The sequence below is a fragment of the Carya illinoinensis genome, chromosome 1 (assembly GCF_018687715.1).
Source record: "Carya illinoinensis cultivar Pawnee chromosome 1, C.illinoinensisPawnee_v1, whole genome shotgun sequence".
NCBI classification, from domain to species: domain Eukaryota; kingdom Viridiplantae; phylum Streptophyta; class Magnoliopsida; order Fagales; family Juglandaceae; genus Carya; species Carya illinoinensis.
In genome coordinates, this window is record NC_056752.1 from 47,198,631 (window position 1) to 47,259,578 (window position 60,948).

The 60,948-nt window shown below is 35.2% G+C and overlaps 7 protein-coding genes across 17 annotated transcripts; 3 read left to right on the top strand and 4 right to left on the bottom strand.

Moving 5' to 3' along the window:
• The first annotated feature begins 5,783 nt into the window (after nucleotides 1-5,783).
• LOC122278433 (proteasome subunit beta type-2-A-like) lies at nucleotides 5,784-13,828 on the top strand. Its single transcript, XM_043088625.1, has 3 exons — nucleotides 5,784-6,051; nucleotides 6,157-6,280; nucleotides 13,276-13,828. The coding sequence occupies exons 1-3, from the start codon at nucleotides 5,894-5,896 to the stop codon at nucleotides 13,606-13,608; spliced, it is 615 nt and encodes a 204-aa protein (XP_042944559.1). The 5' UTR covers nucleotides 5,784-5,893; the 3' UTR covers nucleotides 13,609-13,828.
• A 3,760-nt stretch (nucleotides 13,829-17,588) lies between these two features.
• On the top strand, nucleotides 17,589-22,447 carry LOC122278439 (probable RNA helicase SDE3). Of its 8 annotated transcripts, none has more exons than XM_043088650.1 (6): nucleotides 17,589-17,930; nucleotides 18,124-18,224; nucleotides 18,458-19,233; nucleotides 19,327-19,500; nucleotides 20,126-21,580; nucleotides 22,004-22,447. In XM_043088650.1, exons 3-6 carry the CDS (start codon nucleotides 18,460-18,462, stop codon nucleotides 22,238-22,240), a joined length of 2,640 nt encoding a protein of 879 aa, XP_042944584.1. In that variant the 5' UTR covers nucleotides 17,589-17,930; nucleotides 18,124-18,224; nucleotides 18,458-18,459; the 3' UTR covers nucleotides 22,241-22,447. The 8 variants fall into 8 exon arrangements, with proteins under 8 accessions (XP_042944584.1, XP_042944582.1, XP_042944566.1 ...); XM_043088648.1 differs by lacking the exon at nucleotides 18,124-18,224 and adding an exon at nucleotides 18,238-18,291; XM_043088632.1 differs by having other exon boundaries at nucleotides 17,589-18,291.
• A 1,511-nt stretch (nucleotides 22,448-23,958) lies between these two features.
• Nucleotides 23,959-26,017, bottom strand: LOC122278463 (non-specific lipid transfer protein GPI-anchored 25). Of its 2 annotated transcripts, none has more exons than XM_043088653.1 (3): nucleotides 25,482-26,014; nucleotides 25,232-25,297; nucleotides 23,959-24,430 (listed from the first exon to the last, which is right to left on the bottom strand). In XM_043088653.1, the coding sequence occupies exons 1-3, from the start codon at nucleotides 25,885-25,887 to the stop codon at nucleotides 24,168-24,170; spliced, it is 735 nt and encodes a 244-aa protein (XP_042944587.1). In that variant the 5' UTR covers nucleotides 25,888-26,014; the 3' UTR covers nucleotides 23,959-24,167. The 2 variants fall into 2 exon arrangements, with proteins under 2 accessions (XP_042944587.1, XP_042944590.1); XM_043088656.1 differs by having other exon boundaries at nucleotides 24,192-24,430; nucleotides 25,232-25,380; nucleotides 25,482-26,017.
• A 3,815-nt stretch (nucleotides 26,018-29,832) lies between these two features.
• On the bottom strand, nucleotides 29,833-31,699 carry LOC122278479 (non-specific lipid transfer protein GPI-anchored 20-like). The gene is made up of 4 exons (XM_043088667.1): nucleotides 30,635-31,699; nucleotides 30,524-30,550; nucleotides 30,364-30,423; nucleotides 29,833-30,261 (listed from the first exon to the last, which is right to left on the bottom strand). The coding sequence occupies exons 1-4, from the start codon at nucleotides 30,969-30,971 to the stop codon at nucleotides 30,041-30,043; spliced, it is 645 nt and encodes a 214-aa protein (XP_042944601.1). The 5' UTR covers nucleotides 30,972-31,699; the 3' UTR covers nucleotides 29,833-30,040.
• A 425-nt stretch (nucleotides 31,700-32,124) lies between these two features.
• LOC122278473 (stearoyl-[acyl-carrier-protein] 9-desaturase, chloroplastic-like) lies at nucleotides 32,125-37,863 on the bottom strand. The gene is made up of 3 exons (XM_043088661.1): nucleotides 37,605-37,863; nucleotides 33,603-34,107; nucleotides 32,125-33,031 (listed from the first exon to the last, which is right to left on the bottom strand). Exons 1-3 carry the CDS (start codon nucleotides 37,727-37,729, stop codon nucleotides 32,471-32,473), a joined length of 1,191 nt encoding a protein of 396 aa, XP_042944595.1. The 5' UTR covers nucleotides 37,730-37,863; the 3' UTR covers nucleotides 32,125-32,470.
• An 11,250-nt stretch (nucleotides 37,864-49,113) lies between these two features.
• On the top strand, nucleotides 49,114-55,145 carry LOC122278483 (mitogen-activated protein kinase homolog D5). Its single transcript, XM_043088671.1, has 6 exons — nucleotides 49,114-49,583; nucleotides 49,677-49,806; nucleotides 52,045-52,182; nucleotides 53,300-53,632; nucleotides 54,030-54,210; nucleotides 54,777-55,145. The coding sequence occupies exons 1-6, from the start codon at nucleotides 49,339-49,341 to the stop codon at nucleotides 54,950-54,952; spliced, it is 1,203 nt and encodes a 400-aa protein (XP_042944605.1). The 5' UTR covers nucleotides 49,114-49,338; the 3' UTR covers nucleotides 54,953-55,145.
• A 538-nt stretch (nucleotides 55,146-55,683) lies between these two features.
• LOC122278491 (protein FAM133-like) lies at nucleotides 55,684-60,437 on the bottom strand. Of its 3 annotated transcripts, none has more exons than XM_043088676.1 (5): nucleotides 60,025-60,437; nucleotides 58,975-59,082; nucleotides 57,483-57,624; nucleotides 57,364-57,407; nucleotides 55,684-56,182 (listed from the first exon to the last, which is right to left on the bottom strand). In XM_043088676.1, the coding sequence occupies exons 1-5, from the start codon at nucleotides 60,109-60,111 to the stop codon at nucleotides 55,952-55,954; spliced, it is 612 nt and encodes a 203-aa protein (XP_042944610.1). In that variant the 5' UTR covers nucleotides 60,112-60,437; the 3' UTR covers nucleotides 55,684-55,951. The 3 variants fall into 3 exon arrangements, with proteins under 3 accessions (XP_042944610.1, XP_042944614.1, XP_042944618.1); XM_043088680.1 differs by having other exon boundaries at nucleotides 58,975-59,076; nucleotides 60,025-60,435; XM_043088684.1 differs by lacking the exon at nucleotides 58,975-59,082.
• Between the last annotated feature and the right edge of the window lie 511 nt (nucleotides 60,438-60,948).

Here is a 60,948-nt window from a genome sequence, read left to right on the forward strand (position 1 = left end):
CGCGATAAACTTCTATTGTGGAAAATTCTATGGAATATTCTTCCAACCAGAGAAAGATTAAAACGTTTCATCTCCAGTATCCCCTCAACAAATTTCCCATTTTGTGATGGTAGCGAAGAAACCCTTCTGCATCTTTTAATAGAATGTCCTATCTCTAGAATCTTGTGGAGTCAGAGTAATTGACCTTTAAACATCTGCTTCTTGACCATAAATTCTATGAAAGATTGGTTCCTTTTCATCTTAAATCCAAAACAAAAATTGGGCCTCAATTCACAAGATGAACAACCTTTCAGACTATTTGCAATCTGGATTATGGATTTCATATGGAGGCTCCGGAATGACTTAGTTCACAACAACATAAGCCTCTCTCCTAAAAAAGCTTCTCAACAACTGAACCACTCATATCAAGAAAATCTACATGCTTGGAAAGAAAAACATAAAGTCATGGCAAAAACCTCTCAAAAACCAAATTTGTATATCTTTCGATGCAGCTGTCAAAAATACTTTCTCTGTAGTCTCAGCAGTAAGCAGGAACACAAAAAGAGAGCCTATGGAAATATGGATAGAGGAAAATCTCACCATGACTCCAATAATAGCAGAAGCTTTAGCAGTAAGATTAGCACTCAAAATGGCAGAACATATCAACCACCTATCTATCTTTATGGTGAGCGACTCACAGTTAGTCATTTCTTCTATCTATGAGGACGTTGCCATTTGGCAAATTGCTCCAATCTCGAAAGACATAACAATCACTCTGAAATCTCACAAAGATTGGAGCTTTAAAAAAATCGATAGATCTCAAAATCGGTTTGCACATTCAGTGGCGCAATAGGCAGTTACAAACTTGAAGTTTGGTAGCATTCCTCTAGTTTGCATTCTAACTTGTATTTTGTATATTGATAGTGGGAAGGATCCTCCTTATGCATTGTAATTTCCTTTTCTATATATATAAATACAAGCTTGCTTAGGAAAAAAAAAAACTATTCTAAAAATAGAATTATGCCTCACTTGGAACACTCTTCATCCATCTCTGGGCTCTTACGTGCCATTTAATATGCTAAAACCTTGGGAGTCTTATTCCTTAAAGTGAACCTCCGTAATTCACCTTATGGTTAAGATACTAAGACATTCGTCTTATTCTTCTATCAACCACATGTCGACACATGACTTAAATTGACTAAGTCATGTATCCCAATCCTAGACAACTTACCCATTACTATATTTACGTATTCTAGCCCATGCTAAATCCTCATTTACATCCATACACGCCACACAGTTTAAAGCCAACTCTGAGGCTAAAACACCGTATAACCATGCTTAGGACAGATTACCCATTACATATGGTAAATCTGTCTGGCACATGTGTCTCGCCAGAGGCATATGTATCTTATCCCTTTTATTACCTAAGACCAACTTATAATTCCAATGAACGTCCACTTGTATGAACAAACTCCATACTCCGATATCAACTTACTCAGACCCGGTTTATAGGACTCTTCCTACTTCCTGACCCTTTGCAAGTTCATCGCGACACTTAACAAGAGGATTGCATCCACAAATGCACCTCTGTCACTTCACGTAGCTCGTCATGTTTTCGCTGCACTACTCTGATACTTTTCCATCACTTAACACATACTCTCAACCATAAGTCAACTACAAGGTGACACCCGTCACCTTGGACTACAGGCCACGTCATAGCTGCTTTGGGACACTGTTACACAATTTCAGACGCTACACAACACTCTTATCAGCTTGACTATACAACCATTATGTACTTCTCAACACGTCATAAGGTGCATCACTACATAACACAGAGCACACGCCACGTGTACTCCTTTCACAACAATATGTCGCATCACAACTACGGCACACCCCACACCCATACTTCACAGCACACTAGACAATCAAATCCAACACTTCACAACTACGCAGCGAACTCCACAATACTAATAGCACAGTCCATAACCTATCAACTAATTAACATTTAATATAAATAACAATGGATAGAGAGTTATACCATCGATGGGATAACTCGTACGTTGCTCGTTGCCTGTCACAATCAAGACGACAAAGGAGTTGTACGTGGCGGTTAACACCTCGTACAGTGATTGTTAGCCACATACAGTTGTTGTCCACCACGTAAAGTGGCGGGTTGAGCTTGAGAATAGTTAGGTGTGGTCTTAGAAAGGCTCAAGGTAGCCTCATGGTAGTCTGAGGTGGCGGAGCACGGCAACATCATGCCGTGAACAATGCATCCAAGAGAGAGTGAGGGCGCTTGAGGTGGAGGAAGGTTATGGAATTTCGTAGAAAGCTACGAGGAGGTAAAGTGAGGTTGGTGGAAGTGCTTGGTGGTAAAGGAGGTCGAGCGCGGCAGCACTAGGGCCGTCGGTGGTAGATCTAAGCTAAGAGAGACCCATTTTGGGTAGAAAGGGAGAGAGGCTCATGGGGGAGGTGGAGGGGTGCCGGTAGTTCCTTGGTGGCTAGGGAACACGATGGTGGTGCTTGGTGGCTCAGCTAGCCACGCACAGTGGCGCTAGGAGTTGTGCACGATGAAGCTATGCATGAGTAATCTTGTGCCTGAGGTAGCCCAGTGGAGAGAGAGAGAGAGAGAGAGAGAGAGAGAGAGAGAGAGAGAGAGAGAGAGAGAGAGAGAGAGAGAGAGAGAGAGAGAGAGAGCTACAGGGAGAAGAGGCTATGAAAGGGAAGCTCATGAGGTGGTGAAACTGCTGGTGGTGTTCGGTGGCCATTTTGGCCGTGTACGCAACGCTAGGAGGAGGAAATTGGTTTGAAACCCATTTCGTTTAGCTGTCGTTGGAGGATGAGGAAGCTGTCGTGGGTCTCACCACCATTGTGGTTGAACTCGCCGGTGGGAGAGGGAGTTGCTGGTGGTGGAGGTGAGGTTGGGTGGTCGGTGGTGGCGCCAGCTGGAAGAAATGAAGGCTACAAAAGAGAAGAGAAGAGAGAGAGGGAGGAATGAAAAGTGAGGGAGAAAGGCTAAATGCTTGGATATTTAATCCAGACCCTTCGTCTTAAGATCTTCAAAACGATCTATCGATGAATTTAAATATTGATTTGAAAATGCATAAGTGTTTTACTTAGAGGAATTAAGATAGAATATTACTTTATAAATTAAAGTTTATAAAATAATATTCCTTCATCATTATTTAAAATGATGAAGTCTCGTTAATTTCTCAAAAAAGATAAAACCATTTAAATTAATTTAAAATTTTCAACATAAAGTTAAATTTCGTAATATTTTTAAATGACTAAAATATTTAATTTAAATAATTTTTCACAATTATAATATCTTTAAAGCTCATCAAAATATTATAATTATGTTATTTTAAAAATAAGTTCAGTCCAATAACACTGAAAATATCACATATAAATATTTTCAGACTATTTAAAATACTCGTAAGTTTTAAAATATTTATCTTGCTTTGAAATCCACTTAATATCTTTCAAAATACCCAATCGTAACTCGGCACATTGATCGAAACTCATAATTAAAGAAGAAAGAATGAGCGAGTTATCACAATCTTAAAGTTGGTCTATTTTTGTTTAAATTCTTTCATCTAGATCTGTTCAGTATACTGTAGTTAATAACCACTCTTCTTTCTTATAGGAGGCAAGCTACGCAAACTATATCATCTCATCTAATTAATTATTACAATTTTTTAAATTTTTACATAAAATACAATATATAATTCAATATTTCAAATTTTAGAAAGAAATTATGTTAGAAAATTATATTCTAATAGTATTTTATTCAATTTTTAACTTTCATCTCATTTAATCTATATAACCAAATAAGGCCTTAATCTTTTTCTTTCTTCTTTTCCATTGAATTAGCACTCGGGTACTCATTTCCAAATCTTTCATAATTTATTTCTCAAATATCACTTAAATATAAAACAATTTTCAATTTCAAATATTTAACTTTTTTAAGTAATCATTACAACCTTCCCAGATCTTTAAACAAAATATAAAAATAAATTAGTTTTTTTTTTCAAATTTTAAACAAAAATTACATTCAAACAGTTTTTTAATTTTATGATATTTTTATTCAACTTTTTTACTCCAATTTTTTAAAATTTAATAAAATACTTTAAATCAAACTATTTCATTATTATTTACAAAATTATCATCAAATCTCATTACTTAAACATATACGTCATTAAACACCATACTTTTAATTAAGAACGTGCTGATCTCTCTTTCTTAAAATCTTAGAAGTTGCAATATTTAATAGAGTAATGCAAGATAAGTCTTGCGTACCAATCTAAGTTAAAAATTTTAAACAGAGAGAGAGAGAGAGAGAGAGAGAGAGAGAGAGAGAGAGAGAGAGAGAGAGAGAGAGAGAGAGAAATTTGAAATTCACGCAAAGAAAATCAACATTTTTAACTATAGAGTAGGGATGTACAAAATATCGAAAAATTAATCGAAACTGACTAAGATCTGCCGCCAGAGATTGGAACCTGAGTAGAACCGGTCGGCGCACGGTGGCATTTATTCAAAACCGATGTTCAACGGTTTAGTCCCAGTTTGAACCTGGGCCGGACTGCTGAACCGACCGATGGTTTATATGTTTTTTTTTTTAAATTATACATATATGAAACGGCGTCGTTTTGCTTAAACTGAAGCAAAACGGCGTTATTTTAGATCTTAGTATTTGAAAAAAATTATAAAAGAAACGGCTTAGTTTTAACTCTAGGGTTAACACAGCCCGTTCCTCTTCTTCTTCGTTTCTTTTTTTTTTCCGCTTTCAGCCTGTAGGCCCTTGCCGCCGCCTCGCCTCCTCTCTCTCTCTCAAGGCACACGCAGGGCCACCTTCGTCGCCAGCTTCCTCTCTCTCTAATCTCACAGTACAGTTCATCATCTCTCTGTCTCTCTAAAAAATCCCAGTCACCACGGCAGCACGGCTTCTCTCTCTCTCTCTCTCTCTCTCTCTCTCTCTCTCTCTCTCTCTCCTCTCTCTCTCTCTCTCTCTCTCTCTCTCTCTCTCTCTCTCTCTCTCTCTCTCTCTCTCTCTCTCTCGGAGTATGCAACCACCGAAGACGCCGATGAACAGATCGGAGCTACGCCGAGACCGAGGACGACGGTTTCCTCCCCATTCACCGGCCAGTTTCTATCAAGATGTGCATCGTTTAAGGGTATCAGTGCGTTTTGGTTTTGGAGAAAAAAACCGCACCGATACGTCAATTTTCATCCCTACTATAGACTATATTTTTTAAAAATAGTGTAGAATTTGTACTATTTCTAACATTACTGAATTCAATAAGTTTGGTGTCTCAATAATTAACTCCGGAGTTAGGCTAGATATTTCTTAAATATGTTCACAAATATTGTACAAATGATAGTTTTCTCACGTTCATCGTTAGAAAGCTCACTGCTGCTTGAGATTTGTCTCATTTGTTTTCGGAGATGAGATGAGATGAAATAAATTGAATAAAATATTATTAGAATATATTATTTTTGTATTGAGATTTAAAAATATTATATTATTTATTTTATTTTATATAAAAATTTAAAAAAATTATAATGATTAAGATGAAATAACAGTTTTGTGAAAACAAATGAGGTCAATTTACACCCCAATCCAATTTTGTGTTTAAAATATAAGAGGAGAAAGGGGAGAGAGTAGATAGGTGAACATGATGGTCCGAGTCTATAGATTTGACAGGCCGGCCCACCAGCCCAACACAACTTAAACCAATCAGCGGATTTCATCAAATTCCTAAAGTAGCCTTCTCTTCCAACAAAATCCCCACAACCACCCTCCCTAAACTTGTCCCCCAAGGTGATGCTAATACACCCATACGAATACCAGTCACGGAACAGTGTGTGATATCGATTCGGAGAGTGTAGATCCGGATCAACAACAGGAAGAAGAATGGAATGCGTGTTTGGACTGGTTGGCGAGGGGTTTGCCGTGGTGGCGGCGGACACTTCAGCTGTGCACAGCATACTGGTGCACAAGTCCAACGAGGACAAGATCATGGTCCTCGACTCTCACAAGCTCATCGCCGCTAGCGGCGAGCCCGGCGACAGGTCTCACTTCCCTTCCTATGATATCTGCTAAATAAATCATTATTAAAACTTTGCTCTTTTTCCTTGCTGTTTTATGTTCGTTTCTCAATATTCTCTCTTTTTCAGAGTTCAATTCACGGAGTACATACAGAAGAACGTGGCGCTCTATCAGTTCCGCAATGGGATTCCTTTGACTACCGCCGCCGCTGCCAACTTTACCCGAGGCGAGCTCGCCACTGCCTTGCGTAAGGTATATGCTTTTCTATTAATATTATTATTATACTCGGTTTCAGTTTTATCATCTTTTTTAGGGTTTTTTTGGGAGGTTTAATCTTTCTCAGGGTTGGTATTCAAGTGGGTTTTTTTTGGTTTATTGAAAGGTATAATTAATTAGATTTTGTGATAAATGCAGCTAGGAAAAACAAAAAAGGATTTGATGTTTAGAAATCGGGTATTTGCGCTTGGTATATTGAGTTTCTCTTAGACACAAACCACTACGTTTTTGGGCTTGCTAAGCTGAGCTCCTTCTTGCGTTATGCCTCTACTGTGGTGTTTGGATTGGACAGCCATAACGAAATTAAGGTCATATTTTGGATTGTAAATGAGGATTCTTCTATGAATAGATATATTGATTATCAATTGTAGGTCGTCATAAGGATTCTAAATGTAGATAATTGCCTTTATCATGAAGACCATGGCCGTTTTTTCTTTTAGAGTAACCATTTAAGATCGTAATTTGAGGCGTTTGTAGTACCCTTTTTTGGTGGAGACTATTAGTTACTGAACTGCATTGTTTGTAATACGAGTCTTGACTTTGCTTATGGATCCTGACACTTATAATACAGGATATGGAAAATTGGTTATACTTTACCCCATGGGTCGATTGTAATTGATTTTATTGGCATGTCTTTTCTTGACTTGTATCACTAAACTAGCATGCATAGGCAATTCTTATTGCTCCCTTTTGAAAAGGGTCTTATAAAATTGAGGCTATCTTCTTAGCCAAATAGTGGTATAAAGTTGCCGGTGAAATTTGTTCTAATTTTATCTTTAGCTTTGTAAAGATGATAATAAAAAAAAAAATAAAAGAAGAAGAAGAAGAAGAAGAAGATATTATATTTGAGGATGTTTAACAAAGCACTTCTTGGGAAATGGATTTGGAGATTTCATTTAGAGAGAGATGCTTTATGGAAGAATGTTGTTGCTGGAAAATATGGGAGTGGGTGGGGGGATTGGTGTTCTTGTGAAGAGGAGTGTATGGGGTGACTTTATGGAAGTTCATTAGGAAAGTTTGGGGGGAGTTTTCGAAACATATTACATTTAAGGTGGGGGAAGGGAAGAGGATTCTTTTTTGGCATGATATTTGGTGTGGGGAATCAGCTCTCAAATCTGATTTTCCCTCTCTTTTTAGGATTGCAAAGGATCAAAATGCTGCTGTGGCAGATTATTTCCAACATACGTATAATAATATTCTATGGAATGTTGATTTTATCAGAGAGGTAAATGACTGGGAAGTGAATGATGTTGCTGATTTTTAGGGAAGAATTTATAATTCAAAAGCGATGCAGGGAAGAGAGGACGGTTTACTGTGGGACCATGCTGGAAAGTCCAGGTTTTCTGTTAGTTGTTTTTATAAGGTGCTGACTTGTCATTCTGGTTGTGCTTTCCCTTGGAAAACCATTTGGAGAGGGAAGGTTCCTACTAAGGTGGTATTTTTTAGTTGGTTGGTTGCTCTAGGGAAATTTTTGACCACGGATAACCTTAGAAAACGTGATATGTGCATTGCTGATTGGTGTGTTACATGCAAGAAGGATGGTGAATCTGTAAATCATCTCTTTCTTCATTGTAAGGTGGCAAAGTCTTTATGGTATGAGCTTTTGACTTGAACAGGTTTATATTGGGTTATGCCAAAGGAAGTTGTGGATCTTCTTGCATGTTGGAGAGGTTTCGAGGGAAGAAAATGTTTAGCTGCCAAATGGAATATGATTCCTTTGTGTGTAATGTGGTGTATTTGGCTGGAAATGAATTAGAGATGTTTTCTACTTTGTGTTTGTGGGCTAGGGTTTTTGTAAGGGATGGTGATAATGTACTGAATCTATTTTAGTCTTTTTCCTACTTCTAGAGTGTAGTAGGTATTTCTTTTGTATACTTCTTGTGTACTTGGGTTGTGCCTAATCTTGGTAATAAAATCTCTTATTAATTATAAAAAAAGAAAAAAAAGAAAAAAAAGATAAAGAAAGAAAAGAAAACTGATGTTGATACTAGTGGTCTTTCCAAGTGAACTTAGATTCAGACGTAGATAGTTTAATTCATTTGAGGTAGAGTTATACTAGGCATGCTTAGAAGTAATATTTTTGTGGATGTTTGTGTGTGCGCACGTGTGTTAGAGAGAGGAGATTTTTTTTTTGGGAAGGGCCCTAAGGTTTGTAACAGGCCTAGTAAGGCTTAAGTCACATTTAGGCCTATACTTCAAAAGGACTAATCAAGATTACAACTGGAATCCTTTATAATTATTATAAAGGACTTGAATGTCTCATTTTCAAGTAATGTAGGATCTCATTTACCCTCATCTTATTCGCAATTCGTCTTATTACAATATCTTCCCTTTAGGGCTGTAATCAAACCAAACCGATCCAGTCTTTGGCTTGACTCAAAATACTCGAGCTTGAGCCTAAGCTCGAGATTTTTATTTATTCTTTGTTCTAACTCAACTCGGTAAGCTAAATTTCTAATTCAAGTTCGTCCCAAAGACGAACTCAAGCTCAGGGCAAATTGTTTATTTTTTTATTTTTTGAATAAGATTTAATAATTAATCAATTAAATAACCAATAAAAAATTTAGGTTCTGCTTGGCCACTGAGATTCTTCAGATGAGAATTTTGAGTTTTAAGATTAAATATTAAAATATTTAATATTATTATTATTTTGGGATCTGAAAAAGTTGAATTGTTTATTATATTTTGTATGAGGATTTGAAAAAATTGTAATGATAAGATGAGAATTTTGTGTTTGAGATGAGAAATCTTGATGGCCAAACAGTACCTTAATATTGAATTTGTATAACTAACAAATAGAACCTGTATTGATAGTTATCCATAATAATGATATATTAATATGCCTACAAAAATAATTAATAAATATACATAATATGATAGCATATATCTATTTTATATATGGTTTACACATATTAGTATATGAAATTATTAAATCTTATTGACTAATTATTATACAAATTATAAAATATAGCTATGAAATATATTCAATATATAAACATATGTAATTAGGTTACATATTATATATTATTAGCTAATACATATGTATACATATACTTATATATATTTTATCAATATATAAATGAGTTTTAATTGAGTCGAGCTAACGAGTCGACTCAAGCATAAACGAGCGAGCCTTTTTTAGCTGAGTTGAGTCGAGTTTTGTCGAGTATGTATCATTTACTGATCGAGCGAGTATCTGCTTTCACGGGAAAATTTTATTTTTTTCACGAAATCTTTAACCGGACGAGTACCGAGCGGGCTATCGAACATACTGGTTTATTTACAGCTCTACTTCCCTTTAAGTCCCGTACTTCTAGTTGGGATTGGCTTTAATACCTTTGCAACTACTTAAAAGAAGGTCCAAACCACATTTAGACCCCTACTCTAAGCGGACTAATCAAGTTTACACATTATAAAAGATTTCAAATATGGGATTTCAAATCTTTTATAAAAGATTTGAACTTCTCTCTCTCCCAAGCAATATGGGATTTCACCTTCCTATACACAATCTGTGACGCCCCCAAATTCCGTTTGGGATCGGACGGACATTTGAAGCGTCGAGACATGCAACACAAGGTTACCTGCCCCCGTTCATGACATATAAGATGCAATATTCCTAACATGCATCTAACAATATGCAATATTCGCAGCGGATAAATTTTTTCTTTAGCAATACTATGCACCAAATTGAAAATATCCCAAATGCTTAAAACATACTTCATACATAAAAAATCCATTGAACAACTAAGATCACAACACTAGTCCAAAATGGTTATGATCCAAAAAGTAGTAGAGATGCAACTCAATCGTACAAGTAGTAATTTACGTTAATTACTATATCAACATTTATGTCGCACCGTCACTTAGTCAACTATGTCTAGTTGATCAGCTCCCGATTCTCCTTTAGGTCCTGTAACAAGATCTACCATTCGGGGGGAATGGTAGTTGGGACTACCAAAGTGAGATTTGATTACAAATCTCAGTAAGTTAACAAAAAACTTCCACACAAGCTAATGATGCATGGATGACAGTAAAAGCATAAATGCATAATCAAATTCATAAGTAATTAAAGCATAACTTGGAGTACAACATAGTATAATTCACATAACTTAAATTGAAACATGAACTGAACTTGACTTAATATGAACTTGATCTGAAACTTGACTTAGCATGAACTTGCTTTGAAACTTGAATTAACATGAAAAATACATACTCCACAGTTGTTGTGGCCCCATGTATTTTACGTGTAAATACATACTCCACAGTTGTTGTGGCCCCATGTATTCTATGCAAACTTGACTTAACATGAAAAATACATACTCCACAGTTGTTGTGGCCCCATGTATTATATGTATAAATACATACTCCACAGTTGTTGTGGCCCCATGTATTCTACACAAACTTGACTTAACATGAAAAATACATACTCCACAGTTGTTGTGGCCCCATGTATTCTACGCATCACAATTGTAGTAAAATACATACTCCACAGTTGTTGTGGCCCCATGTATTCTACACAAACATAATGTACTCAAGATGAAACGTGACTTGAACATAATTTGAAATACATGACTAACTTGAGATAGAAACATTTCGTAACATGGCATAATATATAATAGACAACATATTTAACATGACATACTTGCAACAGTGAATATTACATGACTTGACATACATGTAATAGATGGCATACTTAGCATGACGTACTTGTAATGTACAGTAATACATAACAGAATATATTATGTAACAGATAAAAATTGATGACAGAATAAATTCTGTATAATAAACAATTACGTGATAACTTGGCGTGGCATGACATATATGATAACACACATACATACACTGTAGTTCTTTTACTTAGCACACATACACAGTAGACTGCTAGTAAGTTAAAAGCTAACTTACCTCGATCTCCGCGTTTCTTATAAAACCTCAAGCGCGATCACGAGGAACTGTAATTAGTGATTCTAAAAGTTAGTACTAAATCACTAATAATTTGAAATATGGAAAAATACTAACTTAAAGAGTAAAATTTCCATTTTACTTTCTACATGTAGGAAAATGACCGTTTTACCCATAACTTAAGGATTTTGCATACTAACTCCAAAAGTCACCAAAATTTACATGCCTCATGTAAATTTTATCCTCAACTCAAATATCAATTTAGAAAAATTTAAAACTAATCACAACTATTAAAACTCCATAGGGCCGAAATTCTCATATGCTATTTCTATTGATTTTTGTTTCCAACTTGTTTTGATCAACCTTTTGATCTATGACTTATAAATATGTGATCTTCAAACCAAACCATCACATGGTTTAAAAAGATGTCCTAAAACATATATAAGCTTCTAATTCAAGATCACATGGTTAAAAATTAACCAAAACATAAATTTAGCCAAGAACATCCACACTTTGGCTTATCTGAATATCTCTTTGCATAAAATTTCATATCTTTGAAACTAATATCAAATATCTTCAAAATAATAATATAACATGTATATAAGATGCTTAGGATCCTCCAATAAAATTATCAAAGTCATTAGAATAGGTTTAGACCACCAAAGAGTTAAACTTTCTCAAAATAGAAACTGTTTTTCTTCTTCCAGTTTCTAAGTTTCTAAATCTAAGCAAATATTTCATCAAAACCTTCAATCATGCAAAAATCCTCAACCAATAGTCATATATACATGTTAACAATACTCCATAAAAATTTCGGACCAATATCTATCCATTAGCTTGGTCAAAAATTCCAAACTATAACATATTCTCCAGTTTATCTCCCAGAATGACCTTTTTATAGTTTACACAATATTTGACTGACCAAATGATCTTCAAATGGGGCAAATAAGATATCCATGTAAACTAGACTAAAAAAGGAACAACTTATATGAAGGATACTTTATGATAAAACACTTACAACAACTTTGAAATGGGCATGCAAAAGAACTCTTAAAAGCTGTCCGAGAGAGAATGTTTGATATTCTTTTAAAGAAACGTGTAAATGAAGATAAGTTCGTGGGTGATGGCTGGAGATGCTTATGGAAGAGATAAGGGAGATGATAAGGCTGGAGTTGAGAGTTGAGTGTGGTTTTCTCCTACCCAAAATATCTATAAAATATTATCTCAAAATATTCTATCCAATAATATCTATAAAAATCAGCTCAATATATTTTCCAAATGTGAAGTAGACTTGGAAGAGTAAGGTGGCTAAAATCTTTCTATGTGTATTTTAAATCTCTATTCTTAAGATATTTTCTAAATGTGTATTTTGCTTAGGTGTCATGATCTCACACCTTAATTTCCTTCACAATTCCATCTAATGGTTTCTCTTTGTGCCAAGTATCTAATACTATTCATTATGTGTGGTTAAGATCTTGCCAAGTGTCCAAATAAAATATCGCTATCCTAATTTGGACATTTCACACTATGATTTTGAAAACACTACGCTCAGTACATTTACCGAGGTTACTATTCACTCCAAAAATAAACGTAATAAACTTAGTACTGAAAAATTCTAAATATTCAATTAAGTCTAGTGGTGTAGACTATAATGTATTCTAACACTTTTAACTATCTCAAATAATTAAAATCGCATTTCTGACACCATAGTGAGTGATAACACTAACTATGTTGACAGGCTAAAATTTATGCGATTAGTCGATTCGTGTAAACTTACAGAGTTTTCACGAGGTTTCTAAAGTCAATAGAAATTCCTTAATTGAATTTCTAGCGGGCTATTACACAATCTAAGGTATATAGGATTTCATAGGAATGATTGTTCAGCTTAAGTTATATGTTTTTGCTACTTGGATAGGGTTGCTGTTTCCTTTTAGTTAGTCCTCAGAGCCACAGTTGCCAATGTTAATGCCACTGCATGAGGTCATAAGCACGTCTTATAAGCACAATTATTAGGTGGTTGATCCTTCTGAATAAAGAACTTGATATAATTGTAAAATTTGATTTTTCAGAACCCATATTCCGTGAACATCCTTCTGGCTGGCTACGACAAGGAGACAGGCCCAGCTCTTTACTACATCGACTATATTGCCACACTACACAAAGTTGACAAGGGTGCATTTGGTTATGGGTCCTATTTTTCCCTCTCCACAATGGACAGACACTACCACAGCCGCATGTCGGTAGAAGAAGCGATCGACTTGGTTGATAAGTGCATCGTGGAGATTCGATCCCGGCTGGTTGTGGCACCACCAAATTTTGTCATCAAGATTGTTGACAAGGATGGAGCAAGGGAGTATGCCTGGCGTGAAACCGTAAAGGATTCCATAGCTTCTTCAGCTTGAATCCTCTCTCCTTCTCAATTTCTTTCCCGTTTCTTTTTTATGGAGTATCTCTCCAAAAACTGTCTGACATTCTCGTACCGGTTGATAGTTGTATGGCTGGATAATTAATGCAACAGTTCAACTCTTTTGTTTTTCTTTCTATAAGCGAGACTCATTTGACAATGCCATTATTTGCTTCTCACAAGATTATATATTACACACCTCAGCCATTCGTATCTTATTGCGATGATGTCACGTTGTCTATCAATTATTGAATTTAGTATTTTTTAAAACAAGAGTTGGTGGATGGTGTGAGAGTGGAAGAAAGTGGATGTGGGGATGTATTCTATGGTATAATTTTTCTCTCTAATACTGTCATGAAGTTCGGTTTATTTTGCAGCAGATAAGAAGGGTCGTTCTCATTGCAAAACCTTTGAGGAGGAATATATTATAAGAACTACTATAAATATAAAGAGATTACACAATTTAAACCTACAAATTAATGTGGTTTCATGAAATTCGTTAGATTTATTTTATAATAAAAATAACCTTACAATCTGACGTACGACATAAAGTCATATCAGTTTGTAAGTTTATTTTTATGTAATCTCTTTGTGGCTTAATTTTCCACTTATGATATGGTACATAACAAACCTTGTTTTCTTATTCATTTTGTTGAAATCTTAGGAGTCAATTTACTCGAGGCTTTTCTAAACTAGGGTTGAAGAATATGCAAACCTCTTTATCGAAGGAAATCTGCTACTTGTAAATTAAGAATGGCAGGATTAATGGTATCATTCAATCGAGTTAATAATCTCTTGGGACGAGGGATGAGGACTAAGCGTACCATCCATTGGCTGGAGGGAGAATTTTTATAGAGAGAAGAACGGGGTTTATTGAGAGAAAAAATGAAGAGGATGTTTAACAACGACAGCAATATTTATTCAACAACAAACAAAACCTTCAGTATTACACCATCTTTAGAGAACCATCAGTGTTGTGCTCTTTCGGGTGCATGGGGCATCTTTTAAAGAATGCAATTCAACGAGACAGTTGATAATTGATGTGTCTATTTATTAAAACTTTGTTAACAGAACACTTTCCTATATATAATTATCTCACCCAGCAGGAGTTATATGTAGCCTAGCAAAAAATTTCTCAAAAACCCATGATTTTATGAGAGAAATTCTCACTTTTAATTTGAAGTTGGGTGTTATATGTAGCCTAACAAGAAATTCCTCAAAAGATCATGATTTTATGAGAGTGAAAAAAAAAATTCTCCCTTTTAATTTGAACATATTTTATACCAAAAAACAAGTTCTTTACAAAATAACTTTAATCCTATCCCTTGCATTGATTTTCATGATTCTAACAAAATCAAGAATTTAAATAACTTTCAGAAAGACCTTAAAAAACTTTAATCCCATGACAAGATTTATATGGATTGTACCACTTTTTCAAAATTTCAACAAAAAATTATGAAACTTTTTCTCCGTCCAAACATAATTTACACTAGTCTCTCTACTTCTGCAAAATTCTTCGAAACACACACACACATCTGTATGTATGTATCTAAGAATACAAGGTACAAATTGCAAATTTAATTATTATAATTTTTATATACAGTTTAGGAGTATACAGTCCCGTGCACTCCCTTAAAAAAAAGTGAGTCACTATTAAAAAAATAATTTTTTTATATAGGTGCCAAATTTACTTACTTTTTTTTAAATGGAATATACGAGATCTATACAATCCAAGATTGTAAATATTATTTTTAATATAGAACTACATGGATGCTATAGAAAAACATATAGTAAGATATAAAAGTATGCACGGAAGAAATGAATTAAGAAAAGTATTGCAAACATTCACGCTCTAAAGTGAATGAGTACTTTTATTCTAGTACTTTTACACCACACATTACTTATGAGTATAATTTGATTAAAAGATAAATTTTAAGATGAGAGAAATTCTGGCTGAACTTAGGAGTATACATCCGGGTCGGATAGACCCGGATTTAAAGATGCGGGTACCGGCCCGGATTTATTCCAGTCCGGAACCCGTAACCAGAATCCGGTTTGTTCGAATTCCGGACTGGACCGGGTAAAACCCGGCCCATATGAACAGCCCTAATAGAGTGTAGCTTCTGTTCTTTTTTTTCTTGCTTCTGTTCTTCTATTCTTGTCGCTGGGCTTTATTATATATATTTTTTCATTGAGAATGAAATTGGTATATTTTGCATTTGGTTTTACACTTCTGGTTCTTGCACAGTGCGACAGTGTGATGTGTTGTTAGGGGAGTAGGTTAATTGGCCGGCTGATGGGAGAGTTGAAGGCTACATTTTTCGATTCTCGAATTTTGCTGGCAAGAAGAGGAACATTGAAGGTGAAGCATTGAAGCAAAGCTTTCATTAGTTTCTGGGTACCTTCTATACTTATATTTCCTCACATTTTGTTGTGATTTTATTCTTCATTTTTGTCGTTCTCTTTGTTATTGTTTCTTTCTCTATTTTCCTATTTCCTATATCTTTTTTCTATGTTGGTCGCGCTGAGGTATCTCAAAGGTGAAGTGTAGAAGAATCGAAGATGAAGCATCGAAGAAAAGCTTTCATTCGTTTTTGGGTGCTTCCTATACATTCATGTTTTCTCACATTTTATTGTGTTTTTATTTTTCATTTTTGTCATTCTCTTTGTCGCTATTTCTTTCTCTACTTTCCTATTTTTCATTTCTTTTTTCTATGTTGATTGTGTTGAAGAATCTTGAAGGTGAAGCATTGAAGAGGAATCTCAAAGGTTAGGGTTTTCGATTGTGTAATAGCTATTTTGACTGTCCCAAAAAATATTGACATCATACTTGTGTTTAGTTAATGTAAAATGATCTTAGATAACACTTGGAAGTAGTTTTCTTTGACTACGCTAAATTTGGATTGACAATATGACAAGATATGACGCTTTGTGGATTGAATATGTAACAAGATGGTTTTAGAAAACAAAAATTCTATATATGATCATTTTTGCGTACTCTTTTGTATACTTAATTGATTTGATTGATTGCATATTAAAAAAAATTGATGTAGTCAATCACATCAGTGAAGTGCATAAGAAACATGCAAAAGTAATTGTATATAACATTACTTTTTAGGAAATTGTTGGATAATAGTTTAGATGTTTCTTATTTTGAATTGTTTCGGGAATGATGCTACTAGACAAGATGTGATACTTTTTATGGATCTCTAGCCATTAAAACCTCATTTATTTTTACAGATAAAATAAGATGAGATAAGTTGAAATGAAAGTTATAAATTAAATAAAATATTGTTAGAATATTTTCTTAAATATTATTTTATTTTAAAATTTAAAAAAGTTATAATAATTATATAAAAATGATTGTGAAAACAAACAAGGCCTTAAATGTGATTACTACTGATTTTGGCATATTTTTTTGGACTTGCTAGGATGGATTATTTTTAGTGCAAGGCATTCTAGGGTTTCAAATGATAGAATTTAGTTTTTATTCTAGGAGATAAGATTATTATTCCCTCCTATGTGATCCACAGCTAGACATAGTTAGCTTTTTGCATATGGGCGTCACATTTTCATTCTATTTAGTGTCAATATTTATTTTGAATTAAAGACTTTTGAATCTTAACTCTTCAGTCTTCACCCAACTTATACATTAAGATTCGGTTGGGTAGTAAAATAAGAATTTTAAATTTTAGGATGAAATATTAAAATATGATATTATTATTATTTTAAAATTTAAAAAAATTAAGAAAAAGTTAAATTATTTATTATATATTATATGAGAATTTAAAATAAATTATAATGATAAGGTAAAAATTTTAAATTTAAAAAAAAAAATTTCTAACTGCCAAATCCGATTGCTTTTCAATTCAATGAATTTCAAATTTTTATTCCAAGTTTTGGTGCTACTCTACATTATCTTATTTTCAACCACATTTTCTTTACTGTTTGTAGATGTGATTTCCAGAATTTTTTTCGCATAATTGGGAAAACGAAACTACGTTTCAAACTTAAGAAGCAAGTTCGCAACAGTTTCAAGCACACCAATATCGCAGACCTCACTTCACTACTATTATACTGTTGTTCATCTTGTGGACCAAACCATACATAGCACATTCTCTTTATATGATTCTTCTCCCAGGGGTAGAAAAAACATAAATAATCCCTAAGATTGTAATGATTTATCAACTTCGTCTCTCCTTCTCCCCTCTTTTTCTTCTTTCAGTTCGGGCTATAGCATTATTTTCGTCTCCCTTAATCCGCATTCAGCGCTTTTCGCTTTCGCTTTGATAGCTTGTTGGGACTGAGCTTCGATCGAAGGTGGGTTCTCTCTATCACTGTCATCGGAAACCTCCTCACCATCTTTTCGGTTCTCACTTGTAACATAACCCTCAATGTGCCCAAGTATTTATGGCACCACTTTCTTTTCTTTCTGATTTTTTATATATGTTGATGTGTCCGTACGTGTTTTTGTTGTTTACAACTTTATTTTGTGGTTTTGATTCTTCCTTAGGTTTTGGGATTTGATGTTTGGTTTGTTGAACTTACGATAAGGAATGCCTATCTGGTGGATGACTGTTTGCTAAACTGTCTTTTTGGCTGTACCTATAATTGGTATGCTTTGCAGCAGCCTAGTAATACGTCTCCTTGGGTTCTGCTGCTTCTGACTGTGGATTCACTGGTTACTCCAAATCTTTTCTTAGTTTGTTTTTTTTTCCCCATTTGTTGCCAATGTAGTCTCAGAGATTGGGCGTTAAACTACTTAATATTTGAAATTTCATTCTTTTTGGGGTATTGTGAGTAGTATTGAAACTCACAGCTTGTTCTTTTTTTCGGTCTCTGCTTAGCGATGGATTCCTCTGGTGAGAAGTGGGGTGATGAATGCTCTACTATTGGAGACAAAGGAGAAATAGGGTTTATCGATTACAAGAATGATGAATCCGTGTGTAGTTACAATTCAATTGAAGAGGGTCCTATTGTTATTTCTGCCCCATTCCCCCTCGTAGGGGGGCAGCCTCAATCAGTTCCTGTAGCAGAAACTGCAGCAGATTCTGTTACTATCAAGAATACAACTGGTGATCCCGTGAATCTTTGGTCTGTTACAATTTTCGCCTCAAATCCCGAGAACTCTTTTAAACTATCTCTGATGAAGCCTCCATCAGCAAATGAAACCTCTAAAGGCTATGTAGATTTTTTCTCCTTGGAAGACAGGATGCTTCAGCCTGGAGAGACTTTGACTGTATGGGTCTCTTGCAAACCGGAGAAAATTGGCTTGCACACTACAGTTGTATATTTTGACGTGGAGAGTGAAAGGATAGAACGAGTAGTTTTTATCTTGGTTGATGATAAGATCTCAGAGTCTTTGGCTTCTTCAAGGCCATATTCAAGAAGTAGAAAAAAGAAACAGGTTATTGTCGATAGTGCATTTGTTGCAGGTGTGCGTCCTCCGAGGAAGGTAGAACGGTATCTCAAAAACAGACTTCCTCGATATGACATTCCAAAGGACGTTAGAGCATTGCTTCAAAGCAAACAGATACCCGATGCTGTCAACGAAGGTCTTACACCAGAGAATTACACTTATTTCTTCAAAAATCTAATAATGATGGAAGAAATACAATTGGAGGTAAGACTCTATTTGTGAAGGAAAGAACATGGATAATGATTAAAGTAGATTATTGTTTTGATTTGTGGTAAAATTTCTGAATTCCGGCTTCAGGAAGACATGAGGAGTTATGACATGGAATGTGTCACTCTGAGGAAGAGGGGAAAACAATTTTTGTCTCTGGTGGTCCCAGGCCTTGCTGAGAGACGGCCTTCACTTGTCCAAGGGGATCATATTTTTGTCAAGCTTTCCTCTGAATATGGAAATGACACAACTTCTACATATCAGGTTTGTCTCTACTCGCTCGTGATGCTTTATTTTTTTGTCATGATAATGGTTATAAGTTTCAGTTTGTATGGTTCCAACTTTTACCTATAATAAATGTGTCATACTAGTTCCCATAATGTTGAGGCGTTATTGTAATTAACTAAGGCGTTCTTATCTACTTGTCATTAAGAAGAAAATCTGTTGGAGTTCTGGCTAAAAACATTAGCAAATTATCCACTTCAGGCATGTTGTGCAGATAAGAAGATGTTATGGAAGTTTGGCTTAGTTGGGTGCTCTTAGTATCTGTCTCATTGGTTTTCTGGACTTCAAAGAATTTTATTTTATGTTTTGTTGAAACTGTCATTATCGTATATTTTAAACCATCGAGTGGTTTTGATTTTTGGCCATAGGACACAATTGGAGGTTTCTTGCCTCCTTCGGTGTGTTACGTGTTTGGCAGTTAACAGTCCAGTGTGAATACTTCTCTTTAGACAATTGTTTCATATCTATGTACGAATTAGGCATGCTTCCATCCATAACTGTTAAGTGCCTTGTGTTTTACATGTTACTCATCATGATGTTTAATGTAGATTTCTTGATACCTACTAGGGTTATTTTTTCCAATACTTAATGCGGTGTCTCACAGGGTTATATCCACCGTGTTGAGGCTGATGAAGTTTATCTGAAGTTTGACTCAGATTTTCACTCTCACCATAGAGATGGGAATCTCTATAATGTACAGTTTACGTACAATCGAATCAACATGAGAAGATTATATCAAGCCATCGAAGCTGCAGCAGAATTAGAGATGGAGTTCCTATTTCCATCTGAGTGCTTTAATGCGAGGCTGATTGAAACCACTCCACTGGTGCCTATATCTTGTAATCTTAATCCTGAACAGATGTGTTCAATTGAGATGATCCTTGGCTGCAAAGGAATGCCACCGTATGTGATTCACGGGCCTCCAGGTACCGGTAAGACTATGACACTAGTGGAAACAATCCTTCAGGTATACACAACTCGGAAGGATGCTCGGATTCTTGTTTGTGCACCTTCAAACAGTGCAGCAGACCACATTCTAGAGAAAATCCTCGGGGAAAAGACTGCTCACCTTCAGGAGAATGAAATATTCAGGCTCAATGCATCTGCCCGTCCATATGAGGATATCACACCTAATATTATCCGCTTCTGCTTCTTTGATGAGCATGTCTTCAAATGTCCTCCCCTTGGTGCCCTCCTGTTATATAGGATCATCATATCAACTTACATGGCTGCCTCTCTTCTACATTCTGAAGGTGTCAAGCGAGGCCACTTCACTCATATTTTCTTGGATGAGGCTGGCCAAGCTTCAGAACCGGAAACCATGATTCCTATATCTAAACACTGTAAGCGAAATACAGTTGTTGTTCTTGCTGGAGACCCATTGCAATTAGGTCCGGTAATATACTCAAAAGAAGCAGATAGTTGTGGATTGGGGAAATCCTACTTGGAAAGATTGTTTGGATCTGACTTTTACTCCATTGGGGATGAAAATTATGTGACGAAATTGGTTAGAAACTACCGATGTCACCCAGACATTCTATATCTCCCGTCAACGCTGTTCTATAATGGAGAATTAATTGCATGTAAAGATGATGTAAGTTCCTTTGTGGATGAGGGGAATCTCCTTCCTAACAAGGCATTCCCTGTTCTTTTCTTTGGTATCCAAGGTTGTGATGAGAGGGAAGGAAATAATCCGTCATGGTTTAACCGGATCGAGGCAAGTAAGGTAGTAGAGGTCATAAGGCGACTGACTGCAAGTGGGAATTTGAGCGAGGAACACATTGGGGTAATAACACCTTATAGGCAGCAAGTGCTCAAACTAAAGAAAGCCTTTGATAGTTTGGACATGACTGATATCAAGGTTGGAAGTGTTGAACAATTTCAAGGACAAGAAAGGCAAGTCATTATTATATCCACTGTCCGGTCGACGATCAAACACAACGAATTTGACAAGACATTTTGTTTGGGGTTTTTGAGCAATCCAAGAAGGTTTAATGTGGCTATTACTCGTGCAATTTCTTTGCTAGTCATAATTGGGAATCCATACATCATCAGCAAGGTAATTCTTTTTCTCTTCCAAGCTCTTATTTGAGACCAATGGAGTCAAATAGAAGGTAGCCTATACAAGGCTAAATGAAACCCGGTAATGACAATGTCTTCTGAAAGATTGCATCTCTGTCCGATCCAAACTCTGTACACACAAGCTGTTATGGGTTTTTTTTTTTTTTTTTTTTTTGCCACTTTTCTGATAAAAGCAACAAAAAAACTGGGATTTCGTTGTAAGTGAAAATGAGTATGGTTAGTAGTCATGAACAAACCCTTGGATATGATTAAGACCAAAATCTGATGTGTAAAACAAACTTACTTTAGTATTTTGGGATTCGTTTTATGGAGTAACCAAATCAATTGAGTTTCAACACCAACAAAGCTAAGAGATGGTTGTTTACATTGCTAATGCTCAGTTGTCTGCATTTATTGGCAGGACTTGTACTGGAACAAGTTATTATGGCGTTGTGTAGACAACAACTCTTATGAGGGTTGTGCTCTTCCTGATAGGGAGGAGTTTGTTGATGAGGACCCCGCACAGAAGGATTGCTTGAATTGTGATGAAGAAAATGCTCTCCCCCCTCAAGGAGCTGAATGGGGCCAAGAGTCTTGGCAAGAAGAATATTCTAAACCTGCTAAAGACGAAGATGAATGGTCTGATGGTTGGAAGTAAATCTGCTTAACATCAAGGGTGAGAAAGCAACTGGCATGCCTTTTTTGCCACTGCACACCGGGACTATCTTATATCTTTGTAGAAGTGGTCTTGCTTATATCATACAATCATCAATGTTAGGTTAAAACATATATTGCTTTTTGTATGCCGCGAAGCCATGGTTAACATGCAGAAATGCCTGGTAAGATCAAGACTTCATTTAGTTCAGAGTTGCATCTTTGAAAGTTGATAAATTCCTTTCTTTGCTTCGAGAAAAATCACTTTGTTTTAAGAGAAAACCTGGGGAGCGGTCCGGCTGCTCCCCCTCATTAAACAGCCCTCCAATGGCTGTACGCCACATAAGCAATTTATAATATTTAGTATGCACTTGTATACACTTGATTAGAGACCCACGTTCTCTCACTCCTTTGTCTTCCATACCATCCTAATCCAAACGAAATCCCACACCACACTCATCCTCGACGGCGCTTGACCCAGACGGTGGCAAGGACGAAGCTCGACCAAATGGTACTCTCTCTGTCTCTCTCTAAAATTCCTTTTCTTTTTGGTACTTTCTCGACCTTATTCTACTTCTTATTTCACGTTGTTTTTGTTTTCTTTCTGCAACCCTCAAACTCCTCCATGTTTCCCTCACCAATTCTATCTTTCTCGCTCTCTCTCTCATTCTTTTATCTTATTCGTTATTATGCAGCTATTGAGCCTTTCACCTCCAAGACCTCCACCCTGTCACCAGCCAACTCGGGCCCTTAGCCTTTCTATCACCTAGCCGTGGACCATTAAACACCAAGATTCATTGTCCAGCTTTACCACACTGTAGCAACTGTGTTGCATGTTTTTCCCAGCGTCCAAGAGACAACAAGTGAACCCAGACCAGCCACTTTGTCCTTGCTCATTATTGCCTTTTCTCCACCAACCATAGACCCACACCACCCCAACAATTATTCTCTGTTTTTCTACTCCTGAAACAGAGCAACTCTAGAAAAGCTAGTTATCCACATCTCCTCACGACACGGCCAAAGGAAGCAAACGACATCGTCATCACCTCACGCTGCCTACCCTCCCTCTTAGCTCCGCAACCACTGCCCTTAAGCCTCCAGCCCCGTGTTCCTCAACCGTCCAATGCTGTAAAGCTGCCTCACCACCACCGAGAGCCCTGTTTATACCAACTGAAATAGAGCAGCACCTCATGGAACTTCTCGGCAAGCTGCTCAACCATTTGCTGCCAGTTTGCCACAACCCAACTATCAACGTTGCACAACACCAAGGTCACTGGTTTTTAATTGCCGACAGGAATGGTGCGATGGTGGTTTGAAATACGTGTGCGTGAGATGGTGCTCAATTCGTGTGGGTCAGGTGGTCTACACAGCCAAGCTAGACAATGGATGGTCGGCGTCAGGCTGGGATGGCAGCGGTGGAACTGAGCTTTGTCTTGGGCGGCGGCGCAAAGAGACAGGCTTGATTATGGAGAACACGCTTTCTTTGTCTGTTTTGGAAATAAAACCGATAGAAATTAGAATGGGGAAGACGATTTCTGTGATGGAGAAGAGGTGATTCTGTGTGATGAGGTGTAACTGTTTTATTGTGTTTTTACCTAAGTGTTGCCTTGTGAGTGGAAGGCTGCTATTTTGGGTATAACAGCCGGACCGCTCCGCAGCGGTTCGCTTGTTTTAAAGCCCAGTATGCTACCGCGTGCTCAGATTGTGGTGCAAAAGCAAAAGTAGGTGGACCAACATATTATTGCTTGTATTGATTCTGAAAGACAAAAATTTTTGTGGCTAAAATTCCACCAGTATATCTAAAGATAGAGCTGGAATATCTCATATCAATTGTTGATGTACATTTAAGGAGTGAAAGTACTTATGCTAACTAGCTTGATGACCTGGGTATTGGGTATAAGCAACTACACGAACTTTTGCCTACAATCCGTTTAATGCCAGTATGTGGGCAAAGCTAAACATAAGATGTACGATGAGTATAGATGAGTAGAGGTATGAACAAGGGAAATTAGTACACCAGATGGAAACCAGCTGTAGCCGCTGGAGAGTGGTTCTGTGGCTGATGAAATTGTATCCGGTTCTACAGCTGAAGAGTTCCTTGCTAGGGGTGTTGCCTCAGCAAACTCGGGTGGTGAGCTCGGTGTTGCGGATGAATTCTTCCCAGGCTCCAGTGGAGATGTAACATTATCAGCATCTGCAATAGAGCAATTCGAAACTTGGGAGTTTAAAGATCAGACCGTCTTTCCATTTATGACGAAATGCTCCCATGTTATATGGGAACCTCAGTCTGCTTTGGTTCCATTATAAGGTTGTGATTGGAGACGAGTCAGTTTTGCCATATATGAGTAGAGTTATGTTAATATTAACTTTAGACGATAAGATAGGTTAGGTTTGGATGTTGAGATGAGAATTTTGAGTTTGAGATAAAAGTTGAAAGTTGAATAAAATATTATTTTTTAATATTATTATTTTAGGATTTGAAAAAATTGAAATGGGATTTAAAAAAGTTAAATTGTTTATTATATTTTAAGTGAAAATTTGAAAAAGTTGTAATTAAGAGATAAGATGAAATGATAATTTTGTATTTGAAAAAACTTCCAAGCCCAAGACTATGTTTGGATGCTAATGTGATTTCATATGATTTGTAAATATTTGTGAAAATGTAGTAAATAGTTTGTGAATAGTAATGAAGACTGCTTTACTTATCAAACAAAGTCTCTATTAAAGTGGCCGCATCTATGCCATGCAAAAAACTCCTCTGTGAAAACATGCACTTTCGCCCTAAAAATATAATTTGAGCATTAATGATTGCTGTAAATATAATCTCTGATTACACTTGCATGACTAGGACAAAAAGTTCGGATGAATCAAACCATTCAAAGCAATCGATGTAGTAGCCACATGAAACGTTTCGTGGCAAATGTGACTGTGAATTGAGCGAAATACAGAAAATTGCAAGAGTTTTTTATTAGGTGAGTGCGCTAAGCCTTGATACCTGAACCGGAAGGATTTGTATGCCCTGAACTTGTTGGGCTCCGGAGAGGAGGCAATACCGGTGACGCTGTTCCATTATTATGTAAAGAAAGATATTATCTTTGATGTTATTTTCCCTGTAATTAAAGAGACACGAACATCCTCGCAAATCTATCCAAGATACACGCAAAAACTTCCATGGAAAGTAAAGTTTGAGTCAAGAAAAGCTCAAGATTCAAGAAACCAATTAGGGCTGGGTTTGGTTTTCGAACCTGAGCAAAGTGACTCCAAAGATCCAGTCCTGTTCGAACTGTCCTCGCTGGTTAGCGGACAGACCAAAGGTAGAGAGAGCACCCTGGTGCCATTGACTGGAAACCCCAGAATGGATGACTCCCGGACAAGGTAGCAGAGGCAAATTCCATTGTTGCTAGAGTTTAAGGACGATGATAAGGTGTTGCAACAGTTGTCGGAGGGCGTGCCAGAGAGGTTGTTTGGCGGAGACGAGATGTAGGGCAAGCATGGGGAGAAAAGAACAAGCTCCTGGGTGCAGCTCGAAGGTGGTGGGCCGGCAGCAGCGACAGCAAGGACGAGGGTGATAAGCGGCATTGCGAAGGCGGCGATCACGGATGTGGCCCATGTGGGGAATTTTGATATCTTTGGGAAAAGTCTGAGAGTCATTTGGTGAGAGAGAGAGAGAGAGAGAGAGAGAGGTATTTGAGATCTGGTAATCAGAACGGGTGGGTGGGTGGCGGGAGAGCTGCTGTTAAAAAAATGGCCAGAATTCCGAGAAGGTCCTTTCGTTTCCGAGTTATATACGTCAATTTTCCGTGTAGTTCAATGACAGTTTCACACAAAGGCCTTCTAGTTCTAGTTCAGCTCCATTTCCAAAACTGCCCCTTAGTCTTTTCTTTACCCTTCCATGATTCCAATTTTAGTTGAAATTCAACGTATTTATGAAAAATGTTATGAAAAATTGGTCCAATTTTTCATAAAATAGTTCAATGACAGGTTTGGTCCAATTTTAGTTGAAATTCAACATATTTATGAAAAATTATATTCACCAATTTCACGCTATACATTATATATAATTTTTTAATTTTTAAGTTTTTTTCTTATCAAATGTATGATGTATGGATGATTAGTAAAAAAATTCAATTAGTTTCAAAAGAATAAAATTAAAAAAAATAAAAAATAAAAAATAAATATAATATGTAGTGTTTAGAGATGATGAGTAAAAAAGCTCTTCTCGTTATCTCCTACACCAAACAAGTTTAGCCCTGACAGTTGATGTACTCGATTTAGGGCATGTTTGGAATTGCGGTAGAGGCTTTTAATAGAAAAATTAGTTTGTTTAGATATTACATATGAAAGTAATTTTAATTTCAAATAAACTAAAAAGTCAAACGTGCTTTCTCGAATAGTGCAAAACGTAATTTGAATTTTAAAAATAAATAGCCATACAACTTTAAGATAATTACAACTTTTAAACTTTTAAGGATATGATTATAATTTTTAAAAATTTCAAAATCATCATTTCTACCTCGGAAAATATTTTTTTAATTTATTTCCAAACAAACGTAATATGTATGAAAGTGTTTTAAACATATAATTACCAAACAATAAATAACCTTTTAGAGAGATGTTATTCATTATCCCACATCACACTTTACATATTTTAATATTAATTTTTATTTTATTTTATTATTGTTAAACTAATTGAGTTGTTCTAATTATCATCCATACACCTAAGGGTGTAAATCGGTCTAGTTAGGTCCATCATTTTCCTCGGACCGGACAAGTAGCTATCAGTCCGTTCGGTTTGGTCTAATTAATTTTTTCTTTTTTTCTTTTTTTTAAATAAATTAATAAAAAAATTATTAAAATTACTAAATTAAAATTAAGTGAATTATTAATGTAGATTATGTAACTAACTCATTAAAAAAATATTTTATATGGTCAATGATAATAAATTAGATAAAAATTACATCATTAATTTATATAATTACTATATAAAAATAATATATTAAATTATTAAAAATATTTTTTAAATATATATATAGGATTTTGGTCTGGTCCAGTCTAAAATTTATGGAATTAAGACCGATCGGTCTAGAGTTCAGTTCGATTCAAATGGTTCGGCCCAGTCGATTTTTCCTGTCCAGACCGACCGGCTTACACCTTTACATATATCACATATTTATTATAGAAAAAATGAAAAATAAAAATAAAAATAAGTGTGATGTGTGAGGATGATAATTAAGCGGCATGGTTTCATACTACCATTCCCCATTGAAATTTGTGTTATTCCATTACATAATATTTACATCATTGAATTTTGTGCTTATGATTGATCAGATACTTATTGTTTATCGAATAAATCTCTGATTTTAATGGGTAAGCTTTTTACTTTTATGACATCTTACAGTCATTTGAGTGTGGTGTCAAAAACTCCACTTCATCTACCACATTGGTGCCCCCTATTTTTAGGATACATAGAAGAGTCTATTCTTATTTAGGGATTATATCAAGTTTTAGCTCATTTCCTGAATCTTTTTACTTTATTTTTGAATTCCTCTCTTTCACGATCAAACAATTGTGACTTGTGAGATCAATTAAGAAAGTTGTCTTTCTTTAGATCAGAAAATGTTATCCGATGATCCAGCATAAAAATTTTTGTTGGGTGTTTCTTCTCTTGGAGTGTAACTGATGAGGACAGTCACAGGTGGATGGTTCATTTCGTTCGCCGGAGTGGCATGCTCCTCGTTTACCTTCTCACACCATCACCTGGGAAGAGTTTGCAAAGAAGCAGAAGGTAATTTGTTGAGTATTGCTGATATGCTTATTGAAGGGGTTGGTTAACTTCCTTGACTATGCTTAATATATACCTCATTGTGTTCATGAATTCTTTTACTCTCTGATTACGTGCCCTCCTATGTATGTGCTAATTCTTCTTCTGTTGATTTGTGTGGAAATTTTTACTTGGAAGACGAAAATGCAATGAAGTCAAGTTCAGTAATTGGCTGAATATTTCATGATGAGGGTTCTAAGTCCATATAAAAAGCAGAGCAGAGGGAGGGAGATGCACCAAATCCTGTACTGCAACCTTGACCTTGGTATAAAAGTGCAGCTCTCAGATTTTCTTCTTGGTAATGAACACCAATGTCTAGGATGACTAGCATCATGGGCCATGGCATGCAAAATGGTATATATGCTGATTACATTGATTCAAATGAAGTTTTAATATTTTCAATTTTTTTAATTTTAATTATTTTTAACTTGTTTTTAACTTTTTGTAACGGCCGGGGTGACTAGTTCTCGTTTGTAAGCTTTTGATTGGTTGATATAGCATTATAATATCTATATCCCGTTAGAACTATAACTATCAAACGTTTGAATGATACGTGGGCTACATTAAAATAAGTACTATATTATATGTGGGCTACCTCAAATCTCTTAGCACGAAAGCTTGTTAACCGTTGATGCTAGTCATATTATAAAATCTTTGCTTGGAAATTATATGTGGGCTACATTATAATAAATAAGTATTATATTATATGTGGGCTACATTAAATCTCTTAGCACGAAAGCTTGTTTACAGTTGATTGAGCTAAGAAGTAAGAGGACATCTATGGTAGTGAAATACTGAAATATTATAAATTTCTCGTATTGGTCTCTTAAACCAAAAGCCCTTTATTGTCTGTAAAATTATGGTACTAAAAAATGAAGAAAGCAAGGAAGAGTGCGGAAAGATTAGGATTGAGCAGAAATTCAAAAATTCGACTTGGACGCCGACCCTGCTTCGACCCCAACTTTTCTTGGAGAGAAAACTCCAACTCGGACAAGTCAGGAGGCCAAACTATCCTGGGACTAAGGTGGCCCCCGTACAGGAGGTGCAAATAGAACCCCTCACGCGTGTGCGAGTGGGTGTATGGGTGCGTGCATGTATGTGCATGTGCGGGCTGTGTGTTTGTGTATGTTTGTAAATGCACGCGTGCTTGTGTGAGTGCATGTTTGTGTGTGTGGGGGTGCGGGTGTGGGTGGTGGGTGTATTATTTCTTACTTACTAGTAAAGCTCGCTTGCCATCTCTCTCACCATTATAAAAAAACCTTTTATAATATTTTTATTTTATAAAAAAAATAAAAAATAATATTTTAATATATAAAATGTGTGGTATGGGATGATGTGTAGAATTTATCATTTGAAAAAAATGAATTTTCGATTAAAAATAGTGCATCACAAATTTATCTTCTTCTTCTTCTTTTTTAAAGAACGGATAGAATTTGCCCACTTTAAATTATTATATAGCATTATTTATTAAAAAATAAAATAATTATATTTAAAAATCTTTATACCACACACCATCGGCATTACTTAATTAATTTAATATTCATGTCGTCTTCATTTGCTACTCATCATTTCCATATGCTATATTTATTTTTATTTTTTTAGTTTTATTCTTCTTAAGCTAATTGAATTCTTCTACTCATTATTCGTACATCACATATTTAGTAAGAAAAAAAAAATTATGTATAGCGTGTAGTATAAAGATGATTAGTAGAATTTTTCTTTAATTATATCAAAGTTGTGAGTCATAGCATGTCCGATTTGAACTAAAAATAAACTGAAGCTTATAAACTTGGTCGGTGGACCTTTAAACCTTTATTTCCACTAACACATGCATGTGTATTACAAAGAATACATTCTCACATAAATAAACAATCACCCAATATGGCTCTCAAATATCTATCCCAAGGAGCCCAAATAATAGTGCACACCCTAACATTAAAAGAACACTCATCAAACAATGTCAAAGCGCAAACATACTGCAAGCTACCAGTAATAGTTCAAAACAGAAACTCCTAACACAAGTAGCAGAAAGGATGGTGAGAGACTGTGAGAGGGCATGGCAGCCGATGGGGTCAGAACCGGGCGGCTTCCAGTGGTTGCAGTTGGAGCTTCAGAATCCACTGTTGGAAATGGCGGATTTAAGAGCGGGGTCGTGTCAGATTGTGGTGCCTGAGCAGGTGATATGGGTTCCGGGACTGAAGAAGCTGCACGCTCAAGAAAGCAAAATGATTTGGCATTAACATCAAGTATAACTAACACCAAAAATGGAAACCATTACACGTGCCTTTTCACAGTAGTAATAGTACCTTTAGGACTAGGAGTTGGAGAGAGTCCAGGGGAAGGTGCTGGCTCAAGCGAGACAGGACCTGCAGATGAATTTGAAACATGTGAGTGTGACATCCCAAAATTTCATTAACAATAAGTAGAAACAGGGATATTTCCAATTTCCAAATAAATGAAAGGTACCTGGAGCTGGAATAGGTGCTCCAGAGGCTGCAAATGTAAGAAAAGCTTGCATTAGAATCTCGATATACAGCTAATTAAATTCCGATGATATGTTCATCATGAAGTTTTTACCTTTGCATTGGAGGGGAACTCCAGGCATATTACAAGCACTTGGGAGAGAGATGCCCAGGGACTGATTAATAGGTACTTGCAAAGGAACATTTCCGGTTACAATAAGGCAAAAACAGTCCTTGCTGCCACTTGTGAGGGACTTGAGCGAATTGCAGCAGGCTGCACTTGGTGAGTTACCATTTGCAGTGCTATTTGTTACAAAGCTCAGGCAAGGGGTGAAGCTTGAAATCATTGAGGTGTTGCATGGGGTACCAATCTGGCCATAAACAGGAATAATCAAGACCACAACCATGGCCAGTATAGGAACAATGCGTGAACAGGGATAAAACAACTCCATCTGAAGTTTCTTCTAACTTTGATGTTGAGTATAGGAGTCGGGGAAACCAAAGCACTGATGTGTTGAGAAGATAAAGCACAGAAAACTTGAAGACTTTTGGACTTTGATGTATTGGGGAGAAAGGGTTAGGGAATTTATAGATAGATTTGAGGAGGTCTTCACTACTGGTCAGGCCAGGTAAGAGAAGTGGAGGGAAATTAGGTGAACTTGAAGTTGGTCTTGGAGTTCAACTACTTTAACTAATCTCTGTGAAATAAGTAGCAGCTTGCTTGAAGTAGGTGATATTGGCGGCTTTTTGTTCCATCTGTGTGGTGTAGCCTCTCTTGACGTTCATTTCCAAACCATTTTTTGTGCTGTCTATCATTAAACTACTCCGGAAGTTAGAATTTTCTTTAACGATTCAGCCAACAGGACCCATGCATATCTCAGTTTTAGTTGACCTTACTGCCCCAGAAAGCTTCATTGGTCTGGGTTAGCTTATGATGAATTCCGTTATTATTAACGACTCCCCCATTAAACTTTTCAAGAATATTTACAAGTCAGTCTCAACTAAATTATACAGTGTCCTCCAGATCAGACTTGTAAATATAATTTTTCTTCCAGAAATGGGTGGAAACTAAAATACTGATCCCTGCAACTCTCATAGGAAGCTTGCCGCCTGATGAACCACAACACCTCCCCTGGACCTATAGTGGAACAACCTGCGGACCTTACAACAACACGGGCCGAGCTACAGTAAGTAGATTTCGATTTTAGTTCATAGAGATTGACGATACATAGATACTGATTTTTTACACAGGAGGACTTGTTTAACAGGAGATTTCCTGTTTTTTTACACAGAAGGCAAGCCAGATCCATTTTGAAACTATAAGATTGTCTTTAGCATTATAAACCAACAGCTCAATTCTTATGGCCATACCATACTATCTACAAAATAAAACAAGTTTCAATCTAACATTCAACAATTCCAGATTTTAATTTCTACTGAAAGATTGACAGAACCCAGAGTCGCTACCAACTTCTAATCTGACGGAGGCATATAATTTCAATGGCCTCGTGATCTGTGCTGACTAAATGAAGATTATTCTTCACCAGATGAGCTTAAGAATTCACTCGAGCATATGTAGAAGTTGGAGGGGGGTGGGGCAAAAAATGTCATCAACTTGGAGCATTCGATATTACCATCAGCATTACAATTGCCGTAAAAAGAACGTTTCTTACACTCGAGACAAACTATGGAGGAACAGAGACTCGTACGAGATACTTTTAAACAGAACACGACATCAAGACTACCAGTGTCCCTATCTGCATATCTAATGACAGAAAAAAACTGTATCTACAACCAAGTCACCTCCCAACAAATTCTCTGCATACTAATGGAATATTATAATGGAATCAGAAACAAAACGCAGCTCGAAAACTTCTAATAACTCCATTTTATGATTTTATTGAGAAGGGATTTGCAGGAGAGTAGACCTTTTCGTTCCATACTGCTGCACTTAGAGCTTCACATTTCTATCAAAAATCCAACTGAACGGAATGGTGGGAGCTTGCTTGGCCTTTCCTTGAGCTCTCTCCTCTAGCCTTCTAATTCTTGGAGGTAACCCACAAACATAATCCTGTGCTTTTCGCCCCTCGGCTGAAAGTCCAGTTAGCTTCTCCACTTTCCATCTGCCGACCAAAAATTCCAATATATCAGCATAGTCCTTGGCAGTGTAAATCCCTAGCCGCTGCGCAACAGCTGAAAAGTGCTCAAAAAGATTATCATCACGGCCATCATACATCAGGTGGGCTGGCATGGAGATTTTCTTCCTCATCATGTCAGCAAATGCCAAGACAGCTCCATCAGGATCAATCTCCAATAGCTTTTCAACTATCTTGGTGTAGGCGGTTTCATGGCGTTTCTCATCTGATGCAATTGTGCCACATATTTGTGCCAAATTCATGTCCCCATGCTCCTTGGCAAGCCTGGCAGTGTTCCCATGGGAGATAAAGGTTGCCCTTTCTTGGAAAGCGGTATAGATGAATCCAAGGTAGGGACTATTTTCTGTTCGAGGATCCTATGAGGAAACAAAGAAAATCAAAGTCAAGGATCAAGCAGGGATGGTGTGAGATTTAACAAAAAGAAATCTATTAAAACTACCAGGTCAGCTACTTATTTTTTGGATGACCTCGACTTTAAAAAGAAACTAGTTGGGAGATGATGCCTTGTCCTGAAGGAAGAACTCATATTGTGCTTTTAAAACATGATTTTAAGAGGTAAATTACAGGAAAATTGCGTGAATTAAATAAGATTCAAAGTACTCATCAAGCTTCAAAAGATGGAACAATAAACCAGAAAAGGTAAAAACAGACATGGATTGAGCATGCTTGTGATTGTGTGTGAAAGTTTTACATACATTTATGCATAAAAACAGGCGTTGATCTGTGGAAGTTTCAGATTTTGGCTTCCAACACACACCAAATCCTAGCATGAATAACCAAGCATCCACCAACTACGTGTAATGCAAAGGATCTAACAACTAAATGCATTCTACAAGTCTACATGTGCAACTATGAGTGGTGGTCTGTGCGTCCGCAATTGCAAACATTTGAGAGAAGACTCCTCAATATATGTGGCAAGGACCTCACCATTCCTGACCCAATCAAATACTGAATTGTCTTCTCAATTTGCCTCATGTCTACTCGTCCAGTAAGGTAGAGATACTTATTGAGTAGGTCCCCATGCCTGTTTTCTTCAGCTGTCCATGCCCTTGTCCAAATTGCCCAAGAAGTAAGGCTTGCACCTGTTTCATCCCGAACTCCATCCAAGGTATTAAGCATGGTTTGATAAGTTGGAAGGGCTTCTTCTGTAATCATATCCCCAACCAAAACAACAAGGTAATCATCTGGAATCTCCTTTGCCCTCTCCCTTAATTCCTTGACTTGATCGTGAAAACCATCAGAGGCAGGGTCTGGCAGGAAATCCTGTGGTTGCCAACACTTCTCAACTGGCTTCAGGTGAACTAAAATATTCTGTTCAGCCCAATCCTCCATGGATTTAAATATCTCAATTTTTTGCGGTGGCATCGAGTGGGTGACTTGAACATGAACCTCTCGAGGTGGCGTAAAAGGCTTCTTTGGATTGTCAACCTCCCTGTGCATTAGATGGAAGAATTTGATATTAGATTGTCCAACCAACCAAAATGTAAACGGTTCAGAATGTGCTTGTCACAAGAATGGTACACCAGTTTACAATGACCTAACAGAAGAAAAGACCTGTGCAATGTCATTATCTGAAGTTCATTCATGCCCCATCACATTCAGTACATGAACGAAGGCATGGAGACAGTTACACAGTATATGCCCAGGACCCTAGTCAATAGTTCAACCACATTTGATATGTACATTCAAGTAATTCAGATATGTTTAAAAGGTTATTTAGTACTGAGAAGGACAACAAGTGGATTGGGCACATCACTACCTCCCAACACTTTTCTCCTCCATATGACAGCATTGCAGGAACTAAGGAAGTTGAGCTATCAGATGATCTACAAGAAAATGCACTGAGTTTGACAAAAGCTTTGGAGAAGTAATGGGTAAAATAAATTGTTTGATTGCATACTTTTTTTCTAACAGACTGCCAATAAAGAATAGGGGAGGTTCTGATTCCCAGACTAAGCCATTTGATGCAATTCTTCAAACAAGAAATTAGTTAGACCCCTAAAAGAACTTCATTTTGGAAGGATTCATTGCATAACATCCATCAAAGGATTGCTCCTAAATAAAAAAAGGTTGGATAGGAAATAAGTAATAATTGCCAAAGTCAATTGACCAACAGTATATGTGGTTATAATGAACTGAAAAATATTTATTTTTTGGATAGGCACTGTCTTTCCGGGAACAGCGTTCCAACTAATCCCAACTATTCAAAAAAACCCAAAGGAACAAGGAAACCAATTTCCAATTAAAACAAATTAAGATCGTAAAAGAATATCTAGAGTTATTTGATGCGTGAGAAGTATACAGAGAAACATGAAATGACAGGGTAAAATAATTTTCAGCAGAACAGGAGAAGAACATACTGTTATATCCATGGGAACGATATAGATGATTAAGCTAATTCCACAAAGGACTGCAGATGACTAAATGCCAAATTACCATTAAAACCAAGAAAAATGATAATAGAAGTACTGAATTTAAATCATAAAATAAAAGGATAAAATGAACCAAAAATGGAGAGAGAAAAATGTCCCAAAGAAAAACTCCATATTCTAATGTAAGAAAAAGTGTCACCAGCACGCCTCCATAGATTGAGATGCTAAAACACATTCTTTTGATGACGTGGAACCTTACCATGGTAGGGCCCTTCGGACCCCTAGGGAGTTAACCCCAAATACACGACCCTCCCATCATAACCGCATATCAGGTAATCCAAGGGAACTCCTAATACGGAATTACATCCTAGATGTCTAAGTGTACATCTCACCTCAAGCACACCCTTTGACCACTACACAGCTTAGTACTGTGCTGGGCGAGAGACAAAAACAAATTAATGGAAAAATTATTGAAAATGTATCAGATCATGTTAAACCATCAAAAATTAAGAAGTGATCTGGTAGGAAACATTTTAAGCCCCAATAATGGTGTTATGCCAGTGAGTATATTGACTTACACACAAGTATCACTATAATGAAATTGAAACATGGCATGCACAAAAATAAACCGATGGCCAAAAAGTTAAACAGAGCTACAGCTGCAAGCTATGATGGAATTCAATGATTTTCCTCATATAAAGATATGGTAAAAAGAAGGGGAATTGAGGAAGAAACGAGGAACCTGTGCATAATATATACTCTCACCAGCTTGAATATTCAAATCCAGAGGAAATTAATATTACACAGATAAAACCAAAACAATACGCATAAGAAATTCAGATGATTATAAATAAGCATCTCGGCAGGGTTCTTTTCTAAAGTCCTAAAGAGAAACAAAAATAAGGGTAGAAGTAACACGCTGTCTAGTTATTTTTTTTTTTTGGGGGGGGGGGGGGGGGGGGGATGGGGTTGCGGTGGCAGCAACAAAGTCCAATCATGGGCAACTGTAGACATGCATCAAGTAAGCTTCCAGCTGAAGCAAAAACCGCTCAAAGCCAAAACTGCTCAAAGCCAAAAGCATGATAAAACAACAGCTGGGCAATCATGCATCCAATAAATTAAACAAATATCTAAACTTAAAAACGACCTTAAATTCTAAATGATATAGTCCTTAAAAATGAATCCACTCATCAGGGGAAAACTAAAAATTTAGGCATGTAAATTTTTCTCAAAGCATGCGTTTCCAACAAGTCTTCCACCAAAGATGAATGAGACATCAGAAAACCTACACATTCATTAACACACACTGCCAACAGAAACAAACCAAAAAGAGGAAAAAAACTAAAGACAATAAAAACTCTAACCAAAAGTGTCAATACAATAAAGAAGAAATTAATGCAAAACAAAATAGACGTTCCACCAAATAATAAAATTAATTAATATAATAAAAATCCTAACCACCTCCAACTAAGTGAAAAAGATAACCATATAACAAACTAGGCATCAAAATCACAAACCACATAGAAAACTAGGTAATGCAAGAGTATATGCAAACCACGTAACAGCGCAAAATGAAAATCAAGGTCCATGATACAATTAGATCGGGTCTTGAAAATTTTTGAAGGAAATGCTTTAAAAAATGAAAGCATACAGGAAATTATTTGATAAGGTTTCTTTGCCAGTATCATTGTTTCTTAGATAAGAAAACAGAAAATTTGCAGATAAAACAAACATTTGAGTCTTGTAGAGAAATAAATTATCAGAGCGACTTCTAAAAAACAGCTTTAAAAATACATGATAGAATACATTTTCTGCATCATTTATAGTTTTCTCTTGCTTTCCTGGCTTTTGGAGACCACACCAAGCACAGATCAAGAAGAACTGGCAAGATCATTCACAACAAAATATAGAATCATCAGCCGTATAAGAAGAATTGAGTAGAAATAACAAAAACCACGATCTCCACATATTATAGCAAAACCATTGAGAAACTACTACATACAGCACACGTACAAGAACAGAAAGATTTCATACATTTCATATTGATTGGTGAAATGTAATTAGAGCCATCAATAAAGTCTTAAAAATAGAAGCTTGAAAGCTCAACGACTGTATCAACTAAATCTATCTCAATGATCTCTTGTATCAATGAGTTCAATCTAGAATAAATAAATAAATAAAAAGGGGCCAAAATGGAATCAACAAAAGCTAGAAAGAAGGGAAATATTAAAAAACATAGAAATATCTCGAAGATCACCAATAATCACTTGAGAAACAAATGCCCTTGTAGGATAATTAGAAATTAGATATGAGGCAGAAGAGGCATCATCTCACATTCAAAGCAAATACTTTTGTGATGCGTAAAAACAAATAATAAGATCAGAAGATACGCTTATGCAGGCGCGAGCCAAAATTACAGGTTAAAAAGAACAAACAAAGACCCAGATCCATAAACAGCTCTACAACAAGAAACTATACAAAGATCCATTGATTATTCCACAGATATGAATGCGTGAGTCTTTAGAAAAAACCAGAAACTGAAGGAAAAAGCACTCACTTAGAGCCAGAGCTAAGGGTTGAGGCCATGAAGAACTTGGGAGATCTGAGGCTGGACTTCTGTGGGAGAGCAAAAGAAGGCAGCTTTGGAGGTTGAGAAGTGAAAAAACAGAGTTTGAGAGCCATCGTAATTGGTTTCTCTTAGCTTCTACCTTTCCGTTTTCTTTCACCACAGAACAGAGAGAGAGAGAGAGAGAGAGATGCAGGGCAGGGAAGCCGTCCAAAGAACACCAAGTAAATAGGTAAAACAATAGGAGAAGGAAAGGAGAACCACCTCTAGTGGCTAAATGCGTGGGGTACGTATAAAATGCTAGCAAAGTGCCATTGTTTTTACATAAAACTACACTATCACCCTTTTGAATTTATTTCTAGATGCTGTACTTTGTATCCTTGTCATATTATCTATTACTATCTAGTCCTGTCGGATTATTATTGGTACCATCCTATATAAATATTTGTGTTATGATATATGAATATGCAAAAATGACACCTTGAAAATAAATGACATTTCTAAAATATTTCTAGAAATTGTGGGTTTAAATTAATTTCTTAACTAATATTTATATATGTTACATACAAAAAAATTTATATTATTAAAAAAAATTATTACCGACAACTCTTAAATATGACAAAAAACTAATACACAATAATTCATCATGTTTGACCGACAGGAGTTTGTGCATTAATGTACCTTTGTACTTACGTAGGGGAGGTGGCAATATATTATTAATTCCCACCTAGGTTGCAAGTATGCAATCCAGGGCTCTAGGAAATGGGCACTGAATCTGAGGGTAAAGCAGTAAAAGAGAAAATAACTTAATGATGAAGTTATAGCTTTCCTTTTCTTTGTTGTTATTTATATGGATTTTATTACATATAAACGTAATTGTATATTAATTTATGTATTAATATTGATTTATTCATATTTAATATTTAAATTAATATTATTTTTAATAAAATTTATTTTTTAATCAATTACATCATATTAATATACAGATTAATATATAATTATACTTGTAATTATATTTTACTTATTTATATTGTTTTTACATGAATTAATTAACCAAGCAGAAATAATAACGTGGGTAGGCGAGCAGAAGAGGAGAGATTATCAGGATCAGGACGGTCCTGCCGACTTCGCGTAGACATATATGCAGGCCAGCCTGGGTTTGTCATTATTAAATTTGTGTTGGTGAACAAGAAAGATCATATCCCACTTGTCACGCTTTCTTCCTTGCATGGTTTCCACTTTGGAAAGCAGCATTGTTCACTCGGCCTCTACAATCTGTTTGCATGCGTGCATATATGTACCGCTCTCTCGATCTCCGTCTGGTGCAGTACTGGACGTACAGCTGCCATCCACGAGGAACCCTGCTGGCCTTCTAAATATCAAGCTTGTCTTCTTCTTTCCATGTTGACCAACTTCGATCGCCTCTCCTGAGCATGAACAGTGCTGTAACTGTATCATGCAAGATTAGGTAATATTCGTCGTGTAAATTTTTAGGCTGCCATTAATTATTCAAGTCCTATATTTCTAACTTTGCCCTTAATTTTATTTCAAAATTTTGATCAGTTTGGTTTTATTTCTGTATTACCAACAACTATTTTAGTCCTTCTACGTTCTTGACCGTCTGATTTTTTTCTGTTTTGTTTACAATTTTACTCCTTAATTCTATTATTTATTTTGTTGTGCTTGTTGTCGTTTTGCTTCACCGCCTAAATATTATTGTCTTTTTACATTTAAGATCTTATCACTTAGTCTAACAGAGTCAATTGGACTCAAATTTAAAACTTAATATTTGTATTTCGTTTCATTTGTGCTGTGTTGGGGGAAAATTTTCCCTAAGAGTTCAACCCAACCCAGGTGGGGATGCCATCCAACCCAAGGCCAATTCTAGGCCTATCCAACTCCGGGTCACATAACTACAGGCACTCCCCAACTTAGGAGAACTCAGGTCAAGCCGACAGGCTGGGTGGGCCAGGACCCAAGAAGCGCTCAACACCTCTACCGTCAGGGAATGAGCAGCACGCCACCTCGATAGAACATCACGATCTGACCTCTCCCCCCTTAGGCCAAGTCACATTTATAGGGCTCTGGCAAAGGCCACTCAAGAGGGGGGCAGGGAATAGAGCTGCCTTAGAGACATGTATAAATATCCCCCTCAAGCACCAAATGAAGGTAGGCTAAACGATACTCTGAGATTTTTCTTCTAAATGAAACTGATTTAAACATCGGAGACTCCATTCGGCGACCCACCAGGCTACTAGAGTGGAGAGTGGTTTTGTGTGTGCGGGTAAGTGAAAACCCGAGCAGTCTGGCCCAAAAGCATACGAAACACGTCATTAACACTCTATATTCTCACTTTCTTTAAAAATAATAATAATAATAATAATCTTTTTATGCTTTGAATTTGTGCTACTCGTGAATCTTGACAGTTGTAGGTATACTTCTTATTCTTTCTTCTCTCAATGTTATATGAATGAATTTGTTATAGTCTAATCACATCATATACATATCCATCACAACAAAAAAAAACTAAAACAACGTAAAAACCATATTTACATATTTGCATCTGATCAAGTGGATCGGTAGTTCACATAAAATAACCCCAACAAAATCAAACAAATCCATACGACTGACTATACATGACACCCAAAAAAACCCAATCACAATGAATCAAATCTTCAGCAGAGAAATCTTTTGATTTCCTCGCACTTTAGGAGAGAGGAAGACAAGCAACAAAGACATGTACTGAGAACCAAGGTTTTAAATTATATTCTGTTCCAGTTAGAATGGCTGGAATTTGCCGTTATGGTGTAGTGTCCAGTACACTCTACCACCTGGTTTCATTTCACTTTAAGTTTCAGTCCTATTTCGGCCATTCTGATCAAATTCAAGCCATTTCGGCCAGAATTGAGCGTTTCAGTCTCCATTCCATTTCGGACTGTTTTTGTAATTTTCTTTAACTTAGATGGCATTTTTGTAAATTTTAAATTCAAATGGTATTTAATTAATTCTAAAATATAAATATATTTATATAATTTTAATTTTTTTATAACTTTAAATATGTCCCGTGATTCTCCATTTTTTTAAATATCATTATCTTTAGTAATTTATCTATTGTTTTATTTTTTTCTTTATTTTTGTGTCTTAACTCACATTTGTGATTTTTTTCAACATATATTCATTTTATAAATATTTAATTCTTCTATATATATACACATATACATGATACACACTTACATATATATATATGTATTTATTTTATTAGTTGTTAGTTTATATATATATAAATATTTTTATATAATATATAATTTAATCCCGAAACGGTCGAAACATACCAGTACTAAAATATTTAGTTCCAATGTCTTAACCGAAATGGTCATCAAAATGTTATTCAAAACTTTATTGAGAAGAAAAAAAAAAAAAACTCAATTAACGTGAAAAAAAATATATATCTTGCAAAAATTTTGAAAAAAAAAATGTGACATTTCAGAAGATATGTTGGTGGGGTTATTCATGGTGGTTCCACAGAAGTATGGAGGTGGTGAAGAACCCGTGAGGGAGAGGGCTCATGGGCGACGACGAGCAGCCATAGGTGGCAGATCAAAGAAAAGGAAGAATAAATATCAACAAAAAAATATAAAACAACAACAACAATGAGAAGACTCACATGCCAAATAACAAAAAAAAAAAAAAAAAATAGAAGAAATCAAATCATAACTATTGAGATCTATAAAGAAAAGAAAAAACATGAATTGAAAACAAAAAAAACCTAGGAAAACACATCGCAAGAAAAAAACAATTTTTTTTCTACAGATGTGTAAAATAGAAAGTGAATATATATGAAATGTAAGGAAAAAAAATTTCTACAGATCTGAAAGCTAGATCAACTAAGACACAAGAAAAATAAAAATTCTACACATCTAAAAACTAGATCAACTCATAGGCAAGAAAACAAATTTTCTACAGATGAAACATGTAGAAAGGGAATACACATGAAACGCAAGAAAAAAGAATTCTACAGATTCGAAAACTAGATCACCTCAGATGCAAGAAAAAAAAAAAAAAAAAAAAACCTCTACAAATAAGACGTGTAGAAAGGCAATATACATCAAAGGCAAGAAAAAAAAATTCTTCTACATATTTGAAAAATAAAAAGCCAATATACATCAAACACAAACAAAAATTTATTTTTTTACAAATGTGAAAAACACAAACCCGATATACATGAAACACAAGAAAAAACTTTTTTCTACATATCTGAAAAATAGATCAACTCAAATGCGTAGAAACAAATGAAAATCAAAAAGCTAATACAGATGAAATGGAACAAAAAAACAAAAAAAATTTGCATATCTGAAAACGGCAACCTCAAATTTGTAAGGTTTAAAAAAAATGTGCGAGGAACTAATAAAGATAGAGAGACGCCCAGTTTGGATAGTAGGTTGAGTTGAGATAAAAGTTTAAAATATTATTTTTTAATATTATTATTATTTTAAAATTTAAAAAAAGTTGAATTGTTTATTATATTTTATGTTGGAAGTTGAGAAAGTTATAACGATTAGATGAAATGATTTTGTGTTGGTAACCAAGCGTTGCCTTAAATCACAAAGAGAAAGAGAGAGATGAAGAAAGTGGGAAGCGGGATGAGGAGATGAAGCCGTAAGGATGAGAGCGAGAGAGACAGAGATGGAAAACGTGGAAGGAGGCAGAATGGGGCATTGAATGCGTAAGGATGGTTTTATAGTGTATGGGTGGAGTTAGGGTTTTTATGGATTGAAGTGGTGCCGTTTTGAGTTTGAGAGGGGGCGGGCTATGCCTGTTTGTGCATAAACAGTGCCATTTTTATTCTTGGATTATTGGGCTTCATGGCTTATTCTGTGCCTAGATGAATTAGGCCTTTTTTTTTCAAATGAGGGGAAAAAAAAAAAAAAACACCTTGTTATATATTTGTTTAGTTAGCTATTAGCACATTGTTTATTTAAATTTTTTTACTTAATATATGAATTTTACATAAAATTTTATTAAGAATTTAAAATATAAAAAAATAAAATTTAAAATGTTGTAAAATTTTATTTGTTTTAATTTATACATTAATAATTATTGCAAATTTAATAATAATGTTTATAAAAAAAATTCAATTTAGTGTTGTCCCATGGAAAAATATAAAAGATGATGCGTGAGTTAGGGCTGGCCGTGCAATACGGGAAAATGCAAAAACAAATTCATAAACGGGCTAAATTAAAATATAGAAGAAAATTTAAAAAAAATAGTTTAAAAAAATTTTGAACATTTGATGTTATTGCAAATAATTAGGAAATACAAAAATTTTAGATGAAAATACTGTTCCTCTAATATTCGCATTTATATATAATAGATATTTTTACTATATTTTGTTTTTTATATAATAAAAATATAAAAAAGAAAATATAATAAAATCTTGAGAAAAGCTTGCATGAAAATCTTGAGAGTTCTCCGACTCTTCGCCATATAATGCATTTGCAATAGCTTGCATGAAAATGTTGACAGCAAAGCTAATCTCTTCTGATATGGATATCGTATTTTTTTGATGTTATTGTCATTTGGACTTCCTTGATTATTAATGCTACAATTTCCATTAGTTCTAAACAGAATGGAAGGGTTCTACAAATTAGCTACAAATTAAAAAACAATATTTGATATTTTGTTATTTATTTATTTTGGTTTCAAATGAAAAAAAAAAAAAAAAACATATTATTATATGTTTGTTTACTTGGCTATTATTACATAGTTCATTTAAATTTTTTCACTTAAGATATGAATTTTACATAAAATTGTATTAAGAATTTAAAATATAAAAAAAAAATTAAAATGTTGTAAATTTTTATTTTTTTAAATTTATACATTAATAATTATTGCAAATTTAATAATAATGTTTATAAAAAAAATTTCAATTTAGTGATGTCCTATAGAAAAATATAAAAGAGGATGCGTGAGTTGGGGCTTACCGTGCAATAGGCAAAAATGGGAAAAACAAATTCATAAATAGGCTAAATTGAAATATAATAAAGCAATTGGTATTGATTATAATGAAAAGTTTTTGTACTACAATTGAAAAGATATGAGCATCGGACAAGCACGGTAAGTATTTTATCTCATCATTTTAAATTATCATTTTTACATGATAAATATAAAACAATAATTATAAAAATTACACAATAATAACATTCTCATTAATTATAGTTGTCGAGTCTATCTGGAAATAGAAGACGATACTGAATGCATAGCAGTTGTTGCCTAATTTGGACTGATGGTAGGAAAAATACTGAATTGTACAGCTGTTGATCTCTTTGAACACACAGACGAGATAAAAAAATATGTTTATAAATTTATTAAAAAAAAACTTATTACATTATATTTTATATTTTTTCATTATAAAAAATATTTTATATTTTTTCATTACAAGTGCAAATTTAGAAAATGAATAAATTATACATTTGCGTGCATAAATGAATAAATATGGACAATTACGTCAAAATAAGCTCAACGTTCTTTCTGCTGAATCTATAAATTAAACTACATTATAAATACTTTAAATCTATTTTTGTTAAACTTCTCACTTTTATTATTATATCTTTAAATAGGACAGTGACTTGTGTATAAAGTTTATGTTTATTTATTTACTTTTAAATTTATATAAACTTCTCACTCTTGTAATTATACATTTAAATAGAACGCTGACTTGTATGTAAAGTTCATGTTTATTTTCTTTATTTCTATCATTTGGTCATACATGCCGTGCATATTGCCCTTACTATATATATATAATTACCATATAAATTATGCTCCACCAGGCAAACGTTTACTCTATTATATATATGTATATGTATGCAGTATGTATATGGGGTATGTGTTTTGAAAGTTTTGTTTATTTGTATAATTGATGTATATGCAGTATATATATATCAGAAATGATAGTTACAGTCGTGAATGTATAAGCACTAACATCCAAGTGAATTATGCCTCCACTAGACAAACGTCCCTTGGATGTTTACTCTATTATATATGTATGTATATGTATGCAATATGTATATGGGGTACATGTTTTTAAAGTTTTGTTTATTTGTATAATGTATGTATGTGGGGTATATATATATATATATATTTGAGAATGATGGTTACAGTCGTGAATGTGTAAGCGCCAATGTCCAAGTAAATTATGCCTCCACTAGACAAACGTCTCTTGGATGTTTACTCTATTATATATATATATTTATATATATATGTATACAGTATGTATATGGGGTACGTGTTTTTAAAGTTTTGTTTATTTGTATCATGTATATATATGGAATATATATATATCAGAAATGATAGTTACAGTTGTGAATGTATAAGCACCATATAATTATTTTAAAAAAATAATTAAATATGAAACTTATATAAAAAAATATTAATTTTTTAATAATAAATTTTACTATTTTTTGAAATAATTGTACGATATTTGCATATTCCATAACTATATATAATAATATTATATATATATATATAGTGCCACTTGCATGTACGTGTGAACATAATGATCAGCTACTAGTTCGTAATTAATTCCGTATGAAAGAATTATGCCTTGGGTAGTGAAGTATTTGTTGGCTTCCGTATGGAATTTGGATATAAGGATTCGCATCAAATGAAGCAAGACAACCACCAGCCTATAGTTTTTACCGTCTCCTACTCCATTAGGCCTAGGAAATAACGAAGTACTAAAGCATGAGTACTATTGTCACGACTACACTTTCTTTCATTTCCTCTCTCTCTCTCTCTGTTAAAGACGTGTTAGCGCACACTATATAGAATATTTTTATCAAAATAAAGCACATTTAAATGTGAACACGTCATTAATTTTTTTAAAAAAATCGCACATCGAGAATTAATACTCTTTTATTTATAAGTTTAAGGCCTAATTATATATAATAGAATATCCAAATCTAAGTGAAAGAATTGTGGGTGCTTTTGGAGCCTTTGCGAGAGCTCTCTCCTCTAACCTTCTTATTCTTTGGGCTTATCCACAGACATAATCTTGGGCCTCTTGTCCCTCACTCGAAAGTTAACTTTTTCCGTTCCATTTTGCAACCAGATGTTCAAGTTTTTTTTCTGTAATTCTTGGTTGTGTACATGACTCTAATGTAAGAGCACTCTCAATAATTTTTTTATCTTATTTTTTTAAAATACATTATTAAAATTTATTTATTTTTATTTCACATATTGACTTTTATAGTAAGTCATACATTAATTTATCTATTTTTTTTTCATATCATTTAAATAATATTTTTTATTTTTTTAAACATTTCCTTCTACCAATAAATTTGTAATATCTATATATTTTTTTATATTTACAATATATTATTATATATAATGTAATATAATTCAGTCCTATAAACACAAAATAAAATTATATAAGTTAAATAAAAATAAAAAATAAAGTCAAATATGAAAGAATTGGATAGATAATATTTCCAAGATTTTTTTAGAAAAAAATAAAATAGAGGTATTTTAAATGATGAACAATAAAAAGAATTTCTATTGAAATGTAAATATATATATATAAGGAAATGAGAGAGTAAATGAAGTATAAATAATAATAAATTATTTGAATGAGTAATAGTACTCACTACATGTAGCGGGTTACTTTAGCAACTTGTATTTTATAAAATCTTTTATCTAATCAGATGAAGCTCATTTTATGAACACTCATTCAAATATTTTACATTTTTTGTATTATACTTGAGCCATTGAGAGTGCTCTAAGAGGCGACATTAGCTTAACGATGAAAAAGATCATGGACGTGTCCATCGTATATTAAATGGGATGACATTAACATTTATATTAACATCGTGTTTCGTACGCCCTTGGGCAAGGTCGCCCAGCCAGTTCGAGTCTTCACTTGAGTCGGATCCTGAGGCAATAGAGGAATGACCCTGATGTGGCCCAAAGAATCTCTAATACCAAAGTGAGTATAGAATAGAAATCAAAGTACTTTAAAGAAGAAGATAATAATGGAATATAATTCACAACAGACTTTAGTTCATCCTCATTTTACCTTGTAGTCCTGGGTGGCCTTTATACTTGGTCTTTTAGGTCAGGTGGGCCATGTCCTGTGTTTTGGGGCAGAAGAATGTCTCTCTCTGGAGTCTCCACCATCATGTTGCATTTAATGCGGCATAATTTTATTGGTGTCAATTATTTAATATGATGTATGTATCTGGCAGAGTTGCCTGATACTGTCTCTTCCACTTTTCCCCCGATCATGGTTTTCCGCGTCATTTTTCAACATCCCATCTTAATGTTAATGATTACCTCTAACTAGCATAAGTCTGGAGCCCGCCCGACTCGCACAGGTTTGGGACCTACCTAGGGCTACCCAGGGGAGCCTTTTCGAACTCAGGCAGACATTCCCATGACTTATGGAGCATAGCGAAGTAATGGGCATGAGACAGTATTATGGACGTTAGGCCTTGACGAAAATATCCCCTAACAATTAAAAAATTGATATTTGCAGTGTGTAAATGTTGCACATTGTTTAAAAAATAAATAAATATAATATTCACATAAAAGAATTAATTTTTTAATAATAAATCTTTTTTTTTAATTAGACATAAAAAGAATTAATTTTTTTTATTAATAATTCTATTCTTTTTTAAAATCAGTACGTAGTATTTACACAATCCATGACTATATCTAACATTTCTCTTAATATTTTCTTCATCATCAAGTTGGTAATTAAGGCCATGACTATTTCATTTGGCTCCAGTTGGAAGAGGCACTCAACTATAAGGGGCTGTGCAAAGGAGGGCGACAAACCATCCATCGTGCGGGAAAGATGTTGACATGGACAGTTAGGACCTCACCTGCCTTGAGACACCCTGCACGGGCACACGCGAGAAGCTCATGCCGCATTAAAGGATCAGATCCTAAGTGTGGACGAAGATCACAATAGACTCCCATATCTCTGACAAATATGCACTTAGACACCCCACTCACCTGGAAAAGTCACGCCGCATTAAACATTGTGGCATGGCGCCTGTATGTGAGGGACTAAGCCTTGACACTAAATACGAAATGTCCCTCCCCCTCCCAACAAGTAGTATAAAAGCTCGACATCAGGTAAGAGCGCAGGTCCTCTCCTTGTTACATTAGTTAATTCTACGAAAAATTTCTAAAATGAATATTTTGACTTTGGCATTGAAGGCTCTCCGAAGACCTCAAGACCCCCCAAACTTTATGTGTTGCAAGTGATTGAGCCTAGTATCCGATGTACGAAACATGTCTTCAACAATATATATATAAATAACATCAATGGATTTGTTTCAAGTATCAATTATTCTGGGTGTTTAAACTATAGTGTCATAAAGAACTATTGTTAAATAGGGTATTTAATTTGAGGCGGACTTATAATTTAAAATAATGAATGATTTCTTATCAAAAAAAAAAAAAAATGAATGATTTTATTCTATCCTCTTATTTTCAAATACAAATAAACAAAAAATTAATTTTAAAAAAGGTGAAAACTATGAGAAGTTTTGTCTTATTGGATTTCCGGGTTATTATTTTTCTGGTTTAACTAATTTTGTATTTTAAATGACGATCCCCCTAACTCCATGGAATTAGTTGTAAATAATGCAAATGTGGTTTGTGCTTATTACTCCTAATGGGCCGAGTTCCTATTTGCTTCATGAGCAGGCTTCTGGGCCTCTACTTATTCTTCATCAGTTGGGCTCAGTACACCTTCTTATCTAAAAAGATAGCTTTTTAATTTTATTATTTTTAAAATAATTAAATTCTTCTACTAATTATTTATATATCACATATTCACACATTTAGTAACAAATTTTTTTAAAAAATATAGTGTATAATATGTAAAAATGATGAATAGAATTTTTCTTTTTAAATATCAAATCAATGATGAAGACAACAATTTAATTGAAAAGAATGATGGAATTTTCTTTTTTTTATCGGAACATATTATTAGGATTCAAAGTAAGGATGATTTATCGATTCTTTATCGGTTTCGACCGATTCTAACATTTAACAGACATTTCTGATCGATTTCAACAAATCTTAATAAGTCAAGTTGTGTTTATACATATAAATATATATATATATATATATATATATTATGCACGTAATTGTAACAAATATGTCCAAATATTCTTATCAATAAAAAATTTATGGTTTAGAAAATCATTTTACAGAACTTTTTTTAAAAAATAAAATAAAATAAAAGAGAAATAATTTATACAAATTTTAAATAGACAAACACATAAATTCTCGTAAATAAATGAATTCTATCTTGAAAAAGTGTGAAAAAATTATTCTTTATTATAACAAAACTCATGTAAAAATTATCCTTTTGGAAATTGTAACTAACCCTAATCTTAATAAAAATAGTAAAAACAAGAAAGAGTATAAAGATTTATGTACAATTATTTCGTTATATATTTATTTAAATAATATAAAGAAATGCTCGGAGACTGAAAACAGTATCAGAGAGAAGAGGAGAGAGAGAGAGAGAGAGAGAGAGAGAGAGAGAGGGGAAAGTTCAGAGAGTTAATGCAGGAAGGTATTAGATCTGTTTAACTAAAGAGATAACAGGAAGAGATAGGGGCACACAATCATTCGTTAGGGCTTTTATTACTTCTACACCAACTTTGAGAGAGCAAAAAGCTGAGAGAAAGAAAATTAAAGCCGAAAGGAAATGGACGCAGCAGGAGGGCCACCTCCACCGGCCGACGCTGTAATGACGGATGCCCAGCCTGACCCGCAGCCACAGCAACCGCAACCGCAACCGGAACAGGCCATGGGGATGGAGAACATATCGGCGACGTTGAGTCACGGAGGGAGATTCATTCAGTACAACATCTTCGGCAACATCTTTGAGGTTACAGCCAAGTACAAACCCCCCATCATGCCCATCGGCAAAGGCGCATACGGCATCGTTTGGTCTCTTACTCTATCTCTCTCTTTCTCTCTGAATTTCTGAGAGGTAATCTGTGATTTTGATTTTCTTTATCTTTGGATTATGAATTTCCCTAGCTCGTTTTTGAACTCGGAGGCGAACGAACACGTGGCTATAAAAAAGATTGCGAATGCGTTCGACAACAAGATCGACGCCAAGAGGACTCTCAGGGAGATCAAGCTGCTTCGCCACATGGATCATGAAAACGTCAGTGAGTGCTTAGTATTTATTCTTTACCAACTTTGAACAAAGTAATTAGTCGTTTTCTTGTAGTTTCTTATTACTCGTTAAAAAAGAAAGAATCTTTAATCATTCAGTTATCGCTTTCTTTTACTAAAGAACGAGTGCAATTATGTATGTGATGTTGAGTATGATAGGGCCTAAGTGCGCGCAATCTTTACTATAACAATGTGTAGTAGCGTCGAGTCCAAAAATGGTAATAGCTAAAGGAGGAAACCACAAAGAATATTACCTGTTTGATTTACATGGACGTGAATTAAACCACATTTAAAGTAAATTTTAGTTTTGGGTGGCTTTTGGAATATGAAACGTTATTACCATTAACGTTCTTATTCATTAACAAGCACAAACCACACTCCTTTGTATGCCTCCAATGTAGTAGAGAATACCCTTCTTTTTCTCCCTCTTCAAGCTATCTGTTTGTAACTTTCTTTTTGATCGGAAAGAAAGAAAGAAAGTTACTAACCGACAGCCTCTAAAAGGGAGAAAAGGAAAGAGCGAGAAGAGAAGGGGAGGGGGGGGGGGGGGGGGATGGGTTTGTTCTCTACTACATTGGAAAAAACCTGGAAAAAAAAAACCTGCTTTGTACCTACCCAAAAACCAGTTCTAATAAGACAATTATCTAATTAGTTTGAATGTGATTAATGACGTATTATGAGTCATCACTTGTTGGTTTTTTGACGTGACAAGTTACTTATTATTATTATTATTTTTTTTATAGATAATCAAGAAATTTTATTCATAGAAGTAAGCAAAGCCCAAGTACATGGGGAGTATAAATGACAATAACCTAATTAGAGTTTACAAACGAAAAGAGAAGATCATGGACATTTAGCCCATTACAAACAATATCCCCCGCCCATAAGAACAAAGTTTTTAAAAAGAAAGCTTTAACCTCATCCATTGTTCTCTCACGATCTTCGAAGCTTCTATCATTTCTCTTCCACCAAATGCACCAACACATGCATATGGGAACCATTTTCCAAATCTCTGCCACTTGTGAGTTGCCTCAGAGGCCTCTCCAGCTTGAAAGGAAATCCACCAGTCTAAAAAGCATGACCCATAATAATCCAATTCTCGTGAAAAAATTTCCCACATGGTCTTGGCCACCTCGTAGTGTAAAAACAAATAATCTACTGGTTCACCATTCTTCTTACACAAACAACACCAGTCCACCACCATTACCCAATGTTTCCTTAAATTATTTGTAGTGAGGATCTTGGCCAAGATGCTGTCCATACGAAAAAAACTGCTTTTGAATGAGCTTTTGTTTGCCATACGCACTTCCATGGGAACATGGTCATTCTAGGGCTTACTAGAACTTGGTAAAACGATCTGACCATGAATTTACCTTCCTTGGAGGGGCTTTAGTTCATCTTATTTGTGGTACCCTTTGTCATGCTTACCAAATACAATGCCTCATAGAGCTTTGTGATAGTCTCCATCTCCCAGTCTTGGGCTGACCTAATGAATTCTACATTCCATTGAGGGGAGCCACTAGAAAAGACCAAGAGATCAGCTATTGCTGCATCCTTTTCTCGTGTGATCTCAAAAATGGCAGGGAAGGCGTGACAAGTTACTTATTAGAATTACTTTTACTGTCACATTGCATTTTACTTTAATAACTCAATTGTGATCGTTGTGGCTAGGTAGATAATTTTAACGTATAACTCGTTGCCGTTGTTTTGTCCAGTAGAATCATGGGACCGGATGATTAAATTAAGATTTTGAGCAAAATGTATTATGAACTTTGGGTTTTTCCCCTCTTTAGGTAGCTGGACAGATCCCATTATTACACGCAACTGGGGCTCATTTTCCTTTTTAGCCCCATTTTGGTTGTTAGGCCTGGTGAAACCATCTTTGTTTTTGTAGGCATTTTTACAACCAATTTCATTAAAAATTAATTAACTTTGGATTTGGCCAGTTAACGAAGTCTAGATTCAGAATCCACTTGAGTGCATGTGTAACTTACCAATAAAAAGAAATGTTTTATTGTCTTACCTTTGTAATTCATTATCACATGTTTACAGTATATTCCATAGGCATTCTGTTTAGCTGTTTATTTGGTCGTGCTGACTTATTCTCTTTGGTAGGAACCTCCTGCAGGAGACATATGAATTTGGCTCTACAGAAGTTTATTAATATTGCTTATTACTTATCAAATAAAAAAAGAAGTTTATTAATATTGCTCATACTTTCATGCAGGTTGTTGCAATCAGGGATATAATACCACCCCCACAGAGGGAGGCATTTAACGATGTTTATATTGCCTATGAGCTAATGGACACTGACCTGCATCAGATTATTCGTTCCAATCAAGCATTGTCAGAGGAGCATTGTCAGGTATTCGAAACATTTATTTACGTTTAGCTTGCTACCATGTCTGCTGTATGATACCTTTACTTGCATTATCAAAGACCTCTTGGACTTGCTATAATAGAATGAAAGCCTCTCTAAATGGAGTATTTCAATAAGTGAAAAAGGGCATGGTCCAAGTACAAGCAAGCTAGCAAATACTATGAAAAACAAAGGGGCATCATCTCTCAATGAAAAGATTGTTTATAACCATCTTGAAGTTGTTCAGCACTGAATCTATTCTGCTAAAAGTTTACCTCTGGTTGAATCATCTTGTGCATCTACTACCTCTCGTCAGAAGTCTTCAGTCGATTCAGAAGTCTGCATTCGACTGAAATATCTCGTTTCTGTTTGCTACCACTGGAGTGATTTTCACCCTCTTTCTTAAACAGCTTTCACCCATTCATTTCACTGAACCTGAACCCTTCCACCAAGAAGACAAGTGTAGGTGATCAGTGTGATCAAGAATCATAGAAGCCTCAAATGATTTCTTGTGGTCTTATATAAGCTACCTGAAAAAGCATTACCGAAGAACATTAATTCTTAATAGAATGGTTTTGTTGTCAAAAGCCTTATCCAAAGAATATATCTTTCTTTTTTCTTTTCTTTTCTTTTTTTTTTTTTGGGGGGGGGGGGGGGGGGGGGGGGGGGGGTTGGGGGGCACTAAAATCTCTCGTCTGAGATGGGAGTAGAAATGTTCTGATTTAATACATATGGTACTTAAACCAATTAAAGTAGTTGGATGTTATCCTTATAGAGATGGGTTGTTTAGAAAGCTGTGGAGCCTTGGATCTTTCTTTTCCTGTGATAAAGTGGTTGAATGGAATAATATAGCATTCAATCAAGACGGGGAATGTAATATAGTGTGTCTGCTCATCAAGATGGGGAATGTAATATAGCATGTCCACTCACTATGCCTGAACTTAGAATTGCAATCACTTGTGGAAGTCCGTATTTTTTTGTACTTTCCAGTTTTTGCTTTCGCTTGTTCAGGTTTTGAAGTTTTGTGCTTCTTTCTCTTCTTCATCTTTTGCTTTTTATTATGATTTCCAAAATTCACCATAGCTATCATATGGTAACTACCACTTTTCTATGTTTTATGCAGTATTTCCTATATCAGATCCTCCGTGGATTGAAATACATACATTCTGCAAATGTTCTGCACAGAGACTTAAAGCCCAGCAATCTTCTTTTAAATGCCAATTGTGACTTGAAAATATGTGATTTTGGACTAGCTCGTGTCACCTCCGAAACTGATTTTATGACAGAATATGTCGTTACAAGATGGTACCGTGCACCAGAACTGTTATTGAACTCTTCAGATTACACTGCTGCTATTGATGTATGGTCAGTTGGTTGTATTTTCATGGAGTTGATGGATCGAAAGCCCTTGTTTCCTGGTCGAGATCATGTGCATCAGCTAAGTTTGCTGTTGGAGGTAATTTTAATTTTCCAGGTTTATACTGCTGTACTGTTGTTTTCTGGGGTAAAAATGATCAGTTGAAATTTGTCATTCCAATTACAGTCTCTCATACTTATCGCTTTTTATTCAAGAAGACCTGCTTATTCTCCGTACTTAAATTTGGCACCGAATATAATAGCAGATGACTTTTGAAATTGGATTTTAGGATTAGTCAACTGCATTATTATAATGGCATTCTTCCACCTCTCCCTTATATAGCTGTATGTATACTGTCATAAATGCACTTGAGCGTATGAGTCTATGACACATTTTCCTCTCAATGGGCATGGAAAAATGCAAAATCCAATCTTTGTGCTCTTACAGAGAAAATATGTCCCTTTTTTAGTACAATTAATCATGCTTAATATTGCAGCTGATTGGCACCCCTTCAGAGGCCGACTTGGGGTCCTTGAATGAAAATGCTAAAAGGTATATTCGGCAACGTCCTCTTCACCGTCGGCAGTCCTTCACTGAAAAGTTTCCTAATGTCCATCCTTCAGCTATTGACCTTGTTGAAAAGATGTTGACATTTGATCCCAGACAGAGGATTACTGGTGAGTTTCTGTTTCCTAATGTTATGTGCACAACAAGTCTCATCTTGGATCAACTGAGAGCTAATTTCTATTAAGCCTTGTATGAGAAAACTAGTCTAATCATAATATGTGTACCAAAAGTTTCACGGTTTTATATTCCAAAAAATTCATGTAACCCCACTTGGAAAGATATTTTTCCCCTTAAAAATCTTACGGATACTTCTGAAATGAAGACTTTCAATCCAAGCTCAACCAAGCTGCCTTTAATTTTGGTGCTGTGATCTTGCTACTCACAATGTTACAATTCCTATTCAAGGGACTCATTCTTTCTCATTTTTTGCCATGTCCCCCCGCCCATGAAAAATCCCAACCCAAGAAGGTTTTTCCAGCTAAATTTTCCATGAGCACTTATTGAATTGCATCTTTCTTGGGCCACAAATAGTGAAACAGATGGAAGAAGCATATTAGTTTTCCAACGATTCAATAGTAGATCCATCAAGTTTTGTGATTTTGTCGATGGATTTAATAATAATAAAAAATCCATCAAGTTTTGTGCTTGGGTGATAATAATTTCCTATTTCCGACAGTTGAAGGCGCATTGGCTCATCCCTACTTGACGTCTCTGCATGACATCAGTGACGAGCCTGTGTGCATGACTCCCTTCAGCTTTGACTTTGAGCAGCATGCACTGAGTGAGGAACAGATGAAGGAGCTGATATATAGGGAGGCTCTTGCATTTAACCCCGAGTATCAGCCACAATGAGGAGTCATGCTTTGTTTAGTCATCGTGATTTGATCAGTGTGGTCTCTCTGGTTTATATAACTCGGGTGATTGATTTCTTACTGTACATATTGTTCCATTCCAAAATGGGGTGGATCTGGAGTTGATTTACTTTGGGCAGAATTCAGGGACTGGAACAAATATAATGGAATCTGCATCGCTGTTTACCCTTTCATTGTTGTTCTATTGATTTGGATTAAGCCAATTCCTGATCAACGGCTCTCTCGCCCTCTCTCTCTCTCTCTCTCTCTCTCTCTCTCTCTCTTGTTTGTTTTTATTTGTTTTCTACTCCTTTAATATCTGGTGTACATTCGCAGATCCAAAAAGCCAGATTAGAACTCCCCCATTTTTTCCCTTATCCTCGATACTTGTTTTCGAGTTTCGTGCGTAGGATAAAACATGGCCAATGCTTTGCCGTCGTTATTCTTTTATCCCAGGGCTATTGGCACAAGAGTTGTACGGATACCCATATACTTATCTTCATGAACCTTTGTCTTGTACTCCGTGTAAGACCATTTCCAATAGCTAGGATATGCTTGTGAGCTTCTTTACTCTTGCTTATCAGTACTTAGAGTGAGTGTTTTATGCCAAAATTAGATTGGCGTTGTCCATTTCATACTGAAACCAGGTTGGAGACAAGGGGCGATTAGTAGTAGGTCTCGTCAAATTTGAACAATTCAGGGATAAACAAACCAACGAAAGCAATGACTGTATGAGAGAGGATAACAACTTCAAATTTTCCTGCTCAACGTTATGTAGAATTCTCACATGAACGTATATGTCATAAAGTTCGATTACCGAACAAAATGAATTCTAACGAGCTAGTATCCGAAACTCAATATTATCAGAGAGCTTACCAATCCAGAGGGAAGAAGCAATCCAATACATATTTGCTAGCAGCTAATTTTGAAAGAACGAATTCATATCCTATATTAGAGACGTAACTTTGATGAGTACAAAGCAGCATCTTCAACAATGCTGTTAGCTCTTCACACTGTCAAAGAATCTAGAAAGTGGCACAGGACCATCGGCCTCTTCGTCGTCACTGCAAGAGTGCTTGGTTCTTGACTTGTGCTTCTTTTCTTTCTTTGTTCTCTTGGACCTAGATCTACTTGATTTAGATCTACTTGATTCTCTCTCCTCTTCATCACTACTGGAAGAATCGGAGGATGAATTTGAGGAGCTAGAGCCAGAAGATCTCCTCCTTGAATGCTGCATTGACAAATGAGGGCTCACATTTCACAGTTTTAAATATCTGTAACAATTGAAATGCAAGTACGCTTTAATGCTATCCCCACTCTCTAGTTTGCTTCATTACCGTGTTATATTGGCATGTCATCCCTAACGGTCTTTTATTTGAAAAAACAAAAAAATCTTATATGTAGTATTTGTGATTCTAATCTTCTTCTTCTTCTTCTTCTTTTTTTTTTTTTAATAAATTGGCACCGGGTGTCTAACTAATCCTGATGGTGCACAAGCTCTTGGCAAGGGATTTCCTAGAAATGTACCTCAGGTAATTTAAGGATAAATTATCCTAGTCTGATGGCCCCAAGAGTGTGAATGTGGAGTTTTGAACCCGGGAAGTTTGGTTTATACGACTAAGCTTCTATGTTTTCAATTAGAAGCAAATATTCTAAACTGAAGTTTTAAAAATTATTTTTCTTTGAGTAGTACCTTCAAGCCCTCCCAAACTTGCATGGAGTTGACATGACTTGAAAGTTTGGAACCATAGTTTAAGTTTACAAAGTTATTGTGTGGATTTGAAGGACCCAAAACATAATCTATTCAAACTTATACATGGCTGTTCAACTGTCCCTAGATTTCATGATCATAGTTCCACCAGTGCTTCTGATCTTATTACAAATTCATCGGTTCCCCTTGACTCAAAATAAAATGCTCTCTTCCACTTGATAAAATTAGTTTCTTTCTCTCATGCTTTGCAATTTACTTCCTCCAAGATCATCACTATCACTGGTCCAACCGGAGCCATGCCAACAGGATATTGTACACAAAAAGGATGGTTCCCTCGTGATAGTAATGAATTTAGATAAGTGCTTAACCTATGCGTCTAAACTTTCAAAGGAAGAATGGCCAGCTAACATTGGATTTAGCATCACCTTTCTCATGTCAAGTGAGCAAATGCTTGGCAGGAGTTTCAAAATAGGAAGGCACCCAGGGGCCTTATAATGAGAGTGAAGATTCGATCTTGTATCTGTTCTAGACTGTACAAGTGTTGAATCTGAGTAATAATAATTTAATAATTATTATTTTTTATGATGGGGAAACCACCCCAGGCAGAGCCCTTAGGACTCACCCATGGAACCAAATCTCCTGGGGAGACTAGCACAGCAAATAAAATAAATTTGCTAAACAATTTAATAAACTGTAGGCACCTTTCTCTTTCTGCTGCTTCGTTTCTTTAATTCTTTGTCCTTGTCTGCAATGACACATATAATATTCAAGAAGAAGAACAAGAAGAGGAGGAGGAAGAAGAATGCTTTATTGCACATACCTTTTTTGTGATTATATTTACTACTGGAGTTGTTTTTTCCTTGGGCAAGTTTGCGTGCCCTTTCAGCATCCAGTTGAGCTCTGTATTCTCTCATCATTCTATCTTTATCTGCTTCCAGTTCCCCCTTTTTCATTTCGTCTTCCTAGTAAAAATTTCCACACAAATCAACAGAGGAAAAATTAGCACATACATAGGAGGCATGCAATCAGAGAGTAAAAAATTCATGAAGACAATGAGGTAAAGCATAGTCAAGGAAGTTAACCAACACCCTCAATGAGCTTCTATTTCCCTCCAGAAAATGCATCGATCAAAGATAAACAGCCACTCAAATTAAAATATGAACCCTAAAATATGGATAACCTATGATCCACTTCCATCTAATTTACCAAAAGACCAAAAACTAAGTCTAATCTCTTCCTTGTCTCATTATCCATGACCTCAATTATGACAAGATTGTTCCTTATTTTCCTGCAAGTAAATTTCACAGAAAACAAAAGAAAGGCATAGTCTGTACATCCCTTGAGCTACTTTACTTTTGAAACTTGTGGCTTCAATTCATTGCTTATATGCACAACGTTTTATTCATTTTAGTTGATGCAAATCTTTTATTGGGGCAAGTGTAATAGAATATTGGTCTTTTATCACATAATATATAGAGGGTAGAATGCAGTGTCATTCATAATAGGAAAAAGAAAACTAGTACTTTGTTTCTTTGTTGGGCCACTGCCATAAACACATGGCCAGTTCTTTCCTTGTCTTTTGCCTAAACAACATTCTTTATTCTCATTGGAGAAAACTCTCCCACGGTAAGGTTTGCACAGAGCCAACATCATTGCAGCTTATATACAATGACGATTTGTTGTTAACACGCACAACATTTTGATAATAATTTTGGGCTCATATTTGTAAATAAATAAGAAAATCATATTACTTGCATATTTATGACAAGGTATTTTAAAATGTTTGCCCATGCCAACATGTACTAGCAATGATACCAGTTATGTAGCATTTCAGGTTTCTCAAGGTCTTACTATGGTTTTGTATAAACAATCGAGATTAAAAAAAAAATGGTGGAATCCATGGCTCCATCAAACTCTTAGCACATTGCCTAGGGGGCAGAAGCATAGCGCAGTTGGCATATAAAATCATCACTGAAAGAAAATAAAAATTACAAATGGAATACTTTCTGTGGGTCTTTGTTCTGTGAAAGCATAATATCATTAAGCTAGCATGACATAAATTCTTGATGTTTCTTTCTTTACTAGATAACCTGTGACATTGATGAATGACTATGAGAGCAAGTACCCGTATATATATATATATATATATTATACACTTTTCCTAGATAGAAACACACATGCATGCACATGTGCAAAATACAACTGGTGTGTTCCATGAGGGGGACACAATAAGTTGCAGTGGAGAAACAAATATAGAAAACTCATGCGCACTTGTGATCAAGATAAGCATATTAGCAATACTCAACAATTACCTTTTTCTTCTTTTTAAACTCTTCCCAGGTGATAGTGTGAGAAGTTTTAAGACTGGCCAAACGAGCAGCATGCCACTCTGGCGAATGAAATGAACCATCCACCTGTGTCTGTCCTCATCAGTTACACTCCAGGAAAAGAAACACCCAACAAAAACTTTTATACTGGATTATCAGATAACATTTTAATCTAAAGAAAGACAGACTTTCTTAAGATCTCATAAGTCACGATTGTTTGATTGTGAAAGAGAGGAATTCAAAATTAAAGTAAAAAGATTCAGGAAATGAGCTAAAACTTGATCCCTGTTTTCTTGGTTTTCAGCCATTGTTCTTAATGGTGGGGCAGTTCATGAGTTTCTGTCCTCGTTGCTTTAGTAGTCGAATGTTCTTAGGTGTTTCTTTAGTATACTTCATGTGTACATGGGCTTCACCTATTACATTCATTGAATAAAATTTTTACTTATCAAGAAAAAGAAAAGAGCTAAAACTTGATATAATCCCTAAATAAGAATAAACTCTTCTATGTATCCTAAAAATAGGGGCACTAATGTACTTATAAAAAGGGGGGGCACCAATGTGGTAGATGAAGTGGAGTTGGCGGCCATGCCCTGTCAGAAAATCAACTTTTAGGACACTATTAGAGCCATCCTAAAGCTCCTATCTTTCCAAGAGGACAATATTCACGTATAGAAGTCAAATGCGCAGGTTGATTAACAGGTGAATACTTCTCACGTTCAATCTATCAGATAAGACTATGAACCATGAATTGCTCTGTAGCTCGTCACAACTCAAATCAAGAACTTAAAATTCGTATATTTGCAGGAAATTTTTGACACCCCACTCAAATTACTGTAAGATTTCATACAAGTAAAGCTTACCCATTAAAATCAGAGATTTATTCGATAAACAATAAGTATCTAATCAATCATAAGCACAAAATTCAATAATGTAATGGAATAACACAAATTAACAAACCGCCATAAAGACAGAAGAAGGAATAAAATTTAAGAATGAGAAATTCAATGGGGAATGGTAGTATGAAAGGGTACAAACCATGCCGTCTTCAATCTCCTCAGCCGCAGCAGAGCTGGAGCCCAGCCGGGCTCTCTGCATAGCTTTGTAAGCCTGATTTTTGCCCATTTCAACTTTTCAAGAGACACCCAGATGAGAAAACGAGCAATTAAACTCCACCAACGAAAGAAACCCAGAAAGAAAAATGAGAGAAAATATCGGAAAGTATTTGATTAAAGCATTAACGGTCAGGAACCCGTGTGGTTTTGGTTGAGACTTGAGAAGGTTTTCTTTCCGAAGGGCAAAGGGCTACAAAAATGAGGCTGTCACGCAGAGGATTTTTGCGTCGGGTGAGATCACGAGCACGTGGGTTAATCAGGTAGACCAGCCGTCAGGGCTAAACTTATTCGGTGCAGTGGATTACAAAATGAAGACGAAGATATGGACATTTTCGAAAAGTGTTATTTGAAATTCTTACATATTTACTAGATATAATTTATTTTATAATATTTTAAATTTAATTTAAATATAATTATTTTTATATATTTTTTATTCGTATCATTAATATGATTGATCAAAATAATTATTTTATATCTTAAAAAATAATACATGTAATTACATTAATAAAATATATAAAAAATATACAAAAATGACTGTACATAAAATTTTTATTTTAAAAAAATTAATAAATTTGTGATTCACTTTTTTTAACTGGAAACTCATTTTTTCAAATAAAATGTATTGAGCTTGCACATATTTCTAAAATTCTAAGTTTTTTCTACATTTCTCTTGTAAATTCACTTTAATAAATAAACTGCAATTTATGATTTGAAACCATTTAAATAAAATAATAATAATTAAAAATTCCGACATCTATTTACTTGAAAAAATATGGAGGCCAGGCCTTAAGCCCACATAAACACAATTTTGCTCGTTATAGGGCAACAAATGTGGGCCTAGTTTTAA

Excerpts from the sequence above, each read along its gene's own strand:
- LOC122278433 (XM_043088625.1), top strand. The coding sequence starts at position 5,894 with ATGGAATGCGTGTTTGGACTGGTTGGCGAGGGGTTTGCCGTGGTGGCG. Across the intron at positions 6,052-6,156 it reads AGCGGCGAGCCCGGCGACAG|AGTTCAATTCACGGAGTACA; the intron begins GTCTCACTTCCC and ends TCTCTTTTTCAG. Across the intron at positions 6,281-13,275 it reads TCGCCACTGCCTTGCGTAAG|AACCCATATTCCGTGAACAT; the intron begins GTATATGCTTTT and ends TTGATTTTTCAG.
- LOC122278439 (XM_043088627.1), top strand. The coding sequence starts at position 18,460 with ATGGATTCCTCTGGTGAGAAGTGGGGTGATGAATGCTCTACTATTGGA. Across the intron at positions 19,234-19,326 it reads TGGAAGAAATACAATTGGAG|GAAGACATGAGGAGTTATGA; the intron begins GTAAGACTCTAT and ends TTCCGGCTTCAG. Across the intron at positions 21,581-22,003 it reads ATCCATACATCATCAGCAAG|GACTTGTACTGGAACAAGTT; the intron begins GTAATTCTTTTT and ends ATTTATTGGCAG.
- LOC122278463 (XM_043088653.1), bottom strand. The coding sequence starts at position 25,887 with ATGACTCTCAGACTTTTCCCAAAGATATCAAAATTCCCCACATGGGCC. Across the intron at positions 25,298-25,481 it reads TTTGGAGTCACTTTGCTCAG|CGTCACCGGTATTGCCTCCT; the intron begins GTTCGAAAACCA and ends ATAATGGAACAG. Across the intron at positions 24,431-25,231 it reads TACAAATCCTTCCGGTTCAG|ATGCTGATAATGTTACATCT; the intron begins GTATCAAGGCTT and ends GCTCTATTGCAG.
- LOC122278479 (XM_043088667.1), bottom strand. The coding sequence starts at position 30,971 with ATGGAGTTGTTTTATCCCTGTTCACGCATTGTTCCTATACTGGCCATG. Across the intron at positions 30,551-30,634 it reads AGTTCCCCTCCAATGCAAAG|CCTCTGGAGCACCTATTCCA; the intron begins GTAAAAACTTCA and ends TTACATTTGCAG. Across the intron at positions 30,424-30,523 it reads AGCACCTATTCCAGCTCCAG|GTCCTGTCTCGCTTGAGCCA; the intron begins GTACCTTTCATT and ends ATTCATCTGCAG.
- LOC122278473 (XM_043088661.1), bottom strand. The coding sequence starts at position 37,729 with ATGGCTCTCAAACTCTGTTTTTTCACTTCTCAACCTCCAAAGCTGCCT. Across the intron at positions 34,108-37,604 it reads ACCCTTAGCTCTGGCTCTAA|GGAGGTTGACAATCCAAAGA; the intron begins GTGAGTGCTTTT and ends TCTAATGCACAG. Across the intron at positions 33,032-33,602 it reads ATTTGATTGGGTCAGGAATG|GATCCTCGAACAGAAAATAG; the intron begins GTGAGGTCCTTG and ends GTTTCCTCATAG.
- LOC122278483 (XM_043088671.1), top strand. The coding sequence starts at position 49,339 with ATGGACGCAGCAGGAGGGCCACCTCCACCGGCCGACGCTGTAATGACG. Across the intron at positions 49,584-49,676 it reads GGCGCATACGGCATCGTTTG|CTCGTTTTTGAACTCGGAGG; the intron begins GTCTCTTACTCT and ends GAATTTCCCTAG. Across the intron at positions 54,211-54,776 it reads TCCCAGACAGAGGATTACTG|TTGAAGGCGCATTGGCTCAT; the intron begins GTGAGTTTCTGT and ends TATTTCCGACAG.
- LOC122278491 (XM_043088676.1), bottom strand. The coding sequence starts at position 60,111 with ATGGGCAAAAATCAGGCTTACAAAGCTATGCAGAGAGCCCGGCTGGGC. Across the intron at positions 57,408-57,482 it reads TAAATATAATCACAAAAAAG|ACAAGGACAAAGAATTAAAG; the intron begins GTATGTGCAATA and ends GTGTCATTGCAG. Across the intron at positions 56,183-57,363 it reads GAAGCAGCAGAAAGAGAAAG|CATTCAAGGAGGAGATCTTC; the intron begins GTGCCTACAGTT and ends TTGTCAATGCAG.